The 55,131-nt window shown below is 39.9% G+C and overlaps 2 long non-coding RNA genes across 2 annotated transcripts; both read right to left on the reverse strand.

Moving 5' to 3' along the window:
- Positions 1–363: 363 nt before the first annotated feature.
- LOC125323313 lies at positions 364–50,217 on the reverse strand. The gene is made up of 4 exons (XR_007202476.1): positions 49,460–50,217; positions 47,845–47,961; positions 4,581–6,553; positions 364–2,730 (listed from the first exon to the last, which is right to left on the reverse strand). It is a non-coding gene; the product is annotated as an uncharacterized LOC125323313 (long non-coding RNA).
- Positions 27,937–34,386, reverse strand: LOC125323315. The gene is made up of 2 exons (XR_007202478.1): positions 28,939–34,386; positions 27,937–28,263 (listed from the first exon to the last, which is right to left on the reverse strand). It is a non-coding gene; the product is annotated as an uncharacterized LOC125323315 (long non-coding RNA).
- Positions 50,218–55,131: the final 4,914 nt, after the last annotated feature.

The raw sequence follows: 55,131 nt of genomic DNA on the forward strand, positions 1-55,131 counted from the left end.
TTGAGCACGCCATGAGGTGAAGGAAAGCAGACTCTCTGTGTCTTTGCATCATGACATCAGAAACCTGAGTTATATCTACAATAGCAACCCTGACAACAATGAAAATTCCATTAAAAATCACTCACCGTCAGTAATGTTTGTTCCAAAAATGTAAGAAGGTTTCCTACTCTTACAGCAGCTTTGCTGATGTCAGTGAATTTGTATTGACCATCTCAATGGACAGTGTTACATATCTGCTTGGACACTTGTGTCAGAACTGAGCCAGCAATGTCCTCAGTGCATGACAGCCAAACTGATGCCATGCTTGAATACAAGGTGCATTTAACTTATCAATGGGGCAGATGTCAGACAAGAATACACTGGTGTAACCTAAGTACACGCCATTCTTTAATAAATAAAACCATACATTAAACACTGCACACTCGGAAGAAAAAGTATTTATAGATGATTACCAAACCATTGCACTCATCAAAAAATAAATAAACATTAGTTCAACATATTCAATGGTTTAGAGAGAACTTTGTCAGAAAGGCATGCCCTTGCTTCAAATAAACTAGTATAGTTCTAGTTAGGCAAAACCATTAAATTGTACTGCCTTACGTAAGAAATTACTAAAATCTCATCCATGTAGATAGTTGTAAGCAAAAGATGAGCAACGCCAAGGGAAAAGCTGGTAAAGAGCAAATTTCACCTTCAAGGAGGTACAAGATGCAGAGGGCCCATAATCAGATTGCCCAAGCCATGTACCTCATCACAAAACCATCCTAACAGTCCAGAGCCAGTTCCTCATTTTATCTGATCCTTTTAGAATCAGAAGAAGCAGGTCTTATAGGGTCATGCTTCCCCTTTAGAGCCTTTTGTCACTGTTACAGGAGAGCAACTACATTTTTGACAGTTAGCATCACCTCCAGTGATCATTCTCCTGCTGACAGTGGTGTTAGCACAGAAACAAAAAAATCTGTCCATAAATGGCTTAGTTCTTGCAGTTAGGCTGGTAACAGGCTGTTCCAAATAGGGAAGGTGGAACTGTCTGAAGTAAATCTAGCGAGCCTCTAAAATGAGTTTTGCCTTGAGAAACATTATGCTCATGAATCTGTCTAGATACAGACTCGTGTAGGCTGCCTTCTAGTCATAAACACATTTGAGAAAAGTTCAGGGCAAATTTTTTTCCAGTTCCACAGTAACCTAATAGTAATAATGTTCCAATTTTTAAAGCAGCTTCTAGGTAAGAATTTCAAGGAGTTTCCCAATGATGATGCCATTTTACAAAGGGCAAAATAATGATGTTAAGCAGCTAAATGCTTGGAGTCAGCTTTGCCCAGCCCTTGACTTTAACACAACTGAAGTGAGGGTTCATGTTGACTTTGGGAAGAAGGGAATACTTTGGGAATGTTCAAGTCAGACTCACCTTGGCCAGACATGACAGCCTGTGCAATAGGCTTTGTATGTTCCTGTCTTTCTGCAGTTCCTGCATAAAATATTCACACCTGCATGCAGCATGCCTGCAGAGAAAGCAAGAAAATCCTCAGCTCACTGATGTTTTCAAGCATACAGAGTAAGTAAGGCTGAAAAGTGAACTTTATGTCTGAAGAACTGGCACCAGCCTTTAGAAAAGCTTAGATCCTACTTCAATTCTATTTTCAGGGGGCTGAAATATTTTGAAAATTTGACTGATGGTGTGCTGGAGGGTGATTTTTATTCTGCTGTAGTGAAATAAACAATCATTACCACCTGAGAGTAGAAAATCTTGTCTTTGAATAGCTCATTTGAGGATTATTTTCTCTCAGACTCTGGAAATCCCCAAGAAAGAGGGACTTCCTTCTTGCTCAGAACTTTCTTAGAAGAATCCTTATAGCCTTCTCTATAACCATCTATCACTACCGTTACCTTAAAGCAAATTATGTTGAAAGCTGTTAAGAACAACTTACATAACTAAATAAAGCCTATAGAAATTGTGGGAGAGAAATAACAGAAAAGATAGCATGCATGACTATAAAATAATTCTTTTAGAGAGGAATCTGGGCATATCTGCTTTATGTGTGCACTGCAAACACTATATTAACTGTGGCAGTAGAAGTACATCAAACAAGAACCAGATACATCACAGAATTCTTTACTGTTCAGATTTTATATTAAATCTTGCAACGGGCTTTACGTTATTGTTGTTTCAAAATCTCAGTGAGTTTTCTGGTCCTTGTCTTCAAGACTCTGCACATGTGATTAACAGTTCTGCATTCTCAGGAAGCATGCAGATAAAACTTAGTTCTGCAATACTTTCAGGTCTGCCCATCAGCTTCCAGGTCCAGGTAGTATATCTGTAATACACACTCATTGTCATTATTAGATGCAGCATCTATTGATTCTTTGAAAAAGGTTACAAGTGGGAGAGCAGCCATGCCAAACACCAGGATCTTCAGCATTTCACAATCAAGTACCTTTAAACATTTTGACATTGTTGGGTGGTTTCTTCAGGAAAATATTTCATCACCCAGAAGAGCAAAGCATGTGTGGATTTTCACTGAAACTTCACATAGGTTTTCCTTGTCGAAATTGAACTGTTTCATCTGCATGGAGTTGCCAGTCAATAGCTCCTCTTTCATTCAATTTAGCACTGCAGCAGAGAAGACTGGAAAAATGACAGCCAAGTGTGTTCTGCTTATTCTGTTGCCAGGGCTTCAGTTGCAGAGCTTCCATTGTGAACTTCACATATAGTCTCTCAGGGACCTGTAGCTGGTACAAGAAAATGTTATTTCACATCAAAAGCTACTGTACTTGTATTTCATATCTCTTGCATATACACACATGAAGAGTCATAAACCCAATTAGACCGAGGAGGGCATATGCCCATCCTTGGAGAGAGAAAGCTCAGTCCTGACAGTGTTATATATTTTGACTTCCACTGTGTATATATTTATACAGACTTGTGCATGTGTGTTCTGTCATCATATGGTACCACTGAATTCAGGACAGCTGAAGCTATAAGCTTATCCTTTCTGCATATTTGTGTGACAGAAATGTGGAAGCTCTCCTCTGATTAAACAGAAGTTTCACAATAATCTTCATTTCTCTTCCACTCAGAGGGAAGTGTATTCTGCATTTCATGATCAGTACTTAAACATCTACAACTGGATCATCTCTCCCTCTTTCTAGACTGGGATTTTTTGGGCCCTATTTGGAGTATAGTGCATGCATCCATTTCTCCTGTACATGCCCAGAAAGGATAAGCTACAATCTTTCCTGAGCTTGTATGCGCTCCCCTGAGAACAGAAAGTCCTTGCAGTGTTCTAGGGCTTTTTTTACCCCTTTAACCAGAAGGGTCAAAGGATCAAAACCTTCTCTTCACTCAGAGTCTGCACTGTTAACAGATGCTAACAAATGTTCAGACACACAAGTCTGTTTCTAGGAGAATGAATTTTCAGATGAAATCACCTCAGAAGCCAAGGGAAGTCTTGTGACTGCTCTACCTGGGACCATTTTGTGCCTGGTACAAAGCAGCCATCTTCACATTGTCACAAAGCAGGAGAGCTCAGCATGCTTTTTGGGTTGTTTTTTTTAGGAAAACAAGAACACCAGTAGAACGCAACTGGGCCAAATTCTCTGCGGTGGAAGAAAGAGGTCAGCTCTGTAGACTTCAGAGTGCAGATTTGCATCTGCAATGGTAACATATGTGGCTGAATATTTTCTTGATCTCATTTTTTAAATGTGTTTACTAGATTTTATTTTACCAGTAAATTTATGCAAGTATGATTTATATGTAATAATCCCCATATTTTTTTAATTACCTTGCCATAAAACCTGAATAACTCTCCCTACTTTGATCTCCAACACATTCTGGAGAATACTGCACCAGGCATGCCTAAATCAGTTAAGCCATGCACAGAGCTGTTCCTGCAGGGAAGCTTTCCCACATCAGAAGATTGTGTAATAAAACTTAACACAGCTCATTAATTTTCTCTCTTAACCAATGCATCTGACAAGAAGTGACTTTGAAAACCTAAAGGAATGACACAACTCATATACTTTGCGTGAAACATCTGTTTCCAGCTCCTTTGCTATTAAATTGACATCTTTTTATTTGAAAAGTTCCTTTTATTTCCCAACTTCCTGCAATTGGTAATGTATATATCCCAAAGAGCTTAAATTCACAGCTTTTAAAACTTGATTAACTAAATGCTGGGTTAGTCCTGTCCCAGAGGAAAAATGCCTCTTGTGTAGACAGATTAAGTGGTACAGCCATGCTTTTTAATCAATTATTAAGAATTTGTTTATTCAAGCAATGTCAGACTTCATAAAGCATCAAAACAGACTTCAAATCCCAAAATAATGTAAACACCACTGTGATTGCATAGGAAAATATTAGCATTCTTGGATCTGGAAAATCGATAGAAGGTGAGCATGTCATACTCGCTCTCTCATCCATGAAGGCCACAGACAACATCAGGTTTCCAGCTATGAAGACCCACAAAGCTACTTGCAAAAGCAGAAGTTGCAGAAGTCTTGCATGAGGAATTAAGGTGATTTTCAGCAGAAGCAAAACACCTTAATAACCATGACTTTTCCTTTAAATTCCCATCACTTACCCCCATATTCTTATTAAACTGCTCCCTCAGATTTGCTGCCTTAGTTCCTGGTAAATTGAGGAAAAGACAGAAATAAATATCATGGCAAACTTTTTCAAGATCATTTCATGTTATGTGCAGCTATCAAGCACAGTTAAATTCTGGAAGATTCAGTTCTAGTCTGATGAACAAGATGAATGCATTTAATTGCATGTTGTGTTTGTATGGAAGTTAAGTATTGTTTGGTAACTGGTAAACCAGCTACACCCTACCAACTAATGCAATTTTAAGGCTTTTGAACTTTTTCATATACCCCTCCACCTTCAAAAAGCTTTAATCTTTAGTGTAGTTTAGCAAGGAAGACTAAGCAGTGAAAAACTATAATAAAATGTTTGAGAATCTTTAATTTTAGAAAATTTTTAGGAAAAACAGGTCCATATTTCATATTATGAGCTCCTCCTGGTGTCTTGATTGCTCCGAAAAGATGCTTTTTTTTTCTAAATGGTCCAAAGATTGTCAGTAAAGAGCCAGTCCTGGAAGTCACCTAATCTTCAGACATAATTTTACATTAGATTAATTGGGCAGCACCCTGATGTCACACCCGGCTTGGTGGAATTACGTAAGTGTACAAAGTGCACACAGGAGCCTTTCCTGGATGGGGATCTTAAACAGAATCAACTGGGGAATAGCTTGTTTACCAAGAGGGAGCTTTCTCTCCTCTTCCTTTTTTTCTAGACTGTGTCATCCATCAGCTTTGCATGGAGTTTGAATCCGGGCCCGATGCTTGGCTGCTGCCTGGGAGCCTGGAGGTTGCTCACTCTCTCGGTTCAGTTTCTAGGGAAGAATAGGTTTTGCCAGATCTATTCTCAACCCCTGTCAGTGCCAAGTGTGGGCCTTTTTCTTACACACACTGCACAGACGAGCTGCACTCGAAGGAGTACGTTAGCATGACTCTTTGCTACATTTACACCATGGTGTAAGGAGTGCCCGCTATCAAATAAACTGTGAAGCTTGTGGCAGACTGGCAATTAATGCTGTCATTTTACAGTCCCAGTTAAATCAAATGCACAGCCAGAAAAACAAAAAGAAGGAAGGGGAGGAGAAATATGTCCCTTCTAACATTGCCAAGCTATGCAGTAAGTGGGAAAATAAGGCAGTAGGAGTCCAAGATGAACACAGTACACATAATTTATAGGATCAGAGCAACTGAGCAAACAGAGTGAGCCAGAGATTTTTGACACATGTGGGGAAGACTGCACTCTTTAACCCATGCAGCTTATTTATTTTGGAGAACAAGAAGATGGCTGAAAGGTGCATTGTAGTATGAATCAATCCTGATATTTGCACTTTGGTAACAGCTTGGTGCATCAGTGGCACATTTTAAAGCATGGCTTAAACAGACATGCAGGTATAAAGATGCATGTGGCAGGAGGGATTGGACCACCTGCTCTCTTCCAGCCTGCTTTGCTCTGGTAGTTCTTCTCACCAGAGCTCAGCAGATTTTCCTTTATTTTCACGTTGGAGTGATAGCCAACTTCATTAATCCTACATGTTTCATACCAAAACCTTAACAGGATGGAACACGAGGGTGACTCACCTGAGGAGCTGTTGAAGAGGAGGTCTGGGCTGCCATGCAGCCACATCCCAGGACATCTGGGTGGAACAAGCATTAGCAGCTGTAGCCACTTGTTCTGTCCCACAGAGAAGCTTCAGGTTGCCCAGAAGTCTCCATACTAGCCAAACACAGTACTAAGACATACTTTACATATTTTAGGAGTCCCATCTCAACTGCTTAAACACTCAAGAATGCTACAGATCAGCCACCTTCACCCTGCGAAGTAGGTGATTAACATGGCTGTATTATGAATGCAGAAATAAATAATTTACCCATGTTCACATAGGAAGACTATGGCCAAACTTGTAATAAGATCCAGATTTTCTGCCTCCCACTCTGCTGCACCACAGAAATGTGACATATTTCCACAAGCTGTGCACTAGAAGACAGGGAAAGAGACAGGGAGAAGTCATAAAGGAAAGAAAATCCCCAAGTAGTGTATGGCAATACAAATCTCTCTTCTGCTGTGGTGGTTTAGTGTTTGCAAGTATTAAGGGAAACAAAGGAACTGTCCAAACTTTCCAGGAACAATTACCATTTAGGAGGTCTGAGGAAAGAGGTTCATAACCCAGATGAAATCTTTCATTCTTCGCCTTGTTTTCCTACTGCATAAGAAAGACAGAAATTGCAATTCTGAGAACTAGAGCGGAGAGGGAAGTAAAGACGTGCTGAATCATGTTTAATAAAAAGGTTTATAGCCATTCCTAACAGGATTCTATCCAGCTGGCACATCACATTCCTATCAGAAGCTGCACTCAGTGAATTAGAGGGTGTGTTATTGCTCCAGCAATCTCACCTGGAGACCTATTTAACCTCATTGTAGGAACCCCATTTTTTCCCTAGTAAATCTAGGCCACCAGAAAGTATCATGTAATGATTAAAGTTAGTTTCACATGTCCTGCTTCTACCTGATATTCCAGCCTGAACTGGACCCATTCACAAGAGAAGAAAGTAGAACTATCAAAGTTAAGTACTGGCTGACATGATTGATGCCAAAGAGAATAAAAGATAGAGAACAACACTGGAGAAATTGGCCTCATACAAAAACACAGCCTAAAATTTATGCCCAACTTTTTCTTTTTTCTGCAGTACCACACCAAATATAACTCTGTAGCGTGTAGAACTGGGTGCAAACCCTGTGCAAGAGCTGAGAGAAAAGAAATTGATGCCCCAGTCTCCTTCATACCATGCCTTCACATTTCTCTCACCACTAGCCATTTTCTTTCTCTCCTGTTTCATCATTTTTCTCCTCCACTAGAGCAGAACTTCAAAACATGAAATACAGTGTCCTTTGAGTGTAATTTAAAGTCCTATGGTAGGAAACTTTCAGCAGTATTCATAAAGCCTCACTTATTGAACCTTTGGATTTCATTCGTATCTGAGATATAAAAAAAAAGCACAGACAAATATTCTGACACAAAGAAACTACAGATGATAAAATGCATAACTTAAATGACTTATGAAAAACTGCATTACTGTAAAGTGTGACTATACAGAATATACAGAACAAGATCAATTGACAGGTCAGGAATTATGATACAAAGCAAGCATATGCAAATTGGGAGTCACTCCTCAGCAGATGTCGGGAAGCATAATTAGTTCCAGCACAAAGCTGTCCAACAGGTCTGAGCTTATTGGAGAAATAACGTTATTACAGGGCAACATGCATGACTTGGGCAAATTACTGAGTTTACAAATGAAGCAAGACTGGCTTTGAGATCCACACGAACGGAGAGGTTTGAAAAATTGCCAATAATATGAAAAGCCGGTGCCAAGTTATTCTGGAATCCATATATCTGCCAAATCAGTTGCATATACTGCAGATTAACCCGGTGATACAGGAAGAGAGGCAGGAAAGCTGCGCCTAAGATGTGGGTGCCATTGGAATTTTGCAGCTGCACTTGAACTATAATTGGAACCAGTGGCCATCACTTGCCCATCGTGGGCCCATCACGTGCCTATGCCACGCACATCCCACACCCATCCCATGCACATCCTGCACCCATCCCACACCCATCCCGTGCCCACCCCTCTCTTATCACTCCCCAATCATGCTCCAATCAAGCCCATAACGCATCCATAACATCACAAATCACCCTCTAATCAGGCGCCTATCACACAGCTTTGGAAGGCCCACAGAGGTACGAGGTCCCTTAGGCTCAGAGTCTGAGATGAACATCACCAGAATATGAAATTCCAGTTAATGATCCAGTAGAAAAAGCTTAACTGCATTCCACTGTATCATAACTGGTTAATTTCCTACATGCTTATGCAAATACAAAGTTAACTTCTTTCACCAGCACAGCGCTGAGAGCTCTGTGTTCCTGTCTAGGCTCACATTGCAACTACAGCACAACCAACAAATATTAATAAACATCTTAAGCTGCTCCAACCAAACAGCTCTTGATTCTTTTATAGGGCTAAATTACATAAATTAACAGGAAGATGCAAGAAGCAGTGGTCATTAAATGTTTTTAATGTGTTTGTTTTGCACTAAAGCACAACAGCTTGTAAAACTGTTTTTACAATTTTTGTGGTAACACAAGTCAAGAAGTATTTTAGTGCAGCCAGTTCTCTCAGAGCAGTTAGAAAAGCACCATCATTTGAACTCTTTCAGTGACCCTTTCTGCTAAGAGAAGTAGCAGTAGATCTAAGTCCTCCTAAGAAAAGAGTGCCTGAGACAGCCATTAAAGTATCCACAGTCAGCCACATTTTGGGTCCCATCTGGTGTTGTCATTTGCACCCATGAAAAGTGAACACACACTAAATGGTGACATTTTGACTGATGTTTTCCACAGCCACTAAGTGCAGAAGTGTAGGACTCGTAGGCATCGAGGAGCTGTATGCTGTCTGCTTACACTGGTGGTATCATTTCTCCTTGGGACTGTTGTCACACTTGAGCTTTTTTCCACACATCTCTGGAATATTAGGCAAATCATGTAATCATCTCTGGACTTCATTTCCCTTTTTATAAACTAGGGATAGTATTTTCCAGCTTCGAATGTCACAAACTGATATTTTCTGGAAGAAAATATTTGTTTCAGCTTTCAAATTTCTACTCAATGAATTAAACTCTACAGCTAATTAGAGGCATTTTTACAATTACCCCTTCTGGCAGCAATCTGCATGTTTGCTGCAAGCTCAGAACATTCCCATCACCATAATTTTTACACTGAAGCATCCTCTTTTTTTGTTTGGTTTTTTATTTGTTTTGGTTTTTGGTATATTTTAGAATATTCACCTTAGCAGTAACAGAGCCATTTTGAATTAACTTTCTGCTACACCCATACATTTAATTGTTGATATAGGTGAGTGGGAAGTCCTGGGAAAGTCAAAAATGTGGGGGATTTGAGGAAATAATGAAGCCAGCAAAAGGATAATGAGCTAAAGTTGGGAGCAGGACTAGAAACCATGTAGAATAAATCACTCAATTATAAAAATTACCTTTAACTAGAACTAAAGTGTGGTGTTCTGAAACCTAACTGGAGCAGAAGACTTTGCTTTTACTCTCATGTCACTAGACCTCCTTGCTAGGTATGGTCCATTCAGAAAGGGCTATCTTCTACCCACAGAAACAGGTCAGGTTAAAACCTCCATGGAGTTTCACATCAACTCCTGTTTCCTCAGTCTTCTAAGGTCCATGGCTGGAAAGATCCCTTACTCCAAGCAGACAAAAAAATCTTTCCCTGTAAATAACAAGGGAAGAAGTTTCTACAGAATATAAAATTTAATAAAGATGCACAATAATGGAGGTACTGTGAATGCTAAAAATAAGTAAGTCTTCAAGCATGATCAGAGCTAACACCAACAGGCCAACACCCAATATCTACCAGGTTGTGGCAGAGCTAATACGGTAACAAACATGGCTGTTGTAGGACTTCTTATGTCATTTTCAGAAGCAGAAGCCCTGGTGCATCTGAGAGGGGGTTGAAAATGTTCCTTCTTCCAATGGTATTTTGCCAAGCAGTTCCTGCACTTCTGGCTCTTGCACTCAAACTTTCCATGCTGGGATGCAGGAAAATCCCACCCTACCCAAGAGCTTTTCATAGCCATGCCCTGAGGCACCCACACAAACTCCCATTTGTCGTCCTTGTGTCCTATCTCCTTTTACTGGCTCTAGGCAGCAACCTTCTGCTCATGGTTTTCAGGGTTGCCAAAGGTTTCCTCCTCAGTTTACTTCTCTCTGGTTTAGGGTCTGCTAGGAAACATGAACATTTCATACCCAGGATGATGTTAACAATTGAGGGCATTGTTTCACTTCATTATTTTTACAGAAAACAGTGACAGCAGTAAATACAGTGTGACAGCTGAAATTTCAGAATTACCATCCTGAAAGAGAGCTCTGTAAGGTTCATAAAGCTCACAGTTTCTTAAAGAAAAATTGGTTTTTACTCCGGGCATCTTAGGATCACAGGGTAAATTACTTTGAGTAATAAAAGAGCATGAGACAAGCTGAATCTCTGAGCTTGAGCTCTCCAGCTGACTTTTACTTGTAAGGGATTTTCAGAAACTGGGAATAGCTCAGAAAAGGGTCACAGGAATGGGGCTGCGGCTGGAAAACCAGTTTTTTTCCTGAAAGACTCTATAGATTCAAACTTATCCAAGGTAATTTGAATGCTTGGCTTGATCATAGTTTATAAGCTCATCCATGCCAAAAATATTTCCCATCCTATAAATCATCAAGTCTGCTTTAAGCTTGGAGACAAGGATATGAAAAAGTCCAATGGCTAGAACAGACAAAATCAGACTGAAAATAATGTGCATTCTTACTAGGTAGGTAAATTAGCACTAAAATAGTCTACTAGACATAATATATTCCCTGTCACTTGAAAACTTAATAGCAAAACCAAATGTCTTCCTAAAAAAATAAGATTTGGTTGAATTCAGGTCTACAAGCTCAATGTGAGAATGGCTGGCAGAAATGGTTAAGTCACTGTTAGGATCTGTCCTCTCTCTTGAAATCCAGGAATCGATGCAAGAGCTGCAGTCCTGTGAGAGTATTGTCACACCTTTAATAGTAATTGTCCATTCATGCACAACTACAAATTGTTGTTACTTATCAAAATCAGAGAAGCCTCTTCTTACACAAGGCAAAAAAAGTGTACCTCTCCATAATTTCTAACTGCAGACTCCTGCTGTTGCAAGTCCACAAGCCTCTCAGTAACTTCACAGCTTGCTCAGTTTGCTTAGAGACTTAAAATATGAGGGATCTTTTCTGGCAAAGCAGACTTTGCTAATCAATAATTTTCTGTCCCTGGCTTTACACCTCTGAAGATTAATCAGGAATATAAGGTGGGAACCCAGTGCAAGAGCCCATGAGAGAGCCCAGTAAAAGCCAGGATCATTCAACTTCTGGATTTTTACCAAAAAAAAAAAAAAAAGCCCAGAATATCCCACTGACCACCCATGAATCACAACGTTCTAAAATCAAGTATTTTCTGAAAATGGCTGTTTAATAAGGAAAGCAAAAGCCAAGCTACTGCTTTATGACATAGGCTTTGCCTGTATATTTCAACAAGTACAGTTTGTTCTCCCACATAATACTTTCTCAAGTATTGGGAAATGCATGTAGTACATTTTCTAAAGCATAAATAATTTTCTGAGAAGTCACTAATGAACCCTGCTCTAAACCCTTTGAGAAGCTGAAAATACTGGCGTTCGGGAGCAAAATTAGGGTATCGCACAAAATTCCCAAATTTCTCATGCACAAGTATTTCACCTGACTTTGGTGAAAATAAAATTGATGGACACTCTGCTGTGTCAAGATTATGACTACCTGATGAATGATTGTTCCTGTGGGTGACTCTGCCCTAGAAAGGTGTGCTTTTTTTCCTCCACCTCAGCCAAAATGAATTAGCTCAGCCAAAATGAATTATTTTTGGGGCACTTTGTAGTGACATTCTAGAGGTCCTTTATTATGACTTTTATAACTGGTTATTTGAATACTGGAGTGACATTTAAATATATGTCCATCTATACTGTATATAAATGGAATAAATAGTATATAATTTGCTTCAAAAACATTGCCATCTTGAAGATAATAGAATGTGACTAAAATTTATCCCCTTCTGGCTCTCTTCCCACTGAAGAATTACAGTTTCCCCTGGTAACTCTAACCTGCAAGAAATTCAAAATATTGTGGGTTTGCCAAGTAGAACAGGACTAAAATGACACTGCCAAAACATTAATAACTCATATGCATAGTTCAATTTTTAGAGATTTTTAGGACCATCCAAGACAGGCACCATCCAGGTCGTTATTGATTTTAGACCATGATTTGAATATATGAAAATACATTAAATATTTCAGCTGTACAAATCTCTAGAGCAATTAAAATATAAAAGTTCTGGAACTGCACTATTAAAATTTTAACTAGACAATAAATCTCAGGCTGTGGGGGACCATCAAAAGATTTTTATTGCTCTGTTCTTGCTTTTAACATAAGGATGGTTACAAATTCACTTATTTAATTAATATTATGGTTACATGTGAAATGTTAAAACAACACTGAAGTTCTTGATCTGTAGGTGACTGTTCAATTTTCTCCAAGACATTGCTTAGGAAAAAAAGCCTCTTCTTTACTGAAGTTTTGTGTTTTATAAGCAAATCCAAGTGGTTTTTAAACAATAGTTACAATTTCCTAGACATATACCATTTCCTAATAGGAAAATAACTCTTGATATGATAGTAGTCAGAGCCTACTACTTGTTTAATTTCTCCTTTTAGACTTCTCATAACTAGATAGAAAAGTCACAAGAAAAATGCAACTTTCATTAAACAAGCTGCAAAATAGTCATCCCTGAGAAGCCACTGGGGTATGTTTGTAATCAAATAACTCTCTACATTACTAATGCCTATTTCTGGCTTTCCTACTTTTCTCTGAAGGAAACTGCTCACTACTAAAATATAGCTTTTAATTTGTGGATGGTAAAAATTTAGTACTTAATAAGCATACTTACCAAGGACTTTTAAAAAATTAATAGAAACCAAATAAATCTTGGCTATTAAAAAAAAAAAATCTGACACACAGGTTGAGTTATACCAGCCAGCACAAGTACACAGTAAGATTCCAGATGTGCTATTTTCCTGTACACTGACAGCTATCAAACCCACCCCTGCAATAAAAAAGTCCTGAAATGGGTTTTTAATCAGGTCTAGATTTCCATTAGCCCATGAGGACTGATGTCTGTGTGTTGTGGTTTTTATTCTTTACAGCACATGCCATTGCTCTTAATATGTGGGGAACACATATTAAGTCTAAACCTTTTTTCAGTAACCTCCTGAAATGGATTTTTTTCATATCTAAATTGAAGCCAAATAAACGTTATTAACAGCTGTATTTTTACAAAGTATTTGAAGGAAGGGTTCAACTCAGGATTGCTCAATTAACATTTCCCAGGCACCACACAAGGCCAGAATGTTCGATGCTTGGACAATGTTAAAAAGGCTCTGAAGTATGAAAAAATGTCAAGGGAATTCAAATAACATGACAAGTTTCAATAGAAATAAAATAAACCCCAATCTTTCTCTTTGAAAAACACTCAGAGGCTGGCTTTGTATTAATTCCCATCTTCCTGGAAACTGTTAGATAGCTATCAATTTCTTCTTATATATTTATTGTAAACATTGGTACAAGATGTTCGGATTGTTTCCAGGAAAATCCTGTTAGTTACAGTTGTACAGAATCAATTTCACATAAAAATCATACAGCACAGTTACAGACAAAAAGAAATCTGTAGGCATCTAGGGCAATGAACAAACCACTGTGGTTTAAATCCTTTGCAAAGCTTTAGCAGAACAACTGGCATCAGTAAAAATACTGCAAATTAAAGATATTAGAAGAAGCTGTTTAGGAAAAAGCATTTAACCACAGTAAAAAGGCGAACAGAAAAAAAAAATTACTATTACTATTACTATTGTTTGAGTCCTAAAAGGATGTAATTTACCTCAATCACATCATGCAGACCAGTATTTGGGCTCATTAAGAAGCTGGCATATTTCTTTACTTTGAATAGATGTTGAGAATGTGACATTTTATACCTTTGAAGTGCAAAGATCATTTGCAGTTACTGCCAAATTAATAGTCCACCATACAAAAAAATGGTCAGCCATGTGAAGCTTCTGAACCAGCCTGTCTTCTGCCTTCCCAGTCTGAACGTAGATAACTAACCCTCCAAAAAGCAAACCCAAAATGTATCAGAAAAACCTGACTTAAAATGTCAGTGTAAAGGCATGGTATGAATCACGTGCAGAGTTTAAACTGTCTGTCAGCAATTTCAACACAGACTTTATTTCTGAGGTGAATATGGAGAGACATGTCTGGTTGGTGAAGAGAAGGGTTTCCATTTTGCCATGCCAGGTGAGTCATTCTACTTTTTTCTTCAATTCATCTTTATAGCTCCTACTGGACTGAAGTAACAATATAATTTTATCTCATTCTAATCTATGGCAGTGCTTAGTTTTCACCATACAGACCAGCAGAGCCATGTACTAAACCTAATTCAAAGTTAGAACAGGAAATCCTGGTCCTCTTGTCTTAAGTTTTTCAAGCCTGTCTTTTTTCCTCCTGCAAAAGGCAATGAGTATGCTGTGATACTGCATACATATTTATTTGCCCATCACCTCACCTGTCCCCACAGGTACTGCATGTCTGGCACTGCCCCATGCTATGAAGTATAAGCAGAATTCCAACTGAGATCAATGAGGAGGTCTGTTTAAAAGCCAAAGCAGGCAAACCTTCACGTCTGGAAATTATCCTTGGATTGTCATAGAGCAACAACAACTTACACTAGCTGAAAAGCCATCTCAGGAGGATCTTCTTGCTCCTCTTTCAACTTCAGGCTTGTTCACAGAAACAACCCAAGTCCTGACAGCATCAGAGCCTCATACACCATCTCAGCTCTGAGAGATGAAGCTTTACAAGAAATAAAGACTCGACAGCAGCAGCCCAGCTCTGCAGCCAGCAGCCGCATCCAAGGAGGAGACTCCTTTGCCATCCCTAACCTGAACAACCAAAAGAGGGAAGCAAAAGAACAGGACCAGCTACACTGGCCTTGCCTTTGTGCACAGGAGGGTTTGCACCCTGGGCCTAATGCCTGGAGCCCCACTGTTTTCCTGGGATGCTGCAGGGAGTCTTCTCCAAGCTCAGAGGAGACAGGAATCGGTCTTGCATCTCCCTCATGGTGTCACTTGCTGCAATCCAGACAAAATTCACATCAGAGTGCACAGTGGCACCCATACAACATGAGATGGGATTCCTTCAAGTTTTCATCCACAGCAATGTTGCTTGAGTTTTAGTCAGATCCACACCTGAGTGTTTCTATAAAGTGATGGAATACCATAGAAAGCCTTATGATATCCATGCTCATACCAAATGAGTGCATGATGATTTATGTTTATTAGAGAAAAGAATATCAAAAGAATTAATAATGGTGCTACCGTAGAGCTTTAGAAATAGTTGGTAGCACAGGCTCAGAAACTTAGGAAGTGAATTTGGAGTATGCAGAACAGACTATGAGGTTTTTCTTTTGGTAAATAGCAGTCTGTATGAATACTAAATCAAGTAGACACTTCATTCATCTTTTAATGATTTTTAAGGGTTTTCTAAAGTATTTCTAACAAAAGTCATACAAGCTAACTTTGAAATACTGGCCTTAAAATCCATCAGTTAATCAGTGTGTAGTTCTTAGAGACTGACATGACTTCTTGCCATTTTTCTAACATCCTTAGCTATTTGATTGCTTGCAAAACTAAACTTGTCTTACTTGATCTTGGAGTATAAATAAGCCAGAGCTAACAAAATAAGAAGAATCAGAGCTAGATTACAATTTACAGCATTTTCTGAGGGAATGTTTTCCTTTGGACAATATTTTTTTAAAACAAACCAAACCACAGAGAAATGTGAAAATATCAAACCGCTGAAACACAAGCAAGCTGAACTTCTGGGAATTTTGTTGCTTGGCAAATATATGTTAACAGTAAAGACCCTGGACTGAGCTTGGCTGCAAGAGAAGAGAAAAAAGAGAAGAGAAGAGAAGAGAAGAGAAGAGAAGAGAAGAGAAGAGAAGAGAAGAGAAGAGAAGAGAAGAGAAGAGAAGAGAAGAGAAGAGAAGAGAAGAGAAGAGAAGAGAAGAGAAGAGAAGAGAAGAGAAGAGAAGAGAAGAGGAAGATGCATTGCCAGAAATGATGCCTCAGCCCATGTGATACCTGAATCACTACCTCAAGATTGCACTCTCTCTTCACTGACAATATGGGAAGGGGAGGATGAGCATAGCTCTCACTTAGGCATCATAGGTAAATTAATTACAGCAAATAACTGTTGTCCCAAATGTCCTAAAAGCCATGGACTTCATGAAAATACAGTTTCTCCTGAGAGCATAACATGGCCACCCCAGGCTCATCTTCCAGAGCCCAGTGCAGTGCATGCACACCAAGGAAATACAACAGGCTAAATAGCCTATGCCACAAGAAAAACAGGCACAGAGGAATCACTGAGCTCAGAAACAGCAAACATTTTCTAGAACAATAGTCAAAGGATTCATACTGAAACCTGAAATAAACATACCTGTATGGCACTTAGTCCCTGAGAGACAGCTGCTCTGACACTACCTTTAGAGCAGGACAGAGTAAATCTGTTTAGGCTACCACCTCCTGAGGCACCTCATGGTAAAACTCTCTCAAGCTGATTTTCTTGCCTTCAGCCAGCTGTCTTTCGGTCAATGTAATAACGGGATAGCAAGGCTTCTTCAGACTAGAGTACCTCTGTCAGGTACATGGCTCCTCTGTAAGATCAGCTCTTTTCTCCCACACTTACTTTTTAAATCTCAACAAATCAAGACCATCAAGTTTTCTGTCCAACAAAAGAGGACTCTGAAGCTGCCAGAGGAGAGCTGCTGCTTGGAAAGCATTTACTTTTGTAAAATCCAGCACCTGGAGTAAATCAAGGAATGGTCTTACAGCCATCCATCATGATAGATTTATCTTTCTGAAATTCATCTCTAGTACTTTGGTACTGAATGTAGTTTCTGATACTCACCTATTTGTTATGCTTTGTTTGCTTTCCTGTTAGCATGCTGTGCCTGGGAGAGGAAGGGGTGCCTGTGTGCACCTGCGTTTGCGGTTTGCAAAGGGCTTTGAGATGGAGCTGATTGGGAAGGCACTGTATAAATTGATACACTGTGGTTAAGTCACAGCAAAAGGAAAACAGGCTGCCTAGATACTGAACTTTCAATTTAAACCACAAAGGTAGATGGCAAGCACTAATTCAAGAACAGGTGGCTTTTTGCTCATAATATTTTATGGCTTTCATTGCTTTACAGTGGAATGAGCTAACCCACAGCTCCCCTCTTGACCTACCCAACATCCTCAAGTGTAGTGAAAAACAGGTGTTTGGTATCTTGGCTTTCCCTGAGCATTCCCACAATCCAGGGACTTTTTCAGCAGTCTAAAAAGCCTCTTACTTTCACTTCAGAATTGAAGGCAAATAGCAGAGTGAGTATAGAGTAATGGGTACACACTCAATAACCAAAAACTTTATCCACAAAAGTAATACTTTTCTTTTATATCCTGCCCAAGTAAAATCCAATAAAAGGACAACAGTTCAAAAACTCAGAAAAATCTCGTGGCAATGACTTTAAAATTGGACAATTGATGATGAGCCTGGGGCTGCTGGGAATCACACATTCACTGAAAATGCTGAGTGTATCCACTCCTGGTACAAGACCTCAGTTTAAAAACTTCATTCCAAAGTTGAAAATCCTGATGCCAACTTGATCAAAATATTGCAGCTGGAAACATTTTGTATCCCTCAGATGTAGCCCTCTGTTGATATAATTAGTATTTATAATGTCTCTTGTAGGAACTTTGAGTCATGCTGCAAGACAAAGCCAAGCAATAAGACCCAGTTGTAATGAAAAAAGTAGTCCTGCTAATGCTGAGGCTAAGGGGGGGGGGAAAAAAAGAAAAATAAAACAAAAAAGCAGCAGTAGTTTGATACAAAATCCTAACAAGCAGGTCATATCACAGAGCAAGAGTCTCACGGACTGACACTCTTCTCTCAGTTGCCAGAGTTTCCATTTTCACCTGTGGTGAAAATGTGTGAAGAGAGTACTCTTTATTAAATTACCTGCTAAACCAGTATGGAAAAAAGTCTTTTCTGAGAAGTATAGTACCTTTTCAGAAGTCAGTTGTTTGTTATTTGAATAAATGTATAGATAAATAAATAAATCCAAAGAAAGATTTATAGACCAGTAGGTAGAGAACTTGTGGAAACTATATACTGCTCACCTAGGCAATTTTGACACTTATGATACATATTCTGTGTGGATAAAGCTGTATCAATTCAACTTAGGACTTAATAGGAACTAAGTAGGGGCTGTTCATCTGAAGTGCCTATGACTTCCACATAAACACGGTTGCAGAATGGGATGCCTCCTACTATATTGTAAAGCAATTTATTGGACTCACTACATTCAGTTTAGAAACAATGTGTGACCTGAGAAGAGCGAAAAACATCTGCCTTCTTGTGTTGCATCAGTCCATGGGGGTCTGTAATTTACTTTTTTTTCAACCTTAAATGTTCAAGAATAATGGAAGGGCAAGCCAAGTAATATTAAAAAACCTCAAACAAAATAAAAGCTGAAAAATGTATATACATAAAACAGATCTGTGAAGCTGACGTGAAATATTTCAGATTAACTGGCCAGTTGATTAATGAAGCCAGAAGGAAAAAGTCCAGATCAAGTTTAACGTTATGCGTGTGTGCGCATGCAGACGTGTGTGTGTGTGTGTGTGTGTGTGTGTGTGTGTTTCATGGAGTTCAAGTAACTCATATTTATTCATTCTGATTTCTCTTGCCCTCATCGGTAGCCTACATCTTGCTAATTTATAATTGATTTATTTTACTCACAGGAAAGTTTACAGTTTCTGTTTCAGTATTTAATTGGGGTGGGATGGTAGTTCAAACTGTTTTGCCAAGACATTTAAATGTCAGTTCCATCTCATATAGGTATGGGAAAATGTCATAAATACCTGCAGAAAAAAACCCCACCGTTTTAACTGAAATTCTTAAAACATGAAAGATCATCAGAAAAGCTATAATAACAGTCTCACTAAAAATCAGATATGAGGAATAAGCAGAAAGTTGTTTGCTTCAGAAACAATAAGGCTACAATATATTAGCAGACTAAGGGAACCCACACTGTAACATCAAATCGTGCAATAAAAACTGACATCTCCATCACCATTCCACAGATAAACGTGGGCACATTGGTGCATGTGGGGCTGGAAGCTGGGGAACAATGTGAGTGACAACATTACAGTGTTTGTGTTTGACAGGCTGGTTTTGGCAGCATACATGCATGTATGGCAAGAAATAAGTGTATGGACCTATTTGTGAGGCCCAGAGGAGGAAAACATGCAGCAGGGAAGTTGGTGTCTCAGACTGAGAGTCAGAAGAGCTCATGGAATGAGGAGTGTAGATGTCTCAAAACTTCCCATGGACACCAAAAGATTTCCCAGGGAACCTGAAATGATAAATAAAGACTCAATCTTTTCACATTGTTTTCTCATATTTTTGGTATAAACATGACAAAAGACCTTTGGTTTAGACAGCACATAAATGCTTGTGACAACAGACAGGGAAAAGGAAAAAAATGTCTGGAAGGAAAAAAAGGGAGAGTACAGGAAAATATTTAGAATTTACTTGTAAAAAGTAGGTGCTAGAAAGTGTCATCTTCTCCTTTAAATTAAATATTCCATTTGGGGTCCCTAAGACAAAATATGATGAGGGATTGGGCACACTTTACAGATGAACTCCTGGGCAACCTTCTGAATATACACCACAAGGCAGGAATAGAGATGTCTCTGTGAGATGGCAGCAACTGGTTAAACAGGGACTGATGGAAGCTACGTGGGGCTCAGCAAGGTGTATCCGACTTTTATAATACATATTCCACACAAATGAGCTCTGGAAAGTCAGATGAACAATGAGAGTTAAGAAGGGCTTGAAATTATCATGCCAAAATATATAGAGGAAAACAGAAATGTGAAGAAACCTGCAAATCCAAAAAGGAGCTGAGAATAAGGATTGCCACCTTGTCTTATCAGATTCAAACTTAAAGGCTTTCTAGATGTTTCTACAACACAAAATAACCCCGCTCCTCTACTTAGAAGAGCTTTATAAGGCAGAGGAGTAGAATGTTAACAGCTTCATTTTCTGGTACCAATCTAATAAAAATGCCTTGCTTTAAAATATGTCCACCTTAAAGTCACAAATCAAGCAGTATAGTATATTTCTTACAAATATTTGTAATTACCATGAAGTAGTACAGGAGCCTTAAGAATGCAAAACAAAAAGAGGTCCTGAAGTAAAGCCTATTGACACTACCTCATACTTCACTGCTGCAGACACAAGGGTACAACACGCAGTAAAACTTCTTGCACGTGTCCAAGCTCAAGTCCTGATGCGCCTAAGAGAATAAACAAGGCCAGGAAAGTGATGTCTCAGAAATCAAACCTCTGGGTTAAAAGGCTTTCTCAGTGCTTTCAAATCGATCTACCAGGAGACAGTTTTCTTCCATTAAGGGCATATTCAAAAAAAAAGCTTTTCTGGAGCTGCTGTAGCTGAGTCAGGCACAGCCTACTCACTATTCTTTTTTTTAATGACCTCCTGATCGTTATACAGTCTTGACTAATTTCTGCAATTAGAGAGGCTCATTTTCAGAGACCAAGATGCTAATGTTCTTGAATTAGTTTTTATGGTTCAGGGCTTTTAATTTGAGATTTAAAAACCATCATAGCTCACAAAAAATCAAATAAACTGCAGCTAATGAAATTCACAGAAGTGGAGTGTTCACAGAACATTTCTCACTAGCTTTCCTGGATGATTTATTGACAGCTGGTTGTAAAAACAATTTTATTAAAGGTCATAATGTTTGGTTAGGAAAAAAAAAGTTTAATTTATGGTGTAATTAGCCTTCCTGCAATCGGCATGATGCCAGACCCATCACTTACGAACTTTGGCTGAAATAAGCTTGGTGGTTTTAATTATATCTTTGAGAATGTGTTCAAAGGCAAGACCACAGTGCTGTGGTGTTATTTTCTTTCTATACCCACTTCATGGACATTACAATGGCTACAGTAATAGATTTATTCTACCCACTGGCACATACCCATGGTACAGCACCACCCGAGGAGCACAGCAGAGCCCCCCCCATTTGGGATCTGCTCTCTATCCAAGCCCACTATGAGTGGCTGGGATGGTTTGAGATGTGCAAGAATTACCAGGTTTTCTAAGCAGTTACAGCTTTTTTAAAATACACTTGAAATGTCCTCTTTGCCCTGCCTGTTGTATGGCAGAAAGCCAGAAAGGAGCCCCAGGTTCCCTACCTGGAGGGAGGCACTGTTGCTCCTCTGGAAAGCAAGGACTTCCGTCAAGATACGACCCACGAGTTTTCTCATGTTTCTCCATTTTATCCTTCAGCTCCCAGATGTATTTTGCTGTTCTTTATTTCTGATTCACAACATTAAATTTGGGGGGAAAAAAAAAGAAAAAATTGTATGTGATTAAGGGAGAGCGCCTGTTGCAGGTCTCCAGTAAATCCACAGCCTTTCCCAGATGGGATTAAACTGTTCAACAGGAGCAGGGCCATGGATAATCACTAAGTACTCGTGCACAAAATGCCACTCAGCAATTATCAACCTGGCCGTGAATTTTTATTTCTGCTCCTTTTCACCTTGTTATGGCATGATTTTCCTGAGGTTTCTAAGACCATGAGGTTCACATGGGGAGGTTTAGGTTGGATATTAGAGAAAAATATCTTCACCAAAAGGCTTGTCAAGCAATGAAACAGGCCGTCCAGGGAAGTGGTGGAGTCACCATCCCCAGAGATGTTTAAAAGACATGTAGATATGGCACTTAGGGCCATGGTTCAGTGGTGAACTTGGCAGTGTTGGGTTGATCTTAGAGGTCTTTTCCAACCTAAACAATTCTATAATCCTACATTGTTGTAGTAGAGAGCTGCAAAACCCTTGAAAGATTGCCAAATCCCTCTTAATTTAGGCAGAGCTCCTGATTTGAACTTTGGACAAAGACTTAAAACCTGTATGTAGAGGCAAAGTCAGGACACTGGCTTTTCTTTCACTAAAAGCTGGAAACGACCCCACAAATCTCTCTACTGGAGAAAGAGAGGCATACATGTGAGGATAAGTCCTGTGACAGTCGGTAGGAGAGCATTAAGAGGCCCACATCCTAAAGTGCCAAGTTAATCTCTCCATCCTCCAAGCTGTTCCACACACAGCCCACCCTTCACAGGGTATGTTGTCAAGAAATGTTTCTATGAAACTTAAGACATGAAGATCTGCCTAACACAGTAGAAAAATTATAAATCTAATGCCTAAAAATCCAAGAGTCTTAGCTGTGTTTTATTAGAAAACACTGCACATCAGCCATCCTGCCTGCCTTTGTCATCCATAGCCTTGTAAAAAACTGATCAATGCATCCAGCCATATTTCCATCAATTTTAAGTGAGGCAAAACAGAAAAAGAGCCTGAAAAAAAACCCACAGTTTTTCTGCAGAAGCTCTCCCAGGAGGAACTTCAATTATCTCCCATTGGGAGTCTCAAAACGGGCAAGAAAGGAGCCATGTTAAGCCAGAAAAAAAATCAGAAATGTTAAGACAAACCCAACGTTAATTCCACTTCTTGACTAAAACACTGTTGAAAAGAAAAAAGGGCTCACAGCTGTGGGGCACCTGAGATCTAACACAGAGCTGTCTGATCCAATTAACATTTTTCTCATTTGTGACTACATTTGAGTTCTCTAGGCAGAATATCTCAGAAAGCCTTATCCATCAAACCAACACAAACATTGAAGTAGTGCCTGAAGTTAGTTAGTGGTGAATGTGCACCGATATTCAAGTTTCAAGGGAGAGTTGCATTGCTTGTGAACAGCCTGTCCCAGAGCTGGAAACGTTTGGAAGCACACATCAACAGCACTCAAGATTTTTGTTTTCAAGAAGCCAAAATCACACCGCCAGGTCTTGCTAGACCTGATACTGGAAGTTTTAGTGGCACTGCCTAATGCCTCCTTGAAGCCAATGTCTCAAGGAGGCATTAGTGAGTGAGATGACCCTCTCCTGGTCCCTGCTGTTACCATTAAGCACATAAAGCTGTGTCTAGACATGGCTGAAGTCAAAGCAAAAGGTAAACACATCACTTTCTCTCTTTGTTCAGGTTTCCTTGTCTTTTTTCCCAACTCACTCAAGAACCATCACTCTCTCTCTCTCTCTGTTGCCCTATTTTCTAAGACACGTCATCACTTGCAAGACATGAGCAGGGCCAGGAAATGTGAAATTGTTCAAGAAAAGTAGTTTCTCCCAGTGCCATAGAAAATGAGAGGCTCGGGTTGGGGGAAAGCAGCAAAACAGACAGCTGAGTAACTGCTCGTTAAAATTCTGTTCTGCCTTCCTTAGAAAGTCTATGATCACCAATTAATTCTTTTTACTTTGCTTTTACTAAAATAATGTAATATAGGTTTACAGAATCTCATGAGAACATGAGACAGCCCCTGTAATTTAATCTGAGAAAGACACATGCTTCATCAAAAGAGCAGTTGGTTTCAATGATTTACTAAGAGTCCCAAAGGGTTCTTTTTCTTATTTTTGAATACAATTATTAAATATTATTTGGCAGTATTCTGCTTTTTCTGGCTCAGCTTCTTCCAAACAAATGCTTTATAATTAATTTTGTTTCAGTCCAGTTGAATGGTTTAGAGTTAATTCCAATGTAATTAAATCCTTTCTTGGAATCCTTCTTGCCCCAAGTCTCCCCCTTTTCCTTCTTAGACTTCAACTTTGCCCAGCATTACCCTCCACACACAGGTCAGATATGATTTTTGTGGGGGCTCAGATTGTTCTTCTCAGACTGATATAAAAGAGATTCCTCAACCTCTTACAGGTTGAAGCTTCCAATGAGTTTAACTCTTTCTTGTGTATTGCATCAGTTTTGATTTTGTAAAGCTAATAGACATGTGATAAGTGGCCTAAAAGATTTATTACAAAATTAAACCAAAGGAAATAAAAATATACAGCAAATTTAATAAATCTCTATAGCATACTAAATTTAATTAGGAATCAACTAATCAAGGAAATGGTATTAATTAAGGTGTCTCCTAAGGAGCTTAGGGATATCTAATTTACACAGACTGCTCCCTAAATCAAATAACACCTCATGTCTGAGATTTCCAGATAAATAACCACCAGCTCTGCTAAAGGCTATGGAAGGTAAATGCCATGTTACACAGTCTGAATGCCAATCTTAGCACTGCAGGCAGCAGCCTGAGGAGCTTCACCGTGGAGTTCTGTGCAGGGACATCTGGCAGCCTGGCACCACAGGGGCCCATGCTGGACTACAGTGTCCAATGTGAAGTCCTTCTCTGTGTGTTAATTCCTAAGTGCTACAGCAGCATGCTGGGTACCGGCTGCTGCTTGGGTTTGGATGGTGTGTTAACCTTGCACATTTGTTTAGGGTATTTTAACATCAATACAACCAGACTGCACATTTCAGGTAAGGCCTATTGCAACTGGAACAGTTAAACATTCATTAAAACCCAAAAGACAACGCTGAAAGAGGTGGCAATGCACTGAATCCAAAATTGGCAGATTTTCCTTCAGCAAATAAACTTTATTTCTGTACAAAGAATACCATTTTCTATCACATACTCATGCTGATTCTGTAACCTTCCCTGTATCAACAGAGCTGGAGAAAACAAGCCTGGAAGTGCCCTGACCCTATGAAAACAGGATAGCTATTTTTAACTGCAAACTCTAACACACTGATAAATGTTATACTTGTTCCCAGCTTTAAAGAGTGACTTACAGTGACAAATTTATTGCTAATTGCACAAACAGTTTATTATGCAGGACCATAAGAAATCTTGGGGTCTAAAGGATGTGTACTAAGAAATTATTTAATCTGGCACATACTGATGAATCAAGGTCCTTATTTACCCAGAATTTGTTAAGCTCAGAGCTTTATGCTCTGCAGTGATTCTGTAGGTGACTGCAAAAATAAATGGGATTTAGGTCAAAATGTTGAAACGTGGCCACCTAATATTAGGCAAGTTAATGTATACTCAGATTGCCAAGCAGGTTGGCTAAATTTTATACTCAGTGAGTACTTCCAGCATGGAAACCAATGACTTTTGACTTCAGCATCCAACCTGTTCACCCTCTGCATTGACTTGTAGCTGCATTTTCTGACCTACTTGCCCGACCTGGCTTCTCCATCTCAGCCAGCCTCACCCTGTTTGTCACAGAGAAAATAAGCCCTGTTTGTTCCTCCTCTCCTCCATTGTAAAGCTCATTGCTCAGCCAGAGACAGTTTTCTCATTTGGCTGTTACCAGCTAACTCCTTTTTTCCATTCATCCCAATATCTGAGGAATTGTTTGAATTTAGACCCCAGTTTGTGACTGATTGAGAAAATAACTAACAGGTGCCCCATCTCCAAGCCTCATGCTCTGCAAGTCTGTCTCTCTTATAAGAAATGGGTGTTTTTACCTAAAATCCCATAATGGCAATATTCTACCACTGATTTAAGAAAAGGAAAGAAACAATTATTAAAACAATATTTCAAAACATGAACTGCAGACAGCTGTCTCCCACACTTAGCAGGTTGAGTTACAATATAGTTCACTTTTAAAACAAGCCTTCATTTCAGGGAACCACAGAGAGTCAACGGGCACATAAATCAGCTTTCTGTAAAATGGGGAACAAATCTACACTGGCCATTGGAAAGGTGATATGCAATGTAAATATGAAAATATCCAAAAGGATCACTGTTGCTCAGACAGATTTGGGTAACTCCTATTAGTTACCTAAAGACTACAGACCCCATTGTTTTAAACTATTTGTCTCAAGATAAATAAGCAGCCTGGAACAAGCTTAATGAATATTGTACAATTGGCCTTCAAAGACAAAGTCCACTGGTGCTTATGAATCAGTAGCTGCATCTTTCCTTGTGACCAAGCATGTGTCAGTCAAATCTATTCCTTAAAAACTATAAAGATGAAGTGTTATTAAAAAAATTCAATGTCAATCAAACACTCTAAGGAAACTATCCTTCCTTTAAAAAACATAGATTAACAATGTCAAAATATTTTCAAAATGAAACCTTGATCTCATCACCATCTAAAATTTCAATGCAGTTGAACGTATTTTGATATCCTTGTCAATATTTTTCTCCCTAAATAAATTTCTGAGACTGACACTTCATTTCAGCTCAGTAAGTTTTGAAACTCCAGCTACTGTTCCAGTTTAAAATTCTGTCTTTCAACCATCTCTATTCATTTCTTCTGCTGGATTTAATATTTACTTTGTTTACCAGTAGCAGTTCAATAGCAGGACTTCAATTCCATGAACAAAGATAGCTTCCTATTATGGTATGCTTACAAAAAGTATCATTTTTGTCTGATTAATTTTTCTTTCCTCCCAAAACATGCAGTGCCTGTTTTGCAAATAGTCCCTTGAACAGCTCAGGTCAAGTGGTACTACAGTGACAGAGTATAATTCTTCATGTTTATCAGTGGTATGTACCTCAGGGAAACAAACTCAGTGTGTTTTCTACTGAACATCTGTGTATTATTCCATTATCTTACCTTGTGTGATGCTGGGTTAGTATTGGGGTGAAAGAACCTGTCTTTCATCTCCATCCTGTGGCAGTCAGCAGCCCTGACCTCGCTCAGATGAGAGGAGACCTTCTGCAAAGACCACTGAAGTCAGCAGGGATATCGTTCCAATATGCTCAGCCTCTCTTCCTGACCTCTAATTTGTGAAGGATGTTTTTATTATTTATCTTTCCTCACAGAGGTTAAATGAACTGTTCTTTGTTCAGCACATTTAAGTTTTCAGTGAAGCATTAATATTTACAGAGCATTTTTGTTCTTGGTTTGTAGTTGTCATTTTTTTTTTTAATTCTATTTGTTTTTCTGTTTGGCTCTTGGTTTTTAGGGGAACCATCTGAATAGTCCAAAACTGCCAGTGGAACAAGAGAAGAAATTCAGTGTTTCCCTTATCTTTTCCTTATTTGTGCTCAATTTCTTTAAGAAATGACTAGAGTATATTAACATTTACCATGTGTGAGAAGTAGAAATGAATCTTCAAGTCGGGTTTTACCCCCGACGAACTTTGTGTGTAAGCCACATTAACAAAAGTTCCTTCCTGAATGTCTGCTTGCCAGATGGAAATTTATCTTTAAAATCTGTACAGTAGTGTGAGCATTACTGACATGTTATTTCTATGCAGTTTGTCTGTGCATTGCTGTTCTCTCGGGAAGGAATAATCAATCTATTTTAAACTCAAAATATAATTGCCTGTTAATATCCCTTGATGCTGTGAGAACCTTTAATCATGCCTAAACATAAGATAACTGATGCAGAAGTTTGGTTTTTTCTTCATTAATAAAGCAAATAAAAATATAGCAAGCCATTAGGCTCATGTAGTTCACTTATACAGACTATTCTATTTATATACTTGAATGAAGATACTATTTTAAATTTTGCATTTAAAACAACTAATTGAACTGTTTAATCTTAATTAAATTTTAATATATTAATATTTGCATAGACTACTTGGTCATCACAAAAAGTACTTCCAAATATACAGTATTTTAAAATAGATGAAAGTTTCAGGAGGAACATATTTTATTTTTCACTTTTGCTCAAAACACCTGCTAGAATCAAACACAGATTCCTTGTCAGATTCATCTTTTTCTGACTTTCATTTTCTGGTACTCAGAACTTAGTGAGCTCACAAGAACTTTATCCCTTTGTGCATCAATGCACTAGCATGAGAGCGTCTGCCAGAGTTACTTCTCCGCTGGAATGCTCACATCACAAAAGCCAGCTGAGTCTCCTTGTTCTGGTGAATAAGCCCAGCTAAGAACAAATTTCCTTCTGTTCTGGCTTTGCCACAAGAAATCTGCCATGAGAAACCTGTCCCATCAAGTGATGTACAAACAACGGAGCCGAGAAGATGAAAGATTTCCATTGACCTCACTGCATGAACACTGGACAGAACTCCAAAATTCACCTCCTGGAAAAAGGAGAAGAGGGTCACTGGGACAGGAATTAAGACCAGCTATTTCTTCATTTGGCCTAGCTGGATATTTAGTGCTCATGTGACTTGATGCTACCTAGTACTAAAAGAGTGGCTTCAAAGAAACCATTTATTACTCATCAAAAGCAGCAGAGACTCAAATATCGTCAACCCTCTTATTAAACTCTGGAAAAATCCTGAAATAGTTTCACTAAGACAGTAAACAATATGAGGTAGCAACAGGGATTTTGAGAGAGAAAAATGTGGTTTCCTCTTAGCTGGATCTCGCTGCTGACATAAATCTTTTCTGACGTTCAACTCTGTGTTCAAAAAGTACCAGAGTTTCCCCCAGCCTAAAACCTTTGTAATAATCTTCTGTGGTGGTTCAAATTTCTAGCTGAACTAACAAAGAGAGTTTTATTTCATAGCCTTGTCTCTGAACCTTGATGTTTTGCATATATCTTCAGGTGGGATGAGAATGGGTAAAAGGGCCAGTATAAACAACTATAAATATTCCCCCAGGAAAGAAAGTGAAAGAAAAGAGGAGAAACAGGATTGATTACAGTGTTAAAATTTTGATTTCTGACTGTTTATTGTCCCAGTTGTGTCAAGAATAAGTTTTTCCATGTTCATGGACAGGGACCTTCCCAAACGAAGAATTGGATAAAAAACCTTGTGCTGACTCTACTCCTCTTGCTTTTATACTTCTGGGTATATCAGAACAGAGTCTCCACCACTCATCTTCTGGGTGGATGAGCAGGGAACAGAACCTCGGCACAGAAGAAAAAATATTTGAGAATATATAAATGCTGCTAAAATCAAGCTGAGAGCATGACAATATAAACTATGAACTCTACTGCCTTTGAGGACTGATTTATGCCTGTGCCATGACTTCAGCATACAAGCTATCTGCTCTTAGATGTCTCAGATCTACTGTCTCTCTACCCAGTATAGCTCTTCCCTCATAAAGGCACACTGTCTGGCTGCCCTCTGTCAGGATGTGTTGCTGAATTTTTTTCATCCCTTCCCTCTTCTCTCCAAACTAAGCTGTTCCACAGGGAAAATTATAGGGACCCACATGGGCTGAGTCACATTTGAGATGTGCCACTGCAGCAAAAGGAGATGTAAAAGGGGACATAACATTCTGCATTTCAAGAGACTAATGAGATTAATCCCAAATTTTCCCCAAACATTTTTTCTTTGGCATTGTTCTGCACTAGGAAAAATACCATAACCAGTCAGAAAGACAGCTTCCTTGTCAAAGTTAAAATGGAGAGACTTGTAATAGAAAACAGGTTAGAAATTGAACTACGGGATCATTATTGTACTTGCTTAATGCACAAACCAAAGCATTCAAATTTTATACAAACTATAAAAATCTGCATGAGTTTCCCATCATATCCATCAACAGGTGAACCTTAGGAAAAGCATTTTCCTGTTTACCCATCAGCGCTGCTCTTATGCCAGTCACAGGCTCTTTGTTTAAAGGGCACAGTCGGCATCTTCCCAAGGTTTTATGTTTACTCTTCTGGTGCCCACCAGATTAATGAGAACTGAGCCCCTGCTCCTGCTGCTGTCAGACCTCTCCTTCATTTTTTGCTGACAACCAAACCTGCCCTTTCTCCTTTCCATTTGAAGTAGAATTTATATCAGTCGCATGGGAAAAGGAGGAGCAGCTTCAACCACTGACTTTAATCTCCATGTGAAAGGCAAGGCAGCGGATGAGGCAACAAGGAGCATTGAAGTCCTCAGCGCAAATGTTGTTGCTCATTACAAGCTCCCTCTCTGGGGATTAAAAAAAAATCTTCAAAGGAGAATTGCTCCAGTCACACACGCCAGCATTCCTTCTCACACACACACGCCTTTCACATCTCATACATGTGGTTTCCACGCAGGAAACAATTACTGTAATTAATAGACCCAAATAACCCCACTGTTCATTTAAAAATGCAGTTTAAATTGACAGTGACACAAAAAAAAGTGGCTGGGTGCTTAGGTCTCATTATACGTGTGGACTAAAAACCTGGTTGTGCATACAGACTGTCAGCTCTGTATTTTTCCAGACCTATCACATCAAGTTCAACTCCAGCACAAACCAAAATACGCTCAAGGTTTGAATGTTCTCCAGGAGGCACTCAGACATCATTGTTTCTCCCTACAACATCTAGGAGCTATTTTGTCTAGACTGAAATAAATGTGACTGACACTGGCAAAAGGGATCTTTTTTGCATCAAGAGGCAGAGGTTAATATTTACTGGGGATTATAGTGTCTCTCAGATAGTAGATTAAATTAAGGATTCTCAATTGTCCAGTTGGGAACATTTCCCATTGCTTAAAGCTATTGTTATTCAAAAAGAAAAATAAGTAGCAGCATATACTGTAATTTTTACCATGCTTACATTCTGCTGTATCAGACAAGAACATGATTTCTTCTTTAAGTACCTTCAGTAAGAAATATAACATACTGTGATTTTGCCAGTGGATGGATAACTATACTTTTATTAGTTTGAACTGCTTTTTTCTCCTGCTGCTTGACTGCAGAAGCTGCTGTATCCCTCACACTTGCAAGATTCATGGCAAAAGCCAGTAGGTCCCTTTGCTTGTGACTGTGCGATCAGGAGTCTCTAAAGCAGTTGTATACACATCTGAGAATTTCCTTGGGATGGGATGGGATGGGAGCCTTCTGCTGCACTCCGCATCCAGGAAGGTGCCAGCAGGAGGGAATAGCTTCATGGAGGAACAACATACGGGAAAAGAGCTGCAGCTGTGGAAGCAGTAGCGCTGCTACTGTGAGCAAAGGCTGCACAGGGCCACCACTGCTGAGCAGCATCCTCTGCCAATGGACTGTCCAGCACTCAGCTCCCCCATGCCCAGGGGAGACAAAGGGAGCAAAATTTGGCCCTGTACCCATGAAGCTGAAAGCCCTGGCACAGGTTGCTCCTTGTAGAGGGTCTGCTTTGTTGCAACCCTGAGATACAGCAACGCTTGAGTAGCTGGAGTAGCACAGCAATCCATTTTTTCACCTCATTTCTTTTCTTTAGCAGTGCTGAGAAAAAGCAGGCCATATCAGCTGGTACAACAGCTCGATGTGTTGTTCAGTTCACCTATCTCACATGAATCATCCATTTAATTTTGAACTCTTACTTTAGCTTTTCAAAATAAAGAGTTTGGGGTGGGGTTTTTTAAGGCCCATGGGAAGAATATGTTAGATTTGACTTCTGGTATTTGTCTTTCGTATGTTTCAGTGAAATTAGTTAGATCTGGAAAATGTTGCCCTTTACCTGGTAATTCAGGAAACCAAAGAAACTAATACATTTATCAAATGAATAGAAATGGCCCTCTGGTTTTCAACAAAATTTCCTTTTGTTGTATATACTAAATTCCAGTATAATCAATTTTCTACACATCATAATGTTTTAGAACAAAGGTTGAAATGACAGTGAAACTTGATTTTTATAGCTCTTTGCCTGCAGAAGAGAGAAAAGAAAGTAACAATTTATAGTGTCAATGTACACAGAAATAAATCCAAAAGCTCTTTTTGACAAGAAAGGCCACAGTAGTTCAATTCAGACAGTTAAAGGCTTTTATGTTGTTCTAGAGGACAACACATTAAAAAATATATAATGAAAAAAAAGAACATTGGAAGGTGAAAAATTATGATTTAATTTGCATTGAAGTGAAATGACCTCATAATAGAGGTTGACAAAAGAATTAAAAAGGTGCCTAATAATGCACATAAACTCCAGCAGACATTCCTAAATCTGCCTGTCGCTTACAAGTAGAGAAATGCTTTTTCTCTCTCATTCTCACTTGTAATTTGGACACACATAGTGATATCTGCTGGCAAAACAGCTCACACGCATTTGTCAAAACAGCAGATGGGGAACTAAAAGCCCTGGATGTATTTACTCATTGGGGGATCCTTTCAATCTGCCTCTTTTCTGTGGTTTCTGGGTTTCCTCGAGAAGTCTGGGTGTGCTCCCTGGAAGCTAAACACTGTTGCTTTCTGCGGGAGCATGTATTATATATCCTGGTGTAAGAGAGCAGCAGCAGCATTGCCAACTCAGTGTTTTACTACAGCCTTAAGCGTTTGGTGTTTTTTTAAAATCTTCAGCTTCTGGAAGCAAGAACAGGTTTTTTGGTTTTGTCTTTATTGCTTTACAGGAATGTAAATTTTATCCTGTATGGTAATGAGGAAAAATTACCCAAACACACTTGAAGGCATCCGAAGCAAAACAAATAAAAGGGACTAATTATACAATATCTAGCTTTCCAAGAAAACAGTGCTAAATGCTTAGTCTCATACAGTCTTACTGAATGCCTTCTTAACAGCTTGATAGCCTTCCAACTAATTCCACCTGTATTTGAAATAAAAGAACAGTCAGCCACAGCTTCATGTATTAATAACAGAGGGAGACATAGGGTTGCTAAGCCGTGTTTCTCAGGGAAATACATGCTTTCACAACTCATGACTCTGTGTGTGTGTGAAATCTCACAATGGCACATCATTTGGACAATTGTTCTGGAAAATCAAGTGTCTCAATTACAAAGCCACTACCATGGGACATGAGAAAGGTGGGTAAATGCACCTACTGGCTGGGAGTGATGGCCCTGTACCCAGAGAAACCCTTGTGCAATGGATTCCACTGCACTGAAGACATCATGGGGTTGGCACAGGAGGCAAACAGCTTCCTGCACATTACCCCGAGTTCTCCCTGGGAAACACAGCATTCCTCCCCAACACCATGTAACACAGACAGTGGGAGCCCCAAAAGTGTAATTGACTGCCACAGCATGTTTTTCCAAAGGTCTGCATGCACAGATGAGCTTCACAGTCACTTGGCAGCAGTATAAAACTACTATAAGGTACAGACCCACACAAGCCCAGGCTCCCTGTAGCCCTGTGAGCTTAACAGGGGGAAATTCAAGCACCTCCACATAGGGACAAGCCACTGTCATAAGCCCCTGCTGAAGGAATATGTAGGAACTGAACTTCAGACCATGAAGTTTCTTCTCCTTTTACAGAATATTTCCACATTGCAGTTGAAGCAACAGCTGTTAACAATTCACTGAAATAAAATGAAGGAAAATGTATTTACTTTGATATTTGTTTCTGAGCTGCTGATATTTCAATGATAAAGCTGCCATACATGAATATGTGTGGATGTGAACAACCACAATGCCTCTGCAGACTCATCTATCGGAAAAGAATGGTATCATTCTGCTCACAGAAACTTGGATGCAAATTCCATTTTATTGCTAATTCCTGGCAGAGAGCTACAACTCCTTATTTTACTGTCTTTCCTATGTGATGTATCACTACCCACACAGCTCTTTTGGTTGTGGTCTGGACTGTCAAACTCACAGGGCAAATCCAGCAACCCTACAGACTAAAAGCTTTTATGTTTTTACTTTAGGGTTCCCAAGTTTTTCAAGACACATTGATAAGCAAATTTTTAGGAATTTTCAGGAGATTTTCACATACCACAACATACTTGTAAATATCTTCAAAAGAAACTTCTGTCTTGCTAGGTCACATATACCTTCTTACCTCTCCCTTCCTTTTGCAGAAAAGAGGGGAAGGGGGACTCCGTAAACTCCCAAGTCAGAATACATGAAACCAGTAATATTTAATCAGATCCTTGTAAAAACTTTTAGACTGAAAGAAAGAACTGCAATGAGAAAACTCAGTATAAAACTATGGAAAGCTCATGCAGTAATAGATGATTCAGCTCACCTTCAGAGATTACTGTTACCATGCTACCTGGTTTCTTTTCTCTGATCTGAAACCACACTTTGGCCTGAAGATGTATTTGCTGAGCAATTACAAATGACCTAGGCCACTGACCTCCAAAAGTTGGTTCAGGACTTGCCAAAAAAGAGACTTGTTAAGAAAAAAATAAAAAAGAAGGTGAACTCAGGAAACCTCAGACTGGAAGAGAAAATGGTTACAGGGGAAGGTCGCCTGCTATGAATTTAGTATCTGGATTAAAAGGCTGCTAAACAGCAAGACTCAAGGAAATGAGTCAAGTTCAGAAAAAGGAGACACAAAAGATTTAAGGCAAAAAGCTGAACAGCATAGATAATGCACACTCTACAAAGATAAACAGTTCCAGGGTCTGTATATGGCTGGCTCTTACAAATGAGTGTCGGGTATGAAAGGAAACAGGAGGCAGAGAATGGGAAGAGAATGGACACTGACTCCAAGCCCTAAGGAAATACATTCAGGGCAGAAGAGAGTCAAGTATGAGAGATGAATCTTACTCCATTTTCTCGGGCAATGCTATTATTAGCATCCCAAACACTTGTCTGAGGACCAAACTTATGACCACTTTCATGTCCTCAGAAAGGGTGCCCCAGCTCAATTTGAGCAGTTCCTGTGTGCAGTGGGGTAGGGATTTAAAAGAAGGAAGACTTTGGGGGAAATGGCTGCCACATGCAGAGGCTCCAATACACCGTCATAACATTTGTCTGTATGGAGGACTGTATCAGACAGTGGGATACATTCCCCATCCATTTACTTCCCATATAAACACTTCCAGTGGCATTTTTCACAGATCTGTTCCCAGAGAGCTGGCACAATTTCATGCAGTAATAACCGAGCACTGCAGCAGCAGTTCTGTGTTCAATGTACAATGACACCAATGAATTCAGGCCTATGACAAGTCTCACCAGCATTGCATCTCTGACATTAAGCAGCAAAAATCAGTTTCAGCAGGAAATAAAAACATTTTGATTCTGGGCAATCAAAAGCTATGGAATAGTACTCATTCACAATATTGGCAGTGCTTTTTCCCTAAAATATGGGACTAACAGAAATGTTTCTTAGAAGATGTGTATGTCTGCAAAGTCAAAGAGAGGAAGGAAGAGATTACAGCACTTCAAAATATGCCAGATCTTCAGTCAAAGTCTCTCCAGCAGTATGGTGGCATCATAAAAAAGCTTCTTTTAGGTGTTTCCCTCCACAGGGCAATGTGTAAATGTCTATGGAAACACAAGTGGAGTCCTAAACCATTCATAAAATTAGCCCCTGTATGAAAACAGATGCATGCTGGTAAATACCTGAGACTACTTCTAGCATCTTACATCATTTTGTGGAGGTGACCTAATTGTTCTACAAAACTGTGAAAATATTCCCAACCTAAATTTAGCTATTTTCAGTGTCATACCTGGAATTGCTGTTAAGGTGACCTCTTTGCAGATTTTCCATCAAGGAAAACCTTATCCTCATAGAGAGGGACAAACACTTTTGCCACTCCATTTTATGCCAGGTTGAAACAAAGCTTCATGTATTATCTGATTAAGCCTTATAGAAATGTGCAAAATCTGCACAATGGAGTTTTCGTGCATAGATGAAGTCAAGGAAATGGATGTTCTTTGGGACCTCTTGAACTTTATGTTCTCTGCATGAATGGCAGAACACATGAGTTCTGATGGTTAGCAATTTTCTTCTGGGAGTTAAGGATAGTCAGTACTCAGCAGAATTGAATTGCTGCCACAGTTTTCATTTATGAATAGGTTATCAACTCCTTTAGCATTCTCTAGTTCCACTAAAGAGAGCAGATTAACTAACTTTGTCAGCCTCTGCACCTACAACTTTCTCTCAGACTCTTTTATGTAGACCTAAATGTCTGGCGCTTTAGTCTTTGAGTACCCCTTGTACAAGAATGCTACAGCCCGTATTTCCCACACTCAGATGATGTGATCCCTGAGCTCTCTGAATCAGGCTGAGATCTTACACACAGTCTTGTCAACACAGGCAGGATGTCAGAGATGCTAGTGGTCAACCTGGCCAAAAAGTCTGTAAATCTTTCCATGGCATTCCTGTGAAAATTCCACCAGTAAAAAAAACAAGTGCAGAGGCAGAAAGAGTTTGCGTGGTAACTGCAGTAAAAATGAAATCATACTCATTCTCCCATCCAGCATCGCAGAGACAGATCATGCTAATTCTTACACATCAGTGCTCAGTTATAATCATATTACTTGCCTTGGCAAAACAGCTGGAAAAAAAACAGAGAAATATCACTGGGGGAGAACAGGGACTTAGATCATATTCCCATGTCATTTTTTCATGATTTCCATTAAAAGTATAATTCCTGCTAATAAATTAAGACTTATAAAAACTATGCTAAGAAAACTCTTTAAGATAGAGAAAGAGAACACAAAACCCTTCCAGCAAAGATGGAACTTACAAGTCTAAAAATTTTAATGTTGCCATTTCTTTGCTCTTTTGACCTTCTGATGTTGAAATAGTCATTATACCTCCTTATTCGGAAAGATATCTAGATATAAATGCATATATATAAAAGTGTACACATAAAGATATATATGTGTGTGTAAAGAATACTCTCAGATTGGATATTGGGAAAGATTCCTTCACTGAAGAGGTTGTCAAGCACAGGAACAGGCTGCCCAGGGAAGTGGTGGAGTCACCATCCCTGGAGGGATTTAAAAGATGTGTAGATATGGCACTTGGAGACATGTTTAGTGATGGACTTGGCAGTGCTGGGGTAATGGGGGTCTTTCCCAACATAAATGTTTCTATGATTCCAGTGGAAAAGTATTTTGGTACTGGGTGTGAGAGGTCTGGGGAGCATATTTTAAGTCTGAAATTGGACAAATAGCAGTATGATAACATATCCAAATGTTGCTTTTATATAGAAGAGATCCAAGGACTCATATTTCACTCCAAAGGCAAAGGAAATATAAGTTCACTCTCAGCAAAAATCCTGGGCAGCACCTACTCCCTCATGGGGGTTGTGAATCATAGGTGATGTGAAACACAATGCTACAAGAGGAAATTTCAGTGATATTTATTTTTATCATATTTATCTCAATCCTAATGTGTTATTCTTTGTACTTGACACAGAAACATGTGTGAAAGGAGTCTGTCCAAGAAAAAAGACCTTTAAATTTTTACTGAAAAGGCTCACAAAGAGTAAGAAGCCCCCCCAAAAAATAAAGCAACTGCCTGGATGCACAGCACAACTGCAAGTTCCTTCGTGCAGAGTCCAGTGTTCTCTGCATTGAATCATTCAGCTGTCTACAGAAGCCAACCTCTCTGTGGGTAAGTCTTGTTAGTATTTCCATCCATCACTGCAGTGTTCTTTGATCAAGACAACAATAAAAGTCTTGGGGGATAGGAGAAAATGATCATTTTCTTGTAACAATCCTACTGGCATTAACTCATGTATTACAGCATGAATGAGACCTGCATGGTTTGGTCCAAAGCTCTCTTTAGTCATACATGCTCCTGCTCCAGGTTCCTTAAACTCTTGTTTAAAATGCAATCTGTACTGTTTACCTAAGTATTTTACAAACAGTGTTCTCAGTATGGAAAGGTTAACAATCACTGAAAATTAGCATAACTTCAAGAATCAACTTGTTTAGAGAGCCAACCACATCTACATTCTGCTAACAGTAAGCACTAATTAACAATGTCTGCTAGCACTAACATAAATCACAACTGTCCCTTTTCCTCTCCTGGCACTGCACTGGAAAATATCAAACCAGCAAAAATATTTGGAATGTTTCTTACTTCTTTTTTTTTTTAATTTTATTTTATTAATGATAAAATATTGGATGTCAACATGCAATGCTTTGTGCATTGCATCAGACAGCTCAAACAGTAATTGTGATGAATGGGAGTGGAAGGGCTAAGGTTACAGGCATTTAAGAAAGCTCTGTGGATTGCAAATATTAGGATTGATTAAAGGTCAAATACTTTATGGATTTATCAGTGTTGTATACATTTTCTCATGACACAGAATCACTTACACTACCTAAAAAATGAAATAGAAAAGAGCTGAAAATCAGATAATTTTTAAGTCTTTAACCCATATACAGGCTTAGTCATTGAGAATAATTAATGGCACAGAAATGTTTTGATTAGTCAAGCAATAAACCAGACAACCCCCAATAACCCACCCTTCAGTAATTCTTCTAGCTTCCCCCAGGTTCATAGGTAACAGTCTTTCTCAATAAATGTTTAATATTTATTAACACACAATCTGGAAAAAGATACTTCTTAGAGTGTTACTTAAAATCTGTATTTATTTAAACCAATCACCCTTAGTCCAGAGAGGATCTTTAACTTAATAGTTTACCCATGCCCTGTCTTCATTGTCTTCCTGGGAAAACAGAGTTTGAGATGGGTATCTCTGTATTGTCTTTGATGCAAAGAATTTTCTAGGATCCAGACAAGCAAATAAATGACTGTCTCCATTTGTATCACACCGGATTTGAACTGACCTTCCTGAAGTCTGTATTTCAATTAGGACAGAGCAGTAGAAGATGGAAGCACACGAATTTGTGGGAAAGAGCTTAGGATTTGAAGCTTTTGTTTAAGAAGCTGTGCAAGTGACTCTGCTGGTCTCACCAACATCAGGACTAAACCTTCAGCTCCAACTCTGCCTCATACTTATGGATAGTACTTACTTTAGGCAAGTGAAATCAGTTTGAGATCAGCAGCTTCATTCTTCTGCTTTGGATTCTGGCGGAGTTGCCCTGCAGAGCCCTTTTTGTTGCCTTTAGAGCTCTGCCCCACACGAGCCCACCTGACGGCCACATCTAGGGGTGTCTCCACATCTTTCCAGCACAGCTGCTGCTACCCCCATGTGCATGTCCTGGCCTGGGATTTGCAGTACACTCTATCTTTTGAATTTTACTGAAAACAATGGAAGTAGCAACTTGGTAGGAATGCCACCATAGTCTTGAACCTGCATTTTAGGAGAGTTTTTGCTCTGTGTATGTTTTTCACATTTACACAGTTGGCAAACAGCTGGGGAGGCTGAGCAAAGAGAGAGGAAGGAGAGGGTTTTCTAAGCCAAAGCTTTTCTTTTGCAGGTTGTTATTTGCTCCTGTTCTGAAAGGTGCTTGTAAAGATTATCTCCTCCCACACTACTGACAGTCACATTCACCAAAGAAACTCTCCAAGGTATCTGAGTTTCCCCAAAGATGGCATAAATTGCAGTGTAAGTTATCACCTAAGACTCAGAATGGAGAAATAGCCCTCAGCTTAATCAAGGGATGCCAGAAGAAAGGCCCCTGTGGGACAGGTTACTGGTAGCTACATTGCGATGTTCAACAACTGAGCAAATCTTGCTCTCAGTTATCCTGAGGGTGTGAAATTCAACCCCAAAGGCTTTGCCCCCAGCAGCACTGAAAGGGTTGTTTGAAGAGGGTGCCTGTTCTCTAGATCAATAGCAATGAGAACAGGCAGAATGTGTTGGAGGTATCCACAGATACCTCTACGAGGGAAGAAATTTTTGCATTTGAAAAACTCCAGCATTTCTCCATTTTTCTTCCGGCAAGAAGCCCCTGGCCTTACTGGTTTCCTGAGAGTATGGACATGCATCTTCTAGTCCATAGTTTTTGGATGCCTGCTATAGGATAAAAAGTTTAGTTAATAGAAAAAAAAGGTAACCAAGCCTAAATTTTGGGTTCTACTAAATGCCAATTTGTTCCTAGTTAAGTTCTATTAAATTTGATAGCAACCTCTAATGGGTGGGCATACAAAAACTCAGACCTGTTTCCTCAGCAATGAAGCTTTAAAGAGTAACACCCATTTGGTAGTGTAACATTTGATTAAAGCAGGCTCAGATATCCCAACTGTAAAGGTTAAGCACAGACATGTGTGTCACACATGATGCAGTCAGTAAATGATGTAATGTTGATAGACCCGTAACAACGAAAAACATTCCAACACCAGATTTTGGCAGAAAGTTTGATACCATATAAAATACAATTAAACGGCTATAACTCGCATGGTGTGAGAATCAGTGTCCTGTAAAAATAACACAATACTTATTAGAAACTTTCCAAAATATTTATTTGCATTTCAAAACAACTGTTCTGCTTTTAAAATTGCAATTCCTTAAGCAGGTTTGTACTGTGCAAGTTGGCTTTCACAGTTTTATTTTGGCAGGGTAATGCTATAAGCTGCAGGCTGTTTCTAGAACAACATTTCGTCTTATCACTAGCATTAAAAAAACCCTGCTTTTGCAGCAAGAGAGGTCTAGCATGACTTTTTTTCTAAAAATGAAATTTAATTTATATCACAGGACCCTTGCACCACTGAGAGTTTTCAGGGGAACTGAGTCATACAGTGGTCCTGATCTTTACTAGTCCATGGATACCAAGTAAGCCACAGATTTTTAAGAAAAACAAATAGACTTACAGTTATATAGGAAATGTGCAACATGATTTTACCAAAGGCAGATCATCCAGACAGACCTTGCAACTTCATTTAGAAAATAAACCAGGTCTCCCAGACGATGAAAAATCTCACTTGTCTGTGCTTCTGTACACATTAAATACCACAGTAGAGAGTAAATTATTAGAAAAACTGGGGGAAAACAAAAACAAAACAAACTAAAACCCCACAACAAACACCCAAGTGAAAGGGACCAGGCTAACAGCAGTAACTGAGAAGTATTAGCAGCTCCACTGGAGGCCACTCATGGAGTTGTTTACAGTCAGGACTGAGCATGTTTGTTATTTACAGCCATGGCTTCAGCACAAAAACATGAAACTGTACTGGCAAAACTTCCTGATGACCATGGTACTGGCAGTACAGAAGTGTCAGAATGACATGTCAAAAGCCTTGACGTCCCTAACTGAGGTCAACCAAAAGAAAGTAAATGGTCTTGTATCAGATGTAATGTAATGTATTAAAGGAGAATTAACAAGAACTTCTGATGTTAGTGGTGCTTTCAGCTGCCAGAAATATTTCCTCTTGGAATGTTTCTATGGGTCCATGTTTCAAACCAATCACATAATGGTATTGAGCTGTCACTGTGATGTAACCACTCCAAAAGCTAAATGGGATGGACCCAAGACTCATGCACAAGGTATTTTCTATAGTGAAATGAAAATGCATGAGCACTTCACAAGTTATTGCTGTGATCTCTTATGTCAAAACATATTGTTCTTGTCAACAACTTAAAGAGTGTCAAAGGAGCAGTGGAGAAATAGCTGGTGGGCATGGCCTGGGGGGAAGACTGTGTGGCACCCTAAGAAATCACTTCTCAGAAGGTGACAATTAAACAACTCAACATCAAGGAGAGGTAGGGACTGGTCTGTCTGCTCAATACAATGCAGGACAGAGCTGAAACTCCTCACACTGAATTAGGTGACCTGGTCAGAAAGCACAACCTGTCTATCACAACACCAAGATCCTCAGCTGAAAAATGAAGTTTGTCCAAGTCCTTCTCAGCTGAAAGGTTGCTTCCATTTATTACCAAACCAAGCTGATTTAAGACTCAGCTGAGGTAAAAAGCTTTGTAGTAATTGCCCGTGATTAATATCTTATTAGATTTCAGTAACCCAAAGAAAAGGTGGAATTTTTTTGTACACTAGCTTTCAGATTTTGACCTAGCAACTCAAAATTCATTGGGACAGCCCCATTACAGATACATCCCTTGGCAATGTGAGTTTATGCCTGGAAATGACAATATACTTTCTCATGTTCTTTCTCTAAGCAACCAGCAGACCCAAACTCAATTTGGCTGTGTATGAAGCCAAGTTTTAAAATTGCTCCTAATTGCTTTATGTGTATAGCCCAGTTAAATGACAAGGAAGGTATCCTACTTCACAGTTCCCATGCCAGCTTTACATATGCTCATAGACAAACATGTTACACAGACACTCGTACACTGGATACACATTTAAAGCTCTGTGACAATGTGAGAAAAAACACTGGCAAAGCCATCTGTGAAAGAAAAAAAATTGGATTGTGTTGGCTCCTTGCTTTCAGATGAAGCCTACAAAACATTCTCATTCCCAGGCAATGGAATATATATGGGAATGATGATACCAAAATCCATAAAATGGGAATTGTGAGAAATCCACAGCATATGGCCAACAGTAGAAAAGAGATATTAGTTTGCATGGAAAAACAAGGAGTTTTATTGTCCTGCTCATATCATATGAAGCATGCTTAATTCATTTATTTATTTTTTTCTAATAGTCTTATCCTTTTATGTTATTACAGTGCTTCAGAAAATCTCAAGGTCTAGGGGGAAGTTTAATGTTTGCTGTTCTGGGATCATTTGAAGCCATGCATTCAAAGAGGACAAAACCACTTTTAAGTCTGCCTGTAGGAAATCTATCTTGGCAACCAGACAACTAGAATTAGTTATTAAAGGCATGTCAAATGAATAAAGACACCTCTGTAAGGAAAACCGCAAAAGCATTTACTTTTTCTAGTATGAATAGTGGGCTAATACCAAATCAGCTTTCATTTTCCACTCTCCCTTCACCTCCTAGACCAGAGGTCAGATCCAATAAAGACTAACCCAACTGAAAATCATTTCGGTTTGTTGCATCTATTACATAGCAGATGTATATTAAATAGCACTGCCTGGAAATGAAGCAAACTCACATAATCTGATGTGGCAATCTCCTTGTGGAACTGGTTCACTGCAAGGCAAAGAAGTCTGTGGTATTATTAAAAATCAGGAGGCACACCAAAAAAAGGTGGGGGGGTGGGGGGGGGGGGGCAGTTCCCCTTACAGGGAAAAAAAAAGAAAAAGAAAAGAAAAAGAAAAAAATAAAAGGTAGAGCTTTCTAGTTCTGTAATGGAAATTATGATACTACAAAAAACATGTTCAGGATCAACTTCTTCCTTACACCGGGAAAATCCCCTGGAATAACCTAGTCAAGCAGTAAAGACAAAAATAAGCATTTTCATGGTAGTCAGAGTTTGAAGGAGTGGGAACAATTCCCAATTTTACTGAAGATTTCCTATGTGATACCTTCTAAATTCTGTCGCTCAAAAGAAGAGACTTTGGGATTTTCATCTTTACTGTGACCACGTCAGAAAGCAGGACCTCTGTGCTGTGTGACTGTCATGTCTATCCCCACAGCTTTACCTGAAAATGTAAAATTTATGTACATACCTGCTACTTCAAATCTTCCTTATCAGACTATGGTTAGATTTGTCCAAGGTCTGAAATCAAGCATAAGCTTCTTCTAGACTTTTTTGTTAACATCTAATAAGAAAGAACTCAGAAAATCCATGAGCGGGCAAATGACTGTCCCAGTCTGGTATTTGTTAAAGAAGCAACTACAGATTGTGGTTTTATCTTGATCCACTGAGTCAGGAATATTTATTTGGACTAAAGTAGCTATAAAAATCAGCTTTAGCTGTAGCTACAAAAAAAAAAAAAAAGGTAAACTGTTTTGACATCAGGTAGCATATACAGTTACTAAATTTGTCAGAACTGTAACATTATCAAAGGTCATTTTAGGAAAAATATACTACTTATACACAAAATAATTTACCTGCCTAATCAGACACCAGGAAAGTTAAACAAAAACATGGGAAATAGAAATCTTGGAGATGGAAAAATACCAGTCCCACTTATAGAAGTTGCAGGTTACCTATCAAACAGTTGTTTTGAAGACTTTGGTAAAAGACAAGTTCCAAATCTTATAAAAAATAAGCCCCTTTCAGTTCATGAAAATCAGTAGAACACAGCCCAAAGGAGCTCCTATCCTGTGGCCTATAAATCAGACAGAAGTTCTCCAAACTGGCTAGGAATGAGTCACTTCTTCATCACTTCCCAGAGGAGAATTTCTCAACCTTCTTCACTCACTCCTTGCCAAGCTCTAAAGCCAGCTGTCTTACATGCTATCATACCACTTGCACTGTCTCAGGAAGAAAACTCTTCATTCATACAACATACCAAGTAAAACACTGGGAAAAGACATCCCTGATTTCTCATAGCACGTGTTGACTTTTCTTCACATTACACTCACAGCTTAGCTCTAAGAAATTTCTCTATCACTCAGACTAGATACAGCTAACAGAGTGAATCCAGCTGAAATTCCTGTTCAAATTAACTCTTTGGAGCCCAGAAGCACTAGGGAGGGCATTCTCTTAGGCCTCTCTCATGCCTACCATAAACAACAAGAAAACGTCATAAAATCCTCCAGTTTGGCTTCCATGGTCTCTAAAGCAGGTAGACCAGAGCATATAAAATTAACCCAGCTGTTCTGATACTAGAATCATCGCATTCTGATTTGCCAATAGGTCTCCACTGTCAACTTGAGAAGGCCAAGAAATGAAGAAGACACCACTCATTTGGTATTTCATTAACTTTGGTTTTTCCAGCAATAACCATTGGTCCTGAGGAGACTGATAAGTGCTCAGCATGTACCTTCATCTCTGCATTTCCTGGTATTATCACAGCACCTTGATGTGAGACCTGAGCTCTAGAGGCCTAACCTCAGTTGTTGTCCACATCCTGGAAAGGCACAAAGCCCCATTTCTGAATCTTAGTGCTTTGATAAAATAATATTCACTCTAAAAAGGGTTCAGTACTTCCGGCAGTTCCCAGGCTTTCAGCAAGGACAGGATATATTTGTGTATGTCCTCTTCGATGTATATGGAGATACAATTCTGTGGTAATCTTCACAGCATATCAAAATAGCCTGCTATTCTTTCACAGTCCTTCTTTGACTTGGATTTGGGGGCAAAGACCCCAGTGTCTCAGCAGGAAACTGTATCTTTAGACTCAAGGTGAGTTCCTTCCTAAGCTTCCATAGAGGCTATTTTGTGTCCTGAAACATGAAGATTTAAGCCTTCTTTACCATCAGTTCTAATATGCCCTTATTCATATGAATCTTCACAATTTTGAAAATCTACCTCATAAAGCTTTTAATCTCTTTTGACACCTTTGTAGCACTCAAATTTCAGCTGAACCATGGGCATGCAAATAAATATGATGCCCCTGGTGACTCTCTCACGGGCTTCATTGCATACTTACTTGCAAAACACAAAGTTGGTTCTGTATATTTCTGAAACTCTTTGTTAAAACAGTGAAGGTGTTTCTTGCTTTGAAAGCACACACAAACAAAACCTGCTGCATACTGGCAGCCCATGGTGCTACTTTACTCTTTTGGCTTCAAAGAAGTCACCATTCAAAAGATGAGTTCGTTGGGCTCACAGGAAGAAAAATACTTTTACTAAGGAAAGAGGTATCCCATTTAAGGAAGCCTGAAGGACATATGTTTACTGAGTGGAAAAAAAAATAGTCTAGCTTCACTTGTGAAAATTAGTGAGAGTGGTACTCTGCTCCATAGCATTGTTCTGTTTACAGTGATCTTTTCATGCAATGGCCACAGTACAAGGCTTACAAGGAGTAGACGCAAGATTATTTTGATTTTAGCATGCTGCTTATCACACACTTATTTTTTCTGTCAAACTTGATTCACAACCAACCAGAGGTGTCACATGAGATCAGGCAAGGGAAGAAGGCTCCTAGCATTCCCCCCTTTTCCTTTCCATAGGGCACAGCACAAGGAATGGCACTCTTTCTTTTCAACAGATTACACCAAACTTGCATGTTATTACAGCTCCACCACGGAGCATATGCTTAATTTCCTGTGCATCCAAAACATACCGGGGCTGAGCAATACAGCCTGCAGGATTTTCTCACATACCAAGACAAAAAGGAACCATGTAAGTTGTCCAACAGATGTCTGCTGTTTAAGATATGTTTTTAATCACAGAAGGACAAATCTAATAAACTGAGAATTTTCATTATGCATTTCAAGTTGTTGTCTCTGGTGCCTACAATGGCATTGCATATCTGTTGGGTTTTTACCTAACAGCAATGATTTAGAAAAGAGACAAAATGAGTGCATCCAGAAGTCACTGCTGTTCCCCTCATTAGTATTTCGTTGGTTTAGAAACAGGATGAACTAAAATTCATGTGAAAGAGCATATATATGCCATATTAGATTAATAAAATTAATGCCCTAGACTTCTGAATCCCCTTAACTTTCATTGATGTGCCTCTCTCTAACAAGTTTAAACATTTTTTTCATTACAAGCTGACCTGCAGAAAATGAATCCATGCTTGAGTTTTAGACCACTCTGTCTAGCTTGTTTGCCAAAATAAAAGTAAATAATACTAGAAAAAAATAATATGTGCTTGAAGCAACTTGTTCATAGCATTATTGATTGAACATGACACCTCAGAGAAGGCAATATGTGAAGAACTAAAACTTGACCTTTAGTCATTAATATAAAACTGTATTCTACATCATAATCTGCCAGACACAACACTAAGTAAGGACAAAAGTGTGTCCTTAGGGAAAGAAATTGCAGCATCATGCATTATCAGAGCAGTGTAAGACTGTAGGGACAAAAGTGTATCATTAGGGAAAGAAATTGTCATATTATGCATCATCAGAGCAATAAAATGAAGGTATACTCAGGTTTTATTCTGTAACTCAAAAGAAGTGATTTTTGGTAGTCTTCTAAAACTCAAGAATTATTCTATTATTCTTAGCTGAGCTTTCTTCTCATTTTCACTTAAAAAATGAACATTTTCTAAGCAGAAAATACCTGAATTTTTCCAAACACAAACATGGTCATATTTCATATCCACCACCTCTTGTCACTGCCACTGGAAAGGACAAACTGTATCTGCCAAGCTGTAAACTGGACAAGAAACTCAAAATGGTAGCATGAAGACAGCACTGGCACCAATGTGATACTAAAGGATTTTATACGCAGAGTGGTTTTTTCATCTTTTTAATCATAAATTAGAACTGTGAGAGGCTGGCACTGTTAGCAAATAGATTCTTTCTGTTAAACTTTATTTTTAAATCTTTTGCGCTCTACACAATCCCTAAGCAGAAGACCAAAAACAAACAGTAGAGGTAAGTGCTACTGACCACAGAAGTCCCACAGAAGCAAAATATCTACAGGTTTTAAAAACTGGTTATGAACAGTGTTGCGTTTGGGTCACACAGAGCATATTTCAGGGACTGCGATTCTAGTGCAGTTCAGCACACATTTAACAAAAAGTTAAGTTATGAAAACAGAAATCATTGTATGTTCATCATTCTTAAGTTAGTTCTATATGCTAAATGATGGGTTTCTGTAGCCATTGCCCTCTTATGGCCAAAAGGAATTCTATCCTACTGCTGCTTTATTTTCTAAGTGGTAATTCATTGCTGAAATATTAAAGGACCCATAACGGCAGTAGAGCATCATAAGAATTAAATTTCCCAATGTGTGGGTACTCCTAGTCTGGTAATTTACTACAAATGCCCTACAAAATGGCAGGAATTTCCATTGAACTGGTTCGATGATGCTACTGGAGTTTTCACAAACTTCAAACTTTTCACATGACATTGTGAAATCCCAAAAAAATGGCTAAACCTCCCACTGCATGCTATAGTCTCCTTTATATTTTTGTCTTTGTGAGGCTTATTCTTAACTGAATATTTTACTTCAGCCCTGGACCAACTGAACAGTTCTACACTTCCACTCAAAAGAAAAAAAAAGGCACATTTATTTTGCATTTCGATTCCCTGGTAGTGCACCAACACTGACACTCCTTGATGCTGCAGGAGGAGTGGAGGAAAGATGATTGCTTCAATTCAAACCATGTGACAGTCTCTAGCTGCACTGGTGCCTCTTGCTCTGTTCAACAGCCTGATTTCAGAAGACTGTTTGAAGAAGTAATGCAATCCATTTGCTGAGTTTCTAAATAACGAGAGCTGACAGCCCTGTGCTGCAATAGCTGTACATAACACTGGTGATGAAGCTTTACTCACAGCATTGTTATCACAGGGGAGAGGGCAGTGAACCTTGTTTTTCAGCAGCTCCATGCTCTTGAATTCATTGTTTTTCTTCCCTTGTATGTGCTCCTTCCTCAGTAAAGTGTGAGAAGTCTGCCAAAACAACAGCAGAACATGAATAGTGCCAGAGCGGACCAACACTGCTGGCAAAGCCATGACAGCCATGTGTGGCACCTGAGAGCCAGCAGAGCTGTTTCTGAAGGTGAACTGGATGGATGACAGCCATGCTACAGCACCCAGATTACACAGCACTGCCTGTTTACCTGCTTGTATTTTTCTTTCCCATGTTCAGGTTCTCACATGACCAAGGGAGCAGATTTAAATTCAAGCAGGAACATGAAACAGAGTTAAAGAAGGTAAGGACTTGCACCTTAAGAACACATGCAGGAACACTGTCCATCAATTGGGCAGACCCTGATTTTTTTTCAAGACCAGCCAGGCACCAAGCCAGGAGTTAGTGTGCATGTACAGCTCACCAGGTAAGAGCAGACCTGACACCAGTGCACAGCAGTGTGAGAGCAGACCAAAGGGATCGGGGGAAGCTTTTGTGTGCAGCTCCTCTTGCTAGCCAGGAAAAACAAAAGACAAAGATTTCTCTCCCTCTCCAGTGGTGACAGAATTCGGGGGACCTCTATGGCTCCTTAACATTGTGTGTTTATTTTCTCCTGTTATAGGACTTTATTTTGAAAAAGATCTATTTCCTAACTTGGCAATGTGCTACTTTGCAGCCTACACTCATCCAAAGGAGCTTTCGTTGAAGCAACAGCATTATATGAGAAATCACAAGTGTTGCTATGAAATAATAGTCTGGTAAAGAATGGTGAATTAATTCTAATGACAAACTAGAAGTGTTTTAGAGGATTGTATAGTAGTGTGTTCTACCTTTGACATTTAAAATCTATCATTTCATTAGACACTGCAAAATACAGAAGTGGACTGTCCTGCCATTTACAATTTAGTTTTCCTGTTCCACTGAACTGCAGTATTTCTACTGTCTCTATACAGTGCTTTAAGATTATGCAAAGTCACATTTATCTGGAAATACTTTTTGTTATCCAAATAGTTTAGATAAACTGCAATAACACCAGCGATCCCTAAATGTTTCCAGAGAACGTGTTGAGTACTTCTCACTATTCAAGAAACAAGGTCGCATGTCTGGTTCAATAAGACCCCAGGCTTATGGGCTGCCATCTGCCCACCACACCAGTTCATCTGGCACATCACCACTTTCTAATCACATAAACTACTTCAGTGCTTGGTGGCTGCTCTAACCATCTTTCCCTTCACCCTCTATGTGACAATATGCCTCAGATTTGTGCCTCAAACTATGCATGTGTCTGCCAGCCCTGCTGTCCGTGCAGCAAAGAGCTCCTTTGTGATCGAAAGGCAGGTCTGCAGGTGGCTCCAGATGACAGAGTGGAGGTTAGGCACCAATGACACATCCTACAGATAGAGGTACTCCCAGGATTCATGCAAAAACAGCTTTGTTAAAACCCACAGGCAAAATTATTTTCCTCAAAAAATGTATTTCCTTTGAAATTGTTTTGACAGGAACTGTTTTGATAAGGACCTCAACAATGTGTATAAATACCTGTAGGGAGGACACAAAGGAGGTGGAGCCAAGGAGTTTCCAGTGGTGCCCAGTTAAGGACAGGAGGCCACAGGCACAAACTGAAACACAGGAGGCTCCCTCTGAACGTCAGGAAATACTTCTGTACTCTGAGGATGACTGAGCACTGGCACAGGTTACCAAGAGAGGTTGTGGAGCCTCCCTCACCGGAGATACTTGGAAGCCTTCTGGACATGGTCCTGGGCAACTGGCTCTACTTGAGTAGGGAAGCTGGGCCAGATGACCTCCACAGGTCCCTTCCAGACTCAATCCTTCTGTGAATCTGCAATGAGAATTTGAAGGAAACTTTAAGTCCATTCTGAAATCCACCCAAGACACATACAAACTCTACAAAGAATTTGTGTACAATCTTGATGCTCATTGATTGCCCATCTAAACCAGGAGTGGGACAAAGTGACTTACTACATCCCAAAACAAGTTCTTCTCTTACAAGAGCACATAAGAAAGATAGAAACAATTCCCTACTTAGGGTCTTGAGACTTAATTCAAGTGCTCAGTTCATGAATGATGTTGCAGACAGACATAAATTAACTCTCTCTGCTCTCCAGTGAGTAGAGAGACACAGAGGTTATACACACTGAGGCTTTGCTTTCATCATGGAGTAAAGGTTTGTGTTTTACCATGGACTGCACAATTCAGCTCAGTGACATTTTGCTGCTAGAAAAATCAGAAGGAGGAGGCACCATGTGGGGCTTACCTAGCTGGCAATAAAAACTACGATTATGTTGTCTCCATGGAGATTCACTGCAGACAGCCAAGATGCAGCAGCCAATAATTATCTGTGGGATGTTTTTTAAGTAGCGCAGAAAGATTGTACATCCTATTGTAGGATGGCTAGATAACAGGACAGTAAAGGCTGCTGTGAAAATAAGCTGAGAATTAACCTTTTGCCAAGCCCCAGCTATGATGTCCTTACAAATTCGTATCATCACCTTTGAGACTTTGCTGGCCTTCTGTGACTTTCTGAGCAAGAGACATCATACACCCACCTCTTCTCCTGTGTCATGTACTATATGAGAAACAAGGCTGGGATTGCTGATGCTCACTGGCTCCCCATCAGTGACTCTCATGTAGAAAGACCCAGGTACGCTCTGGTAACTTCCACTTTCTGCAAGAATTCTCACCTTAGTTAGATATACTAATGAAACTATTGTCTTCAAAACTGCTACTTTGAACAACTTAGAACTTCCAGAGTTTAAAAACAGATCAAACACTATGACTCTAAATCCTACTGTAACTCAGACTAAGGAAACCTCATTACCTCCAGAGCTACTACTAATTGACAATAGTGTAAGAGGAAAGACTAGTTTCTAGCTGTAATTAGAAAATGTCTCTCTTGTTGGGAAACATCAGAAAGCTGATCTCAAAGATAGAATTTTTTTTTTAATCCAGATTAGTCCCATGAAAAGATCTGCACACATTTGTCCCACTAACATTTTGATGGAGCAATTCAGACATTGCAACAGTAATGCTTTTTGACCTTTTAATCAATTCCATTTTGCAACTACTCCATCTGAGAACCACAGGACTCATTCTCTGGAGTCAATGGAAACTTTCTGTCAAATAACCATCTGCAGGAAGAGACAAAACACATAATGACAGGATAAGTTTGTGGAGAATCTGAAAGGATTGAAAAAATAAATCTGGACCTGAAAGCAGATGAATTAGAACAAAGGGACCCAAGAAAAATGTAAGGCAGCAATTAGGGCTAGAAAATTAAAAATACTGAGGAATGTAATCAAACAGGACAGTCTAATCAATGAAAAGCATGCCACTTGCTCTCTGGGTAATTGCATCCCTCCCCTTTTTTGGTTTGGTTTTTTTGGGGGGTTTTTTTGTGGTGGTAGTAACAGCCCATATTTAAGATAATTGCATTCCCATAAAACTCAGAAGTCTAGGACTACTATAATTTTAGTATTTGTCACATGGGACTTCGTTCTCATTCTCCTGAAGTCAATAGCAGCTGACAGTCATTTCAGTGGAAGCAGGGTGTCATGATTTGACACTGGCCCAGCACCGGGCACCCACAAGAGCCGTCCATTCACCTTCCCCTGCTACAGCTGGGCAGGGGAGAGACAGGAAAAAAAAAATTAACAAAGGCTTCATTAGTTGAGATAAGGACCAGAAGAAAATACTTCAAGGGCAAAACAGGCTCAACTTAAAGTTGCAGAGTGAATTTATTACTAACAGCGTCAGAGGAGGATCATGAGAAAGTAAAATAAGCCCTTAGAACACCTTTTCCCCCAGCCCCTTCCTCCCTCCCACCGACAGCGCAGGGAGACTGGGCACGGGGGTTTGGTCAGTCCATCACCGAGATTTCCTCCCGCTGCTCCGGGAGAGGAATGTTCCCCTGTGAGGCCGTGGGCTCCCTCCCACAGGAGACAGACAGTTCTCCGTGAACCTCCCCGGCGTGAGTCCACTGTCAGGAGCAGCAGCCCCACCGCCCCTGCTGCAGCGTGAGCCCCTCCCCCGGGCACACAGCCCTCCCAAAACTGCTGCACCGTGGGTCTCTCTTCCACGGGGTGCAGTGCTCCAAGGACAGGCTGCTCCAGCCTGGAAGCGGTGCCCTCTCTCTCCACCGGGTCTCCCACTGGATCACAGCCTCCTCCAGGCATCCACCTGCTCCAGCATGGGCACCTCCCCCACGGGCTGCGGGTGGATCTCTGCATCCCCCGTGGATCCCCACGGGCTGCGGGTGGATCTCTGCATCCCCCGTGGATCCCCACGGGCTGCGGGTGGATCTCTGCATCCCCCGTGGATCCCCAGGGGCTGCGGGTGGATCTCTGCATCCCCCGTGGATCCCCACGGGCTGCGGGTGGATCTCTGCATCCCCCGTGGATCCCCAGGGGCTGCGGGTGGATCTCTGCATCCCCCATGGATCCCCAGGGGCTGTGGGTGGATCTCTGCATCCTCTGTGGATCCCCAGGGGCTGCGGGTGGATCTCTGCATCCTCTGTGGATCCCCACGGGCTGCGGGTGGATCTCTGCATCCTCTGTGGATCCCCACGGGCTGCGGGTGGATCTCTGCATCCCCCATGGATCCCCAGGGGCTGTGGGTGGATCTCTGCATCCCCCATGGATCCCCACGGGCTGCGGGTGGATCTCTGCATCCTCTGTGGATCCCCACGGGCTGCGGGTGGATCTCTGCATCCCCCATGGATCCCCAGGGGCTGTGGGTGGATCTCTGCATCCTCTGTGGATCCCCACGGGCTGCGGGTGGATCTCTGCATCCCCCATGGATCCCCACGGGCTGTGGGTGGATCTCTGCATCCTCTGTGGATCCCCACGGGCTGTGGGTGGATCTCTGCATCCCCCGTGGATCCCCAGGGGCTGCAGGTGGATCTCTGCATCCCCCGTGGATCCCCAGGGGCTGTGGGTGGATCTCTGCATCCCCCGTGGATCCCCAGGGGCTGCAGGGGCACAGCTGCTTCCCCATGGTCCTCACCATGGCCTGCAGAGGCACCTCAGCTCCGGCACCTGGAGCACCTCCTGCCCCTCCTTCTGCACTGCCCTTGGTGTCACCGTGTTGTTTCCCTCACGTGTTCTCATCGCTTCTTCTTCTCTGACTGGAATCCAAAATCTTGTGACTTTGTTTTGATTTTCCTTTTAACTATGTCATCACAGAGGTGTTACCAACCTCTCTCATTGGCGCAGTTTTGGCCAGCAGCATGTCCATCTTCATTGGCTCTGCCGGACACGGTGGAAGCTTCCAGCAGCTTCCTCACAGGAGCCATCTCAGTGGCCCCCCTGCTACCTAAAACCAGGCCGTGCCAAACCTATACACAGGGAAAAGTGGACTTCTAGCACAAACTTCTAGCACAGCTCCATGATCTTTTGGCTTATTGCCTTTCCCTAGAAGGAAGAATTATCTGATCACACAGACACCTGAGCAGTTCTCCCCAGTAGTGTGTGCTCACACATCTCCTGTGCATCACACCCATCTCAGTCTGCTGGGACTGCCACTTACACAGAAGTGGTGAGGAGACAAAAGCTAAGTATAAATCTTAGAGACAAGTAGGACAGAAACATTTAAATCTACTTATTAAACAACTACATCAGTGGCTGCTATTTGCCAGTTCTTTATCTCTGGTGCGTTTATCCAGAGAGATGGATTTAATCCCTTAGAAATGCTCCTGATCTCAGCACCTGGACCAGAATTTAAAGGTGTGATTTTCAATCAGGTTATTTAGTGTAATCCAACCAAAACTTAAATGCAAAAATGATAATTTTATTTTTGTTTTTTATCTACAGCTCCCAGCACTGTAGATAAAACCTAGATACAACCTTTAGGGGAAGATACATTTATGTTTGGTAAATACATCTTACACACTTATTTGTTTTCTCATGTGCTAATAAATCATGCTAGTTCAAACACTTCTGCAGTGACACAACCACTCAAAGAGGAGCTAGACCAGTACAAGAGCAGTGTTTTGTGCAACCTTTAGGATTTCAGGTCCAGTAGTTAGAAAGAGTTGTAATTATTATAAACCCCAGCAGAAACACACTCCTGAGTATACTGGGCCACTCTTACTGTACAACAACATCCAAATCTCCATGCCTATGATCAAACACTGCAACAGAAAAAAGTACTAATAACAGGGATACTATTTGGACTTACCATATTTTCCTGGCTAGCAGACTAATGCCATTGTCCTTATGGAAAATAAAGCTACCATGTTTTAATAATGGACTTCTTTAATAGAAAAGCTGTTTTGGAAAAGGACAGTCAGTTTAAATGCCAGTCTGTGTCTGGGACCTTCATAAAGTTCTTTTATACTTAATACTTGTAGCCAAAACAACAATCAAGCCTTTGTTAATAATCTCCCCGCAACAGAAGAATAGCAGTGAAACTGTAGAAGTTAACTCTTTTATTCTATATCCTATTATTGATTCCAAATTCAAAGCTTTTTTCAGCTATAGCAAAATAATAACCTTCAGTGGATGGTATACCTCCACAGAAAGCAGTCAGAATCTGACCATCTAAGCCAAGATTTGAGTAATCCCAAACTGTTTGCAGGACTAATCAAAGTAGGCTAGAGAGAGAAAATTACTACTGGCTATCCTGATTTTAAGAAATACCTGTCTTAACAACAGTATTATATGCTATAATCAATATACTGATAGGTAGTTAGAAATCAGTTTGTGTAAGACTCTAATTCTGAATGATAAGACAGTATCATTGGGATACAAATATGCTGAAAGTTAGGATGATTCAAAAATGTACATCTGCAACTACCTGGAGACTGACATACAAAAGGCTCCAACATCTAGAAACTCCTCATATCTCCTGCAGACTTTCTAAAGCCTGCTTGCCCTAGAACGAAGAACACTGTGCAATACCACTAAGTGAAATCTAAAAGCAGTTTCAATCTCTGCTTCCTATCAACCAGCGATTGTTTTTACTTCAGTTTATCTTAATTTATTTCCCTGTATCTTCTCTTTTCCTTGGTCTCCCTCTGTCTTTCATTCTCCCGCCAAGAATGGAGAAGACTAATTTTATTTTAAATTTACTTTTTGATAGAAAATTGCTTCTCTCTGCTGTTCATTCCATTCCATTGAACCATTCTCATCCTGATAGTCTGACAATATAGTTATTCCCATACACTTCCCTCATGTGGGATTGTGTTTCCAATC

The sequence above is a fragment of the Corvus hawaiiensis genome, chromosome 3 (genome assembly GCF_020740725.1).
Source record: "Corvus hawaiiensis isolate bCorHaw1 chromosome 3, bCorHaw1.pri.cur, whole genome shotgun sequence".
NCBI classification, from domain to species: domain Eukaryota; kingdom Metazoa; phylum Chordata; class Aves; order Passeriformes; family Corvidae; genus Corvus; species Corvus hawaiiensis.